Below are 72,089 nucleotides of genomic sequence, written 5' to 3'. Positions count from 1 at the left end.
TAATGAATGGTAAAGGCATGAGGCAAAGAAAGGTTTCTTCAAGAAGAAAAGCAAGAAGAAATCTTCTAGAGAGAGTTCCAACTCTCAGGCTAAAGTCCAAACCCAAGGTAGTGGTTCTTTTATAAAGTGCTTCTGTAAAAATGAGGGACATAAGAAGGTAGAGTGCATGAAGTATAAAAAATGACTCTAGAATAAAAGTAACTCGTCATTTGTTTCTCACGAGTATAAGTTAATTCATGTCTCATTGAATAGTTGATAGATTGATTTTTGTGCCAATGTAGATATTGTCAATTCTTTGTAGGCATTTCTGAACAAAATGAAACTAATAGAGCATGAAAGAAGCATCTTCTCAAGAAACATGATGTGTTTGCATGTGAAGAATGTTTGGACCTGCAAAATTGTTTTCGAGTCTGGATTCATTTTTGACTTGGTTGATGCATTTTATGTTCTATATTACAATCAAAACCTTGTTTCGATTTCCAAACTTGATAATTAAGTTTGGTTTTGTAATTTTGAAAACTTTAAACTTATTATTATTAAAATTTTAAATTTGATTGGTTATGCATATGTATGTGATAGATTGTATCATTTGAGAACTAAACTCCATATCTAAGAATCTTACTTTGTTGAGAATACATTGATTGGCAATAAATGTGGTTTAAATGATGATTAATCATATTTTTTTTAGCATCGAAGGTTAGGACATATCTCTAAAGGGAGAGTTTAAAGACTTGTGAAAGAAGGGATTTTTTAATCTTTTGACTTCACAGATACAAAATCGTGTGTTAACTACATTAAGGCTAAGTAGGCCAACACATATAAGAAAGATGTCAAACACAACAATGGTAAATTAGAAATTGTACATACAAATGTTTGCGAGCGGTTTACCCCATGTTACATGAGAGAAAAGTATTTTGTTACTTTTATAGACCATTACTCTTGATACATGTATCTATACTTGTTTTTTGATAAATATGAAATCTTTCAGGTTTTTAATGACTTCAAGAAAAAATAGAGAAACATAGTGGTGAAGTTATAAAAGTAGTTAAGTCTCATAGAGGTGGAGAATACTATAGTTGTTTAATTAAGATGTGATAAAAGCAAGTGACATTAGTATGGTTTTTAAATGAGAAAGACATTGTGCCTCAATACATCATGCTTGATAGTGCCTACCAGAATAATATAATTGAAAGAAGAAATTGTATGCTTAAAGAAATGGTCTGAGCGATGTTAAATCACTCAACTCTTTTCTTGACCTTGAGGGGTGAAACTCTTAGGACAACAATATATATATTAAACAAGGTTCCTACGAAGGTTGTCCTAAAAATTCTTTATGAGTTGTGAATAGATAGAATTTTTTTTTTGTCTTATATGTGCATATGGGGATATCCAACTGAAGCTAAATTCTATAATCGACGTATAAAAGTCTTCGATCATAGGACGATGAGTGAATTTTTCATTGATTATCCAGAAAGATCAAAGGGTTTTAGGTTTTATTATTCATCTCATACACTATAAATAGTGGAAACAGATAAAGTAAGATTTTTTGAAAATTTTTCTATTTAGATAGATACACCTCAAAGTCTTATATTTGGGGAATTGCAGGATTTTGTTTTTTTTTTACCTGCAAGGTAAAGAGACCTAGTTTTCTCGATTATTGTTCCTTTGAATGATGTTAGAGAAAAGTCGATCAATGACAATCAATCTCAAGTAGAACATGTTGTTAATGAGGATATACAACACGATGCAGAGGTTTAAATTGAACCATCAATTACACCTATATAGAGGTCCACAATGACCAAGAGATGTGTTATTCATCCTGATTATATGATGTATTTATAAGAGCCCAACAATTACATAAATATTAATGATGATCTATTAACCTTTGCAGAAGCTATTAAAAGTGATAGATCGACACATTTGATCAATGTTATCAAAGAATAACTTGACTTTATAGCAAAAAACCAAGTATAGGATCTAGTACCTCAACCTGATAGAGTCAGACATGTTGGTTGTAAGTGGGTCTTTATAACCAAAATAGACTCTAAATGATGAGTGAAGAGGTATAAGGCTAAGCTTGATGCAAAGAGATTCACTTAGTGAGAGGGCATTGATTATAATGAAACATTTTCTCTTATCTCAATCATAGTTTAAAAACTCGCAGGGTTGACCCAATAACTCAGTTGACTTGGCTTGGATTGCCCAATCACCGGGTAAAAAACAAGGTTAAACTCTGCTTTAACAAAACTTAATTGAGTCATGGGCAAGTCAACTGAATCATGGGTGAGTCATGCATATATATATGTATAATATATTTTATATATAATTACATATATTATATGAAATATAATATAATTATTATGTATATTATATATAAAAATAATATATATATGTAAATATATTATAAAAATATCATATAATGTACATTATATATAATATATTGGTAAAATATTATAAAATATAGATAATAATCATAATATATACATATATTTATATATTTTATATAAAATATAAAGTTAACATGACCCGACCGAGTCACTGAGTTGATCCGGTTGAGTCACAAGTCACTCAAGAACAAGCCGAGTGACAAGTCATCAGGTTTTAAAACCTTAATCTCCACTAATAAATCATTGAGAATAATTATGACCCTCGTAGCTCATTTTGATTTAGAGCTACATCAAATGAATGTGAAAACAACTTTCTTAAATAGGGATACAGAATAAGAAGTATATATGTAACAACATCCTGGTTTCAGTGTAGATGACTCAAACAATTTAATTTGCAAATTGAATAAATTAATCTATAAACTTAAAAAAGCTTCCTGCCAGTGATATAAAAAGTTTCATCAGGCGATTTAGAATTTTGAATTCATTAAAAACATTGTTGATCAATGCATATACTTTAAGGCTAGTGAGAGTAAGTTCATAATATTGGTTTTGTGTGTCATGATATTCTTCTTGCAACTAATGATTTAGGTTTACTACATGAAACAAAAGAATTTATTATCTCTCATTTTGATATAAAGGACATAGGTGAGACCGTTTATGTTCTTAAAATTAAGATATGTCATGATGAAACTAAGGGTGTACCTGTCCTCTCTCAAAAATCTTATATTCTTAAAGTTCTTAAAAGATATGGAATGAAGAATTGTTCTTCAGGTTCAGCACCCATAATAGAAAGAGATAAATTGAGCTTAAAGAATTGTCCTTAAGATGATAATGAAAAGGCTCAGATGACAAGTGTCATATATTTTTCAGTCGTTGAGAGTTTGCAATATGCGTAAACCTACACTCAATGTAACATCACATTTGTTGCTTGAATGTTTGGTAGATATCAGTCGAATCCAGACATTGCATATTAGAAGGCTACAAAAAAGGTCATGCATTATTTGTAAGGAACGAATGATTATATCTTGACCTACAGAAGGTAGATCACCTCGAGGTCATTAGATATTCGGATGCATATTTAGGAGGATGTTTCGATAGTAAAAAGTCTACTACGGGATATATCTTTATATTAACAGGTGGTGGTGTCTCATGGAGAAGCTGAATGCACTCTACAACTGCAACTCACACCATGAAGGCAAAAATTTTTATTGCTCTAAAAGAGACCTTATCTCAGGCAATATGGATTAGAAACTTCATTTTAGGTCTTGGTATTATAGACTCTACTGAGAGGGCATTAAAGATCTTTTGTGATAGCGAAGTTGTTTTTCTCTAATAACAACATAAGTTTTTCCTTCGTGTAGATGCATGAAGTTAAAGTATTTTGTTGTTAAGGAAAGAACTAAAAATCATTTAGTATGTATTAATACAATTGACACAAAGAGCATACCTACTTAGTATAAGGCTAGTATCGAGATTTTAACCCCAACATGTAATGAATGAGTATATTTGATTTCTTGTGATGTATGACAATACATTATGGTTTTATGTGATCATATTTCTGAAATTAAATTGAATATCTATGTTTTGTGCATTGTTGATTATATGTAAAGTGTATCTCATTTGTGAAGAGATTATAACAGAATAACAATATTAAAAGGATCAAATAGAATGCGTTATTCATAAAGGTACTCTTGACATGTTAAACACTCAAAATGAATGATATAGTACATGAAAATATGACATCTCATATAGAGATATTCATCTTCATGACTCCTTTGATTCATTCTTGTGATTCAGTATAACATGTGAACCCACATGAAAACTGAATCAAGATAATAGTAAAAAAACTTAATAATGTGTTTTTCCATGTCAATGGGTCAAGTGAGAGAATATTAGATTTTTTTTATTAGATCCAACCTAGACCCGTATTGACTTGGGCATATCAAGGGACAACGTGGCTTTTCAGTTTTGGGCAAGACAGTATTTAGAATGTGTAAATGTCCATGCATGATAATCACACATTATGAGAGACTCCCTCCAATCTCTCACTATAAGTAGGTCACTAGGAGCCTAACTAGAGCTACATGTGTTATAAGGATTTCTCTCACTCTGAGGTTCAAGGGTCCTGCTCATCTCTAGACTTGGCAGCCTAGGCTCATCGAAGGCGTCGATTGGCTGAGGAGAGAGTCAACAACCCACCTCCACCGAAGCATTGTTCGGATCGACAATGACCGCTTTTGTTAACTAATGTTCAGATATACCAATATTCGCCCAATAGTTTCCCAAAAAATATTTTTTTTACAAGATTTTCCTTTAGTGAGAAAATCCGGATAACCAGACTTGTGACTGCATTGATACATGTAGACAAAGAAAAAAAATTTGCACCATCGATCATATCAGATTATTGCCCACTATCACCAAACTTTTCTTATATCAACAGTATCTCAATACAAACATCTCCATAATATTATTACATGCCAAGGAACTTCTATGCCTCTTCATTTAGATGAGCCATCAGGCAGCAGACAAATTTCACTGGTTTTCCAACTAGAACAGCTATGAAAATTAAAGAACTTATTACACAACAGACGACATGTAAAATAAAAGACCAAATCTAAATTCTTCACTCTATCTATACAGATGAAAAATTGAAGTATCATGTGGCAAAGAATCTAATTCTGGCGATAAGCGATATAATTTGCTAAACAGATCAATGGCATTGCCTTGTTGACATCAAATCCTGCAAGCTGTTCTTTGGCTTCTCTGTTCAAGTCTTCTGCAAATTGTCTAGATTTCTCCAACCCCAACAGTTTGGGGTAAGTAGTTTTATCAGCCAACAGGTCCTTCCCAGCAGTCTTTCCCAACTCTGCTGAGGATTTTGTTACATCAAGTATATCATCCACCACCTGAAACAGCAGGCCAATGCACCTTGCGAATTTTCTGAGTTTCTCAATATCTTCTTCTGTGCCGCCTCCGACTATCGCTCCGATCACGACTGCGGCTTCCAATAGAGCTGCTGTCTTGTGAAGATGTATGTATTCCAGTTGATCCAAAGTGACATCAGAAAATCCCGCCGATCGCGTATCGACGATCTGACCGGCAACAAGCCCCTCAGATCCAAATGCCTGTGCTAGCTCAATTATAGCTCTGAGAACTCGGTCTTGAGTAACACCTTGGGTAGCAGCTGCAATGTGCTGAAAAGCAAAGGAAAGAAGGGCATCCCCAGCCAGAACAGCCACATCTTCACCAAAAGCCTTGTGGTTTGTGGGCACTCCCCTTCGGAGATCATCATTGTCCATGCAAGGGAGATCATCATGGATGAGAGACATGGTGTGGATCATTTCAACAGCACAAGCAGACGGCATTGCAGCCTCTTCCTTCCCGCCGACGAGCTCGCAGGCGGCGATACAGAGTATCGGCCGGACCCGCTTCCCGCCTGCGAGAAGTGAGTATCTCATGGCTTCATGGATTATCTCAGGCTCCCTCAGGGGCACAGCCTTGCTCAGAGCCTCGTTCACAGAGCTTCCCTTCACCACCATGTAATTCTTGAAGTCGAATTGCGGGGTTTGGATGGATTCAACTTCTTTCTTCTCCTCTTCAGCGTCACTCACAAGATGGGGGGCTGAAACTGAAACAGAGGCCTTGGATGCAAGTTTGGGACATGAAAACCAAGTGAAAGATGGGGTCTTTGTTGGTAGAGAAAAGATGGGTTTGGATTTTTTTTCAAGGTTGTAAACAGAGCATATCTGTTGATTCAAATTGAATTTACATGAAAACAAAGACATTGGGGGTAAACGGTGAGAGGAAGAGATTGTGGGTACTCCCAAAGCAACTACATTCCATGAAGAACTCATCCTTGCACCTCTTAAGTCTCCCCTTTTCTACTACAATTTCCCTCCTTCCTCTTTGTCCTACCTTTTGTTATTCCAAAAAGAAGATTGAGACAAGATGAGATATGAAACCAACCACAGAACTGTGAGTGTCTCTCTCTGCAAACACTAATTATGAAACAAAATCAGGAACTTTCTGAAACAAACACAAGACTTTGATGCAAAAGATGGTGTGGCAGCCTGCCTTTGCTATTTCTTCCTTACCTTAGGACTCTCTCATCTATCAATTTGAGCAAGGCTGGTGTCTCTTCCTCTCTCTCTCCCCCAGCACTATGAGCGCAACCGAAGATGGGGATTTATAAGATTTCCAGAGAAGGGTCTGAATTAAGAGAAGGGGAGCGAATAATTCTGGTGCCTCGTCGTCAGGTCAGCATGAGACAGAGAGAAAATCAAGCAGCACCTGGCCGCCCTCCATCTTGAAGATACATCTTGTCAGCTGTGGGGCCCAACAGTAGACGGAGGGTGGAAGGTACAGCAGCACACATTTTGTGTGCATTTGTGATTGCACCTGATTCCCATTCTGGCGTATGCATGTGGGAACTTGGGTCAATAGTGAAAGTTGCAGGAAACAGACATAAAACGTGATGGGACATGGCATAAATGACTCACAGATGCTCCATTTGGGGCACGTTAAAAATTTCTTTGTTTTTTTGCTCTATGGAATGAAACGTGAACTGGAATCTGGTCTCCATTAACACTAATGTGCAGGTTCAAGAAAAGGAAAAAATGAAACATGTGGAACATGAGAAAGACGAGTATCAATTGCATCCACAACATTTTGGGCACGGCGACCTCACCTCAATAAGAACCATTTTCGCACAATTCACGAGAAAAAGATTCTCATATGTCCTGTGAAAAGGGAGGATCAGGTGAAAGGTGATTGCACACTTTTGGTGTGTGCTGCTGAACTTGAGGGCACATAAGAAAAATGACTATAAAATGGATCGCTACAATTTAACCAAAGAACATGACGATAATGAGGGAATGCCAATTGCAAACCTGTACGGCCGTTAACATGTGAGGCATCCCAACCATAAGCCAAACCCACTCAAATGAGAAAGCAGATCAAGAGTGATTTGGCATCCTCACCATCCAAGATGTACACAAGGACCATGAGGTCCTTGCGGGATAAAGCAATGGACGGTGAAGACAGATCACCTGATTTGCTCTCCTCAAATAACCATTTGCCCGACACCGTTTCGGATTTGGGTTGTCAGGTTAAAAATGAAATCTCAAAACCAGATTCATATGATTTGAAATTTTGAAGAGTGTTTTTTTTTTTTTAAAGACTAGCTACGATTAGGCTGTTCCCCTACCAGTTATACACAACTATATATATACCATTGGGTTTTGAACCTGCAAAGACCCAACACAAAGTGACGTGCACTAGCTGCAGACAAGTGTAGGTATGATTTCAAGAGTTTTGTATAAGTGAAAATACATATAAAACTCAAGGGTCAAGGTGGGTTGGATCAGATATCCAATAACAATCATAACCCAAACTTGGCCCGCATTACTTTGGTCGGGTTCAGGTCTGATGAATAATATTTGATTGGGCAATTTTTTAAGCCCATACCCAGGTATTCAAGTTTGGGTCAGGTCAGGCACCTTGTACAAGCCCGACCCACTAATAACAGCCCTAGAAAGACGTATCAACTCCATCAACATTCTAGTTCTTACATGTAGAGAAATTACATCCACCCACTCTTGAATGTCACAAACTTATGAATAACTAAAATGGATCAGAGTTCCAACCCAGGTCCAAAAAGATTTTCATTTTTTCCAAGACAACTAGAGATAGAGAGACCACGTAAGGCAGGGTGGTCGTGGGGCCCCACCAGGGTTTTCTTCGCTTAGGCAAGGGTTTTTCATCATAAAAAACTATAGATAGAGAGATGCACTCCCAAATGGAAAAAGGAAGTGTCTGAAACCTGCTCCTCTTTGTGTGGCAGGATCAGTTAGTGCACCTCACCTTGTGTTGGGACGTTGCAAGTTCAAAGCCCTATGTTATAGTTGTATAACTGGTTGGAGTCTGCCTAGCTAATAACCCCAGCTTTCTGTGGAAAAAAAAAATCAATGTATGACTGACAAGTGATTCACTCATTTGTTGCGACTTTGTGGGACTTTTAGAGCCAGTTACTAAGTCAGTACCAACCACCCAAGTAGTTTTTTTTTTTTTTTGAAAGACAAGCTGGGGTTAGGCAGACCCTACCAGATATCTCTTTAACCTCAAGTGGCAAAGGGATTCGAACCTGGGCTTTCAGCTTGGCACAGGACCCCGCTTACTACATGGGATACCACCTCGGTCGGTCCCAAGTTGTTTACATGCAACCATGAGTCAAGCCAGATCTTCATGGAGCACCCAAGCATGAACAAGAGAAGGGTCATGGTGGAGTCACCAACCCTTGTATAACTCCTTATGGCATGCAAAGACACATTCATGGCTTACTCACACAAAATTGATTAGGTAAGGATTAAGGACACAAATATGTAACCAAGTGTCAAAACCTGATGAACGCGTGGTAGACTACTGACGGGTTTTCCTGAAGTTATTTGGCTTAAGGTTAGTACCAAAAACCACAAAACAAAAAATCCAGGGACAAGCAGATCAAGATATGGGCCCCATGCTGAGATCTCTCTCTTGGTTTTCATTTTGGATTTTCAGGGTCATGAACATGATCTATTTGAGTTCCATGGAAAATTCTCACTTTTTTTGTTTGTTTACAATAAAAGCATTGTTTCCTTAACCATCTTCAATGACTCTATATTTCTTTCTTCCTTCTCAATTCCACACAGGTAGTTGGGATGAGCCACCATTCTTGATTTTTCATCTTTGCTGCCATGCATATAGGATGTGCTACCACACTTCTTCTTTTTTTCTTTATTTTTTTTTTCATGTAAGCTGCTATTCCCTTTCATGTTAACTTCCTTCTTGTGTGTTTGAATTTCCATTTCTACATGAACACTAACACTCATAACTGTTATTTTTATATTTTTAAGAACACTAACACTCATAACTGTTATTTTTATATTTTTAAGAAATTTTAATGATTTTTTATAATGTATCGATAAAATATATTTTTATAAATTAAAATGTATAAATAAAAAATTATTGATTAAAAATACAGAATCTTTACCCTTGTATCATGTTTTCCAAAAATTTTGGAACTTGCATCATAGTTGGCATTCTCTAAACTCGATATTGGATTGGTCAAACTTGACTCGGTGACTCAGGTGAGTCACATTTTTTATTTAATTTAGCATTGAAGGCCATGCTTTTAATTTACCATTTCAGGTCATATTGCATATAACTGGTTCTTGGTTATATTCCATCCCAACTGCACATTTCGCCCGATGGATCTGCGAGAAATTAAGCACAACTGGTACAGTTCTCAAGAGATAAGACTACGTTTTAGTTCGATCACGAGATTCACTCTTTAATAAACTTTAGAAAACTAATCTTGTTTGAACAGTACTCAAAAGCAATCCAAGCACAAAACCCCAAAAACAAGCTTTATAAAAATTTATTTGGCACATAACATAAAAATGAAACTTAAAAACTCACTAAGATTCAATCTCATGAGATATTTGAAAGTGAATCTTTTTTTAACAATATTTTCACTTTTCAAAAACACAATCAAACTTAGATTGAATATAATTCTCCTATTCTCATCTGTATCACACAAAATACTTCTAAAGGGGCAAAGCATCTACGTCATCATGTCATAATAGGGGTGCAAAGCACCGGATCATTTTTGTCCAATTTTGAACTCAGTCAACAATGAGCAAGTGTAAAATTTTTTGATACCGGACCATTCCTTGTTTTTACTTAAAACCATAAAAAAAAAAAAACTTTTACTACCATTTTTCAGCCTATCACTATTGGGAAATGGCGGGACTGATACCATCCAATGGTTCTAGTCTGGCCAGCATCCAGTCAGAATTGGCCGAATACATTTGGATCGGTAAGAACTTAGGGAGAGGAAAAGAGAAGAAAGAGAGACAAGTTTGGACAAAACCTGGCTTGGAACCCGGTTTTGTTGTGTCACCCAAACACACCAAAACCTTAGTTTGGGCACAAAACTCAGGTCACACTCAAACCCCAATTATAATTGGGTTTTGGGTGTCATCCAAACGGTACCTTAAAAATCATATTTTTAGATCAAAATAACACTATTCTAGGTTTGATCCTTACCAAACAAACCATGTTGAACACAAATACGTGGTTAAACTGAGCCAATAAAACTTTATCCTTAGCAAAGAAACCATGTTGAACACAAGTGCAAGTTGTATAGACTCAATCTGACCTCATAGATATCTTCTAGGGATCATACTTCAGATCATCTTTTTTCAATGTAAAATGCTGATTCTTTGAGTCATGAAATTTTGTTTTTTTAAGCCCTTAGAAAACCAACTTACCTGTTATAAGAACATGATCCAAAATAAGCTATGTAGATAACATAAGGTTAGTTCTAAACAAAAAAAGTAAAAAATGTTAAAAAAGATGATGTTTTTATTAGATTGCATAATCGAGGAAAAGAATCTCTCACCAAATTTATTTGGTTGACCTCTGATTTTCCTTGCCCCACCAGGGACTACTCCCTGCTTCAGCCTCACGGCCCCATGGATTTCGAACTCATGACACTCCATCAACTTGGTGACACATACGAGTCATCCCCACCACATGAGGGGGGTGTGCGCTTAAATACATCATTCCAACAGTATGAGAATTATGATATTGTTCATGTCATCTGCAAAGTTGAACAGGGACATTATATGAACAAGGTTGCTGATCTAAACAAAAAAATTGAGGGGTACTGCTCAAATCATGTGAATTGTGTGCCCGACTAATCTTGCTTATTTAGATTTATTTTAAGCATTTTATCTTTGATTTTTTCTTGTCCTAGATGATTTAAGCAATGATCTGCTGCTGGTGTGTCGTTGATTTATAGGAAAATGATGTCGTTGGCAAACTCAAGCAATGATCCTAAGATATCGTCTACTAATTCGGTCTTGAAATTGTACTTACTCAAATTGAATACTGAAAATATGCAATCAGTGAGCTTTTTTAGAACGCTATCAGAGTGGCTGGATAGAATGCACTTATGATAAGTCTTGGAGGTTTCACCAAGAAACACGGGTCATGTCATGGTCGAGTAGATTCCATGGTGCAGTTCTAGAATCCTGCAACAAACATGTTTTAGTTTTTTTTATTTTGAGATGGCATCACCTTGAAACAGTCCAAGCTTAAATGCATGAATTATGGTTGAAAGGTGTTCTTGTTGGCCTAGAAAGTGCAGGAAGACCACCCAGTTCATGTTTTTGGATGCATTGACATGAGCATGGAATTGACAAGTAGCAAGAAATTTTGATTGTTGTAGTTGCTTACAATGTTTCCACCACACCCCCAAGAAATATGAATCACACAAACAAGCATCAATTGCAGCAACTCCCGAACCTAGAAAAAGGCGTGGTTGTGTGAGCGGACAGCCCAGTGGTGGGACCTTAGTTTTAGGATCTATTTTGTGAAGGCAAGGACCATTATCGCGGTTTCTCAAATTCTCAAGCGCAAAAGTTTGATGTTGTAGAGCAATATTTCTATGCTCTTCCTTCTTGCGGGATCTCATTTGTGGCGCCACTTGTGAGTGTGTGCTTGTATTTGAGTATCTACTAAACACTACACTATTACATATCTTGTAGGGGTTTCGTCTAGCTCATGGCTAGGTGGCTCAGCAGAGGCTACAGCTGCTGTCGCGCACAAAAACTCTGACGCACAGGCAGAATGAGTCAGCAAGCAAAAGGGTCAACTCGATCCTGGGCATGTGGAAGCCTCCACTGAATCTGCTGTCAGCGAGGAATGTATGGGAATATATGTTTGATGGGTGCTGGTATAGGTGTGGCCGGTACACTTAGGGGTGTCTGCGGGTTGGGTTTAGTTCAGACCTAGGTGGAACCAAAGTCGGATCTGATTTGAGATGATGGTACCTAGTCCGGACCCAGGTCCAACTGAATCCCACCTTAAAAGAAACAATAGCTGGATCCTACAAGGATTACATAAACCCGATTTGGATCATACTCAGTAAAATAAATTTTTTTTTTACCTTTTTTACAATGATGAATTGTAGATCTTAGTGTGAACTTGGGTTGGGCCCAGGTCTTGTATGAAATTTCACAAACCATACCTGGCTCCATATATTAATGGGACCCTTTATGTTTGACCTGGATTCTAATCAGACCTCATTTGCTAGAAAACTGGTATGGGATCATTTTTTTATGAAAAAATGCAATTTTTTTATCTTCTAAATTTATGAAAATTCTAGGCCAGTGTTTTTTTTAAGACTTATAAAAACCTACTCATATATCTAATTGGATGAATTAAAAGTTCATTGCTACTAAACAAACCATTCATGTAGATCACATCTATAAGGTGAGATTCCAAAAAAAAAATATATATATATATATATATATATATATATAAAAAAAAAATAAAAATTAAGATGGTCCACACCCACCTGCCAGTTTAGGAGGAACCTATAACTCCTGGTAGATAATATAGTCTATGGTTGGTTCTTGTATCTTTGGGTAATTTGTTTTTTATTCTGTGCATAAATTTAAGTGCATTTTTTAAAATATCAAAAAGTGTGTTTTTTAAATATTGCCAAACTTTAGGTGAAGTTTTGAAAATTTCCCCTTTTTATAGTTCACATCTATACCTGAAAACTTTGGTAATTCAAATGCATACGTCATTTATTTTATGTGTAAACAAAAGTAGGCTGGTGATTAGCTTCTAAGTTGCGTTTCCTATTCTTAAACTCAAATTTAACACACACACACACACACACACACAGAGAGAGAGAGAGAGAGAGAGAGAGGTTTTAAAATGGGCAAAGAGAAGCACGTCTCAGTGAAAAATCAACGGAGAAGCAAAGTTGGGGAACTCGGTAACTCACCTTTCATTAATGTTTGGGTGGAAAATTTTGTTGACGAAGCTGATGGAAGGAGATTTGCAGGGGAACTGAGACGTGCCTCCATATGAAACTACACAATTTCATGTGAAAATTTGTGGCCAACGCGGGATCTCACTGGCGTGCTTGTTTTTACTGCCAAAGAGAGAGGTTTGTTTTATAGAAAACCTTGTCTCTTCCCCTTTGTTTTTGTATCAGAGAGAAAAAGTCCCACCAAATTCCCTCTTCGTACCCATCGCACACGACTCTCTCTCTCTCTCTCTCTCTCTCTTTCTCTCTCTCTCTCTCTCTGTGTGTGTAAATTTCATTGAGGTTGTTTCTTATCTCAATCAACACGTTAATCTGGCAGTCTCGCTATATTTTAAGGACTTATATTCTGCTTCGTTAACTGCGGAGGGTGTCTTTGGTAATATTCTAGTTGAGTCAATTAAGCCTGAGCAAGCCAGATCTATGCAAAGGAGGTTCTCTGACGATGAGATTTTTAAGGCAATTAAGGATCTGTTGGGTTAGAAAGCGCCTAACATTGACGGGTTTCATGTCGACTTTTTTAGAATCTTTTGAGACAGTGTTAAATAAGACGTGGTGAGCATGTTTGATGAGTTTCATCGTAACTCCAGACTGCATTATCATTTTCATATTGCTATTATTTCGCTTATTCCGAAAGATGATGATGCCACTGATATTTCACGATTCCGCCCAATCTCAGTTATGAGTGTTCTCTATCGAATGTTTGCCAAGGTTTTGGCCAATAGGGTGAAATCGGTGGCTAACCATATTTTTTCAGACTCTCAGTTCACCTTTATCCGTAATAAGAGGGTCCAACATTCGTTCATCATGGCGTCCGAGGTTGTTCATTCCTTGTAGCATAGCAGTCAACCTTACTTTGTCCTTAAATTAGACTTTCATAAAGCTTTTGACTCTATACATTGGTCATTCTTATTTCAAATGTTAGCAAATTTCGGTATTGGTCATCGTTTTTCTGGTTGGGTGAGGGAGCTGGTCTCAAATGCCCAGACCATGTTAAATATCAATGGTGTTAGAGGAGACCGGTTCAAGCTGGGGCGGGGTTTGAGATAAGGGTGCCCCCTATCACCTTTGTTGTTCAATGCAGTTGTTGAGGGTCTTGTGGTCTTGCTTAAGTGGGTTGTTGTATCGTGTTTCATTGATCCTTTGCAGGTTTCCGACTTCCCGGGTCATATTCTTACTTATGTTGATGATATGATCATTTTTTGTCGTGCAAATGTTCAACAGATGCTTAGATTCAAGCTTATCATTCAGTTATTTCTCTCCCTATCTGGGCTTTCTCTAAATGAGACCAAATGCTCTATTACCATGTTCAATGTTAATGCCAATATGCTTGTAGTTGGAAAGAGAATTTTTAATTGCACTATTTCTGACTTGCCTATTATGTACCTGGGCTTGTTGTTACAAGTGAAGCACCTATCTTCTGTTGCTTGAGCTCCGACGCTTCAAAAAGTAAAGCACAAAAGATTCAAGCTTATCATTCAGTTATTTCTCTCCCTATCTGGGCTTTCTCTAAATGAGACCAAATGCTCTATTACCATGTTCAATGTTAATGCCAATATGCTTGTAGTTGGAAAGAGAATTTTTAATTGCACTATTTCTGACTTGCCTATTATGTACCTGGGCTTGTTGTTACAAGTGAAGCACCTATCTTCTGTTGCTTGAGCTCCGACGCTTCAAAAAGTAAAGCACAAATTGCTTTCGTGGCAGTCGTCTTATCTCTCCATCGCTGGCCATCTAACCTTAATCAGACATGTTCTTTCAACTATTCCAGAATTTTTTATGTCTATGTTTGTGATGCTTGTGGGAGTAGAGAAGCAGCTGACGCGCTTGCTGACAGGTTTTCTATGGTCTGGGTGTCAACTCAAGGGTAAACGTCACTTGATTGGTTGGCATTTAGTGGTCTTACCTCGACGTATGGCTGGTTTAGGCATTCCTGCGCCCAGACTGCGAATTGTCACCAAGCAATGTTGGTTGGCCCACCAACCGGATAACCCTTGTGCTAGTTTGCTTCTTGCTAAATATGAGGCTCCAGCTCTTATTCTGGTTTGTCTGGGAACCCGGGGTTTGGTGCTCTAGCACTTGCGTAAATCATGGTTGAGGGCATTAGCCTGCTTTAGAGACCATTTTGATGACTCCAGAAATTTTGGTCAATGGTTGCAGTGGGCGTTGGCGCCAAGCAGAGAGTTTCTCACAAAAAAAAGTCTATAGATCGTTGCTCTCGTCGAGGGTTGATTGGTTGCCCGATGATGTGCTTTGGGCGAAGGTCTTTCTCCCCGTTCTCGAGTCCTGACTTGGTTAATTCTGCACGATAGGATCCAGACTCACAATAATTTAAAGAAGTAGGGCATTTACCTCTCGAGTTGGTGCGTGCTTTGTCAAGCTGCAGAAGAATCTATGTTTCACTTTTTCTGGTCTTGCCCAATATTTGTGGAACTCTTTAGCAGGACCTGGAGGCATCCGGAAGTGTTTGTTAAGGAGGAGTCCTTTGCGCTAGATCTGATCTTGGGGCTGGTTTGTATTAGGCGCAACAAGAGGTGGAGGTTCATCTGGCGGACATGGTTGCTTACTTCTTGGTGGTTTATTTGGATGGCGCAAAATTATGCTCATTTTCATCAAATTTCAGTTAACATTAATAACCTGGTGCATAAAATCTTGGTAGAAGTTTATGCGATCTTGTGTATGCATCTTACTGATCTTTCGCTCCCTCCTGCTAATGCTACCTCTCTTTTGCCGCAATCTGGGCAAGCGACTCCGGCGTGAGCCTGTTTATCTGTCTGATGTTCTTTTTTGTTGTGCTTTCTTTATTTGTTTTGGCTTTTTCTCTTGTTCAGTTCATGGGTTCAACATTTTGTTGATCTTCATGAGTGGTAATGTTGAATTACTTTCGTCTCTCTCTCTCTCTCTCTCTCTCTCTCTCTCTCTCTCTCTCTCTCTCTCTCTATATATATATATATATATATATATATATATATATATATATATATATATATATATATATATATATATATATATATATATATATATATATATATATATATATATATATATATATATATATAAAGTGGGTTGTCAACGGGTCGGACAGCTAATCCAACAAGGTGTGCTTCAACGCACTCAAATAATCAATTGTTGGGTTCACGTTTTGTCGAGTCACCAAAACAAAATCCTTACCAAACTCATGGATATCCTTACCAAACCTCATTTTTTTCCCTCGTTTAACTACATAGGATCCAAGCTCAACGTCATTAACGGACTATTTCGCTTGCAAGGAGATGACAAGACACATGAATTGAGTCCAGCTCTTGGTACTCCATTCCAACAGGACTCAACATCTAAAGAAGGACTTTTCAAATGAAATCAAGATCAAGAATGAGACATCTAACGAGAGCAAGTCCAGCAACAAAATCCAAGCTTATGATGTTGGATTTTAAATTCACCAAAATAAACTTAATAGATCGTTAACTTGTTCGTGCTAAATCATTGAAAAGAACAAAATCTAAAACTTGATGCATAAGCGTACCTGAATCTATTGGTGCTTCGATAAATCTTCATAAGTATGATCTTTCAGAACCTCTATACTTGACTCTGCCTTCTTCTTTAAATTTAATAAGAGATGAACAATTTTCTCTTGATGATAATGGAGAGCTTGAAGAGAATAGACAATATATATGGTTTGATGATCATAACCTAATTATAACCATCTTAGAGTTTATTTCTAATTTAGCCCATCATAAAATTAAAAATTAACAGACAAATGGCACATGAGGTCTCTACACATAATAAGATCATACCATATGAGATATCATATAGCTCAACCTTTCTTAATCACTTTATATGTGACTTAACCTTAGATAGCATATAATGTGTGATTAAACATATGTAAGCCCACATGATTTATCTAACATATACTCCTATTATAAATAAGTTAATCAATAGTGTCATTGTGCAAACGTGTTAATCAAAATCCTTCTTAAAAAAAAGAAAACAAGTTACTCTCAAACTTCTAATTCCATCTCTATAAATGGAGGGCCTCTATCTCACATTGATGTGTGAAAGAAAGATAGAGTCATCATGGACATAGGTCATCAAGACTGAAGCACGTTCAAATTTTGGTTTGTGTCTTTGCGTGTGAATGTTATTCCTTCGTGTGTGTGTGTGTGTGTGTGTCTCGACCTCATAGCTGTGTTCTTGTCTTGTCTTCCACACGGCTGTCCATTTCTTTAGAGATAACATTCTGAACAGGTAACCAGATGAAAGTGATAAATCCCCAACAGGGATATACCAATGTCCCCAAACATGCACAGGGATTTGTCAAAACCATGGCTTCTGTGGATTACGTATATGCATTCTTAGCTGCCACGACTGAAAGTTTCCAAAACATGAGCTTAAGTCAGATCTATAACATTCATGGTCAGGTCTGGTAGATTATATCTTTCATTATGAACAGCCGTAACTTATGGTATTCTTAATTTTTTTTTTTTTTTTTGACAATGAAGGAACCCTCACCAAGAACCAGGTCACTAGCGGGCCTGCCTCCCTGCAAGGTAAAACTCCGGGTTAGGGACATGACCACCCAGCCGTGTAAAAGCAACAGCAGCCCCATGTGACAGCGGGGTTCGATCCTGGGCCTTCAGCTTGACACAGGACCCCGCTTGATTTATGTAGAGGTACACGCAAAAGCAAAACCTAACGTTTGCTTCCTATTTGGCATGTTACAGTTACTTTTTCCATAACTCCTTGGGGTTTAGAACAAAGAAGCAAGAAACAAGTTGATATTTACATGTTGGGATTTAGTTAAAAGAACTATAAAAAGAAAAAAGAAGTTACTAATTTACATGTGGTTAATTAAGTAAGAAACCACGAAAAAATAAGATTCCACATTTTCAATAACTTCAATTTAAAGATTTTTTCAGGATTTGTTTCAGCCTAACAGTTTTTTTTTTTTCAGAATAACAAATTTTTTTAACAAATTTAAAAAAGAGACTTGCACCCGCAACACGCGCCTCGGTCATTGACACACTTACAAGACTTTCTCTTGGATATTCGGATTCCGAATTCGATTCATATTTGGATGCAACTGCAAAAGGGCTATACTGAATCCTGTTTTCTATGTATTTGGATTTGGATACCTGTCGGATTCAATAGCAAAATGCAAAACCAAATCCGTAATCGAACTCAATTTGGCTTACTGAATCCGACTAACCGGAGTTGGATAAAATCCGATTTGTACACATCCTTGTTGGCAAGAACTGATCATGAAGGTCTTTTAATTCAGTGGTTCTGATTCCCATTGGTTTTATCAATCGCAATTAAATTCGGGCCAATCTACCCAGACCCGACCTCAAACCGTGAATTGTTACTGTTAACCTGTTTCAAGATTGAGATTTGCATGCTCCAACTAGGCTTATGAGTTTGGATGCGATACCTGGCCTGTACTTAGGGCTGTTGATGGGTTGGGTACCCACTCTGACCCAAATCCAAATAGCCAGATATGGGTTTGAAATAAGGGCCTAAACAATATTTGGGTCGGCAGAGCTGGATCGGGTTTGAACTGTGATTCTTGTTATATATGACACGTACGTACCAACTTGTGTTGCATTTTTACATGTATCAACGCCATTTCTGAATACCTTTTAAATTATACTGATCGGGTTGGGGTCTTTCTCGAATTGACAAAACTCGAGCTCAAACCCGAACCTGACTTTGTGTTGTCTGGATAGATATGGTTAAGGCCGTCAACTGGTTGGGTATCCGACCCATCAGAGTGTACCCAAATATCTACTTGCTGATTTGGATTCGTATTCAGGCATTAGTCAGGTCAAGAAAATGAAATCCAGCTAAAACCCTAATCCATATAATTTGCCGAGCTTAAATTCTTTAAAATTACAAATAAAATACTCTGGTCAAGTCGGGTTGGGTTGGATATCCAACAAGTTACAACCAAACCCAACCTGCATACTACTCAGGCCATGGGAGAGAGATCGTGAGAGAAGAGAGGAAAGAGCTTAAGCCGTGATAGGAAAGAATGGGAGAAGGCTAAGAAGTATATATAGGCTTCTGCCCCAACAGCCTTATAAAGGAAGCCAAATGACTAACAATGAATAGCCGTTAATGGCCAAATGACTAACATGGGAAGAGTTATAGATTGGGCTAATGATGAAAAGTGTAGTCAAAGGGGCCGGTGAAGAATATTTACAATTGAAAATTCATTTTTTTACATTGCTAAGTTGAAGTATGTTTTTAATGAAAGAAGATGTAACACGACTCTATTTGTTTGGAGGTTTGATGATCACTTTTTGGTAGGTTTTTGTTGCTAGGTTGAATCTTTTTTTTTTTAAAGGCACCTCATGTGGTAGAGGGATTCGAACTTGGGAGGAAGCTTGGCATAGGACCCCACTTACCACATGGGATACCACCTTGGTTGTTGCTATTGGTTGAAGTTACCTAGCTTAGAGGTTAAAGCAGCCTAAAACTGATAAGGTTTAATAAATTTAACAAGAGTAATATTTAATTAAGAGATTAAGAAAGTTTATCTCTAAAAGAATGATGAAAACTTCTAAGGTTTTAGGATTTTTTAAGAAGATAAAAATTTAAAGCGCGTGAATGAGAATTCCAAAAATTATATATGGATTAGATATATGAATTTTGGATTTTCATATTTCAAATTAAGTCATACTTTAGATCCATTATGATATGCTAACTTGTTTTTGAACATAACTTCTTATCTACATGTCAGATCAAGACACTGTTTTGTGCGTTAAAAAGATATCATCATCTATTTTAATTAATCTTTATGCGAAAAACAAAATTTGATCATTTTGCTAGTTAAAATTTTATTTAAAATGAGTTTTATTTGAAAAATATTTTTTTACTAAACAAGTTACCTTGTTTTAGTCATAACTTTTGACTTCAATGTCGTATTGACCTGAATTTTATTTTGTTTGAAAACTAAAATCCTCTAGTTTAATTCAACTTTTGGGCAACAAATTTTAATGATGGTTTAAGGTAAAAAGTAAAGTTGAAGTTAGAATAACTCTGAAATGAACTGAAAACATCAGATTTTGGCATATGACTTATGACATAAAATAACTGAGTTAAAATCGTCCTAAGGGCCAAAAAGATAGTTCAAAATCCAAGAATGACCAAAACCAAATCAAAGCTAGACGAGCTAAACTAAATTGAAAATTAAACCCAAATCCAAGTTGAAAGTCCAAAGTTTAATTGATATGCAGGTAGAAATGTTGTAGCATTCAATCGACCATGCAAAAGCACTGGGCAGGTTCAGGTCAAGGTCAAAGGTGACTCAAATGGTCCACTAGACCCAATCAAGTTAAAAAATGGTCAGTCAAAGGTTCACTATAGGTTGGTCAAGGACTTGAAATCGTCCCAAGGTCTAAAATGATATGTCAAAGTCTAAGAATAATCAAGACCAAACCAAATCGAGCTGGGCTAAACTAAAAATAAAAAACTAAACCCAAATCCAAGTTAAAAGTCCAAGGTTTAAAGTTCAATAGATATACTCTCAATGAGCTATGCAAAAACACTGGGCAGGTTCAAGTCAAGGTCAAAGGTGACTCAAACAGACCACTATACTTGTTCAAGGTAAAAAAAAAATGGTCAGACAAAGGCTCACTATTGGTTGGTCAAAGATTTGAAATCATCCCAATGTCTAAAAAGATAAATCAAAGTTCAAAAATGACTAAGAACAAACCAAACCGAGCCGTGCTGAACCAAAATAAAAAACTAAACCCAAACTTAAATCCAAGTTAAAAAGCCTAAAGTTCAAATTCAAACTAAACCCAATTTGTTTCCCCTTGTTCACTTGTCGGTCTCTTATCCCTATCCCCTTGTTCTCTCTCTCTCTCTCTCTCTCTCTCTCTCTCTCTCTCTCTCTCTCTCTCAATGTCTGAGAATATGGTTGAGTTTTTGTCAAAAAAACGATCTCTTTTTCTTTTGATTTTCGAGCATGAAGATTTTTTTTTTTTTGTAATGGCAGTAATTCCTGCATCTTTAGTTGGTCAAAGTATGAAGTTTCTAATTTATGCATCTCTTGATTTGATTGATGTAACACAGAACGATGAACATGATTTCGGTCAACTGAGAGTTGGATTCCTATGTGGTCATTCTATGTTGGGGATGTCTTTGGATCGTCTCATCACCGTTGAAAAGGACAACACCGGTGGTGATTAAAATGATCAGTGAAAAATGAATTGAGTTTAGGATTTGTGTTCCCAAAAAAGTAAGGACTTGTATAGGCAGTTCTTTAGGGATCTTCTTGTTTTTCATGATTAAAACAGTAATTACAATATATATTTGGCAAACTCGGGGGTTTTTTAGCTAACCACAGAATTGGGGAAATTTTCAAAAAATGCACCTAAAGTTTTGTCATTAATAGAAAACGCACCTAAATTTTTTGGATAATTTAAAAATCTCACCTAAATAATTTTGTGGTTAATTAAAAAAGCCCAGAGTTTACTTCAGTCAAGTTTGCTGTTAAATATGAATTGAAATTGCCATTTTACCCTCAACGTGCTCATCACAGTATCTTCTTCTCCCTTCTGAGTGTATCTAGTTTCTTGAATCTAGACAAGTTTTCAGTTCATGCAGGTCCATCTTTTTTTTGTATACGTCATCCTATTCAGCTGTGTGGTCACGTGAGAAAGTACATATTTGCTTTTGATTTCATAATTTAGCTTACATGTCCTTTAGTCCCTTCTCACTTTGCACCTAATCAGTAAAAATTAGATCTATCACGAATTAAACAACAATGCCTCCATGCAGAATTTGTGCATAGTGATTCCCTTTTGCCATCAATGTTAGAAACCGAAGGTTAAATGCTATGGTGATCGTCCCTCACTATCAAGGTTTAAGCCCTCAAAAGATGTTCCTTCAATTGATGATGAAATATCAAGTGACTATGCCACAATGAAGCCAAAGAAACTTCTTAGGAAACTTTGAATTTTTCTGTGATTAATGATGAACATCCACAATCTGTAAAAGAATTCAGACTAGCTGATGACTCAACGTGTGCCACAAGTATGGTTATAGATGTATCACAAGGTACCCAACTCACATGTTGCAAAGAGAGAGGTACCTTTATTGATGGGTATTGTACGGGGGACATTGGACAAGCCTTGAGGAAAGGCAAAGAAAGAGGGGAGAGCTTTGAGGGTAATAAATTAGTAAATTTACTTTATTAACTCAACTTGAGTTAGTGATAACTCGAGATAGATTGAGGAAAATTTGTTTTTGAATAACTGTGAAAATTTTTAGGTGTTTTTTCTTTTACAAATATCTAAAGCTTAGTCGTGTTTTTTATTAATGCCAAAACTCTAGGTGTTTTTTTGAAAATTTCCCGACAGAATTATTTAGGTGTGTTCTTAACATTATGCAAAACTTAGGTCTTTTGTTTATTGTTGCCAAAACTTTAGGTGCGCTTTTTTTAAAATATCAAAAAAAGGGTATGTTTTCTGTAAATAATCCTATATTAAAACTAGGGGTGTCAACCGGTCCGGTTTACCCGGACCGAACCCTATAGGGTCCGGGTATGGTGACAAATAAGAAGACCTGATGAAGACCCGGGTCCGGACCCTAAGGTCCGATTAATACATGGTTCTGGCTATAGTTTGTGAAATTTTATACCAGACCCGGGCCCAACCCCAATTAAGACCTGCAAATTTTCAATGTAAAAATGATAAAAAATATTATTTTACCAGGTATGGTTTCTCTTATAGTAGACCTGATTAAATCCGGGTTTAAACCCGATACCATACCCAAAAAACTGGTCCAAGTCTGGTTTCACCTGGGTCCATACCAAACCAAACCCGTTGACACTCCAATTTAAAACCATAGGGCCGACAAGAGTATCCATAAGCTTCATAAACGGCAACACCCTCATGATGGAATTTGGTATATTACTACAGTGACTTCTTCAAAGAAAAGTGTAACCGCATTGTTTTTGGTTTCAGGTCCGGTTCTGTTTGCCTTGATGTCCTCAGACAGACGTGGCCCCATGTTAGGTAAACCCCTTTCTCCTAACGGAGGGATTCAAAACAAACTAGTAGAAGGAAATTAAATAGCAGAAACAGATTAATATTTTGTAATAAATTTTCTATATTACAAAGTTATGGGAGATTATTGCCTGAAATATCTCAAGAAAAAAAACTTGGTTATCCATTTGCAGATGTATGTTAGTTTTTTCTTGAAAACAGGGAATACCTTAAAATTAGGACATCCTAAATGTAGATACCCGTAATTTTAAAGGGAAAAAAGTTGTCATTTACCCAAAACGTTTCTTATGTCATTTTTTGTATTTTTTTTAGAAAGCAAATCAATTTTGTACAAGACTAACTAGCTTCAACTTTAATCTCTCTCTCGTTTAAAAAGTCATAATTGCAGGTGTTATTTATTAAATCACACCCTACGAATGCGGTTTCTTTTTTTCTTCCAACAGACATGCTTTTGATCAAGTTGTTTAAACGTTGAAAAAAAGAAAGAATCAAATTGCATTGTGAAATTTCGGTATTAAAAGCCATCATTTTAGTTATCATAAAAAAAAAATCCAATATCATAATTTGAAACATTTTACAAAAATAAAATATGTAGAGTAAATTTGTAGGTCTCAACACACACCATACACAAGAATTCTTATTTCATACCAACCGAAGCACTTTCTCTCTTCCATATATTAGTTATGAAGTACCATTAACTTCGTGCGCATTATCAACTTTTATACGTACACGCTTTTACCTCCCTCTTGGCTTTTCCTTGAAAATTAAATACAGGGTTGTTTGCAAAAACATAATTATTTTCATAATTCAAATTCATACTCAATAAACCCCATAATTCAAAAACATTCCTATTTTTTTTCTTTAACAATTAGTATGCATATGTTTCTCTCTCTTCACAATGTATCAGATCTTATAAACATATTTGGAGTGTTCCTCAACTCCTGCTCTCCAATCCTTCTCATCCGTTGAACCGTGAAGCTGCTGCACTGATGATGAAAGACCGTGATACCTATGAGCAGAAGGTCAAAGCACATTCAAGTTTTCCTATGTCATGCTATATCTGAAGTTCTGAACCGCCATCTGAGCCATTGACCCGCCTTTCCTTCAACAGAATACTGTGAGAGGTATGCAAAGGCTACCGACATCAAAAGCCAAGAAGTTGCAGAAACAGCGGATGAAGATGACAGACGATGAAAAATATGTAAATAGTGTAGTAGATGCTGAAGATGCAGATTAAATCAATAATTTCTCCACATGTAAAAAATTCATTTAATTATGAAAAATTCTTGTCCAAAATTGGAAATTATGCTTCTACAATGTCTCTCATCCCGCTAGATCTAACAGCAGCTTATCCTACTTAATTAGAAGCTACTTGTTGTACAGATAGACAATGCTGAAAATGAAGAAGGCCGTCATCTGCAACAGAAGCAAGTATATGTTGAACTTACATGAAAGTTGGATTTAACAAGAAAATTTTGTTAAAATTACAAAAAAATGACACTTACCATAGAAAATGATGCCCCGTAATAGGGAAAAGCTGCAGGTATAAACCTCTCATATTCGTTGTGCCTGAACGGTCGAACTGGGATCTGCAATACAAAAGTTTTTTTAAGGTATAAGGACACAATAGCTGATAATGGAAATACCACGGTAGCTACACCAATGTACAGAATGTACCTGCTTAGAGAGAGATAAGGTCGTATATCCAAGTCTTTGGTACTCGATCTTGAATTGGAAGACTCCATAAGCATCTGGGACTCGGAATGAAGTATAAAAGAGGCCCTAAAGCACAAGAAAGTGCATAATGAGAAAACCAAAGGCTCAGGGAAAAAATCCACAAGAGATAGAGAGCATCAAAGGAGTTGGTTTTAATTATAAACCTTCTGGTTATTGGATAAGGTCTTCAAGACGTAGGGGCTCATCATGTAAAACTGCACTTGCACGTCATCACCTACATATGGTATCCAGTCCTTCCCAGTCCACTCATAGATCTCGACAGAGTATTCCTTCAATAAACTTAGGATGTTAGCACTGTGTGTGTGTGTGTGTGTGTGTGGGAGGGGGGGGGGGGGGGGGTGTTGTGGGTGAGAGAGAGAGAGAGTACCAAGTCATCGCTGATTCTGTACATAGAGGGCTCATCCTTTTCACCAACTTTATTGTGCCTAACATTGACAGCCTAAAGAGCAAACAGTCAGTGGGAGGAGGAGAATGTCCAGCCTCCAGGTCTAACAAAGCACTCAATAATGGCAACAGCATTCAATGCTGCTTCAACAAGTACCCCCACTCGCTCTGTGAAATCCTTTGACAGAATCAAAGTCCTTGCTTTTCACAATCTTCTAAAGGATAAAAAGCTCACCTTGAGATGGCCTCTTTCATGGAAGACCCACTTGCTTAGTTCAGTCACGAACTGCTGGTTGCCAGATTTTTCATGTCTGCATTGTTCATGACAGAAGACCAACTATAAGAATATGTCCAAAAAATCTGAAGCATCAGAGCTTGTTCTATTCAATGTAGGGCTGTCAACACATGAAGTTTGGGTCAGGTCATAGCCAACCGTTAGATGACAATTGACAAATCAGATACCAATTCAAGTTCAAGAAATAATAAAAGTCCATGCGGTTTGGATTTTTCATGCATTCTGCATGTAGCAATGGATTTTTCAAAAACATGAGGTTTCAGACATCTCTAAATATATGGAGCTGTCAACATCAGGTGGCCAATTTAAGTGCTGGTGCACTTATATTTGAGAAGCTGGCAGTGATAAGCATGATCAAGAGCTACTTCAAGTCTTGAATTGATCCACAGGGTGAACTAAAGTTACTAAATGTTATTTCTGAAACATTCGTAGTCAGCAGTCACGTAGAGTTTAGTCATTAGATAATGCAGCCTAAAAACTGCAATCTTGTGAGATCGTTCCTTAGTTAAATTACTAAAAATTAACAATCAGGGAAGGGATGATCATGGGACATCCGAACAAACCACTTCATCGGGCTAAAGAATCTATAAAGAATATTTGTAGAGGCAAATAAAAAATATTTAGCAAATTTAGATTATTGATGAGATAATAACTTGCACAACCTATGTAAAGGTTAGTAAAGATGGAATTTGAAAATACGTCAGGATCTTGTAGACACCCCAATTTTGACTAAAAGGAGTATTGAAAACCGGATCTTTGGATTTTTTTTTTTTTTTAATAATGTGTTCCCAGTCTAAAATAAGGCAAACCTCAGTTTAGGTGCACTTTTGGCTCATAAAATGTGGTAGAGTGCACCCAAATAATTGCATTGTACTTTAAAGGCTTCATAAAAAAAATGAATTAAACTAGAAGGTATTAACTTTGCAATGCAACAAAAATCACTCAAATCTAACATCAGGATCAAGATGTCAATCCAAAAGAAGGTAAATCCCATTTTATGTGCGCTCTTTAACACTAAAATGATGTTCGAAAGTGTTGCACCTAAAAGAAGAATTGAAGTACAAGGTGTCAATTTTCCAGTGCAACAAAAATCACCTCAATCTGATATCAAAATAAAAGATTATGACCAAACAAGTCATCTTGTCTAGTGAAAACTCCAAACAATTTAGCCTCAAATCTAGGATGTCATCAAGCTTACTCTTAGCAACAAACTTAGTTTGTAGCGAAAGCCAAATCTTACCATTTTAGACTAATTTTCATGCCAAAATGAATATCTCTATCTTCCCAACTTTTAATATCTAGAAGACATGCAAAAACTCTCGCAAGAGCCTAGAATTCATCATAAACTAGCCAATCAGGTTTAATCTTGCATTAGGTTAGCCAACCAGATGAATCAACAAAATTTGTCCAATCAAGAAGAAGCACCTTGGAATGGTACGTGCTTCTAGACCCAAACACCCAAAATCCTCCAAAAAAACTATAAATAGAGGTGCACCCCCTAGTCCAATCCATCTAGACTAGACTGCCTCTTGAAATTCTGACAATTTAACTTAGCTACACTGCATTCAACCCAAAACTCTACCACCCTAACTAGCCCACCCTAGTCCACACCCCATCATTAGGTCCACGCCCTTCCAGTCCTAACACATTTGAACATTTTGTTAAAGTGTGTGTATATATATATATATTCTTTATGTAATAAGTGAAACCCATCAGGGGTATTTTGGTCATTATATATTATGTAATTAGTGGTGTTCCTAGAGGCACTTTAGGGTTTTTATTTTTAATATATTTTATTCTTTTCGTCAAAAGAATTCTAGTCATTATAATGCCCTTGGAATACAGCTATATTCTAACTGTTGAGAAGTACTTCCAATGGTTCTTCTTTGCTTCCTTTCGTGTACAAATAAGGGGTGTAACCCCTCTTGTATGTTAAGTTTGTTCACAAGCATTCTCTTAATAATATTCCTATACCTTTTACTTGTGTTTTAGACCTAAGTGGCTTGTGTGGTTGTGCTCGTGTATTGACCCATAAGTGGCCTTGATTGTGTATGTTCTTGTGTTCTTGTATGCCCATAAAAGGCTCTCACTTTTATGCTCTTGGGTTGTATCAAGAGAAAGATCGTGAAGAGTGGTGAAGCTTTGGTTCATTGGTTCATTGGTTCATTGCCTCAAAAAATGTGTCAACAAACATCTTCAACATATTTTTTACCTTCCGCTTCTCTTCTTTTCTATCTTTTATCTTCCTCTACTCTTTCTTTTCTTGGTACAATAGCCAAAAAAGTACTCAGTTGTTCTTGTAACACTTGTGTTTTTTTCTTAATATAAAATAAATAAATATGCATTTTTATGTCTAATATATGTGTGCAAATTGTTAAATTTAATTTGTATTTGGATCCTAGATATTTTTAATATTGGATATGGATCTAAACCCTATTAATTGGATCAAATATGGGTTTGGATCAATCTTATGGGTTTGGACTCTTAATTAAGGAGTTTGAACCAAACTTATATGGTTCATTGGATCTAAAGGTCACATGGATTGGATCCATAAGGTGGGACGGCCAATGCGGAACCCATTTGGACTTAATTAATTAATTAAGAGAAGGATTTAGATAGGGTGGGACATCCCCATCTCTCTAACAATTAATTAAGTTAATTATTTTAATTAATGTTAATTGATTAGTTAATTAAGGAAGAAAAAGTCAAGGTTTGGAGATTTCATTTAATAGGAGATTAAGAGGTAAGAAAGGGGATAACAACTAAAAGATTTTTGAAAATTTTGGATTCTCTCCCCATCCACACGATTTTTGGGGGGAGAGAAAGCCCAAACCAAAGAGGGAAGAGAAGGTGTGAAAGGCTATATAAAGCCTCCCACACACCTCTCTCTCCTATCTCATCCAAACCTCTCTCCTCTCTCATATTTTCTCTATCTTCTCTCCTCTTCTTCTCTAACCCACGACCCCTAGGAGGAAACTCTGAAATGTGTGGTAGGTTGCAGCCATTAAAGCTACAACACGTTGGTGGTGAAGCTCTGTATCAATACCAAACATCCGATGATTTTTATTCTACGTGAGTTTAGGTAGGAAACCTTCAACATGTGCGTGTGTACGTAGCACCAAGGGTGCATCCATATGCTGGAATATAGTTCCATATCTGTAATAGAGGTGATACCAGTTCGAGCCATGTGTTTGGATCGATATCCGGTGTTTTTGGAGGCTTAAACGTGATTTTACCAAAAATGATTTCTAGAAAACCTTACTTCTTACTTATAGTTCATAAAAAGCATGATTTATATTTTCCGATTATATTGGATGTGTGTTTTGTGTGATCAGCATGTTGAGATCATATTAAAATTTATATTTAGGGTGTTTAATCAAACAAAATCTAAAAAAGAAAATAAAACCCTAAATATGGAAAATTGATTTTGAGGATTTCGAATTTCTTGGTTGTTTCATATTCAATTTTATGAGTTAATGATTTCATATGCAGCATGAAAATTTGTTGATGCATGTTTATACTGAGATTGAATATATCATGATGAATTGAATCATAAAAATCATGTTTATATGGTTTATTTTGTAAAAAATATGAAACATACATGATTTTTCATGAAAAAGCACACGATCTTACGAGCACAAACACTTTTTAAGAACTTTATCGTACACTCAAATGCCTTTGCCAAAAATTCTCAAATTTTAGAGAAATGTTCTATACTCATTGAGGAAGTCCCAGGAGGAATTTTGGCTTTGTTCGAGTTCCGAATAAGAAGTTACAGTCTTCGAAAGTCAAAATAGGATTTTTGTCCTTACAGATATCTTGTATTTCGGTTGTATTATATTGCCGATTTTATTTCTATTAATTTGCACCATAGTTATGGCTAAAAAATTTATGTATGTTCGATTACAAATTGAAAAAGTTTCAATAAAAAAATTGATGTACAAATTCATTACAATATATAAGTTAAAAATCACAAAAGTTGGCCTAAAAACCTGAAAGTTTCTGCAGTCCTGTCTATTCAAGAACCTAAATCAGCTGCATTTTGTGAATTTTAATTCACAAATCCGATGGATTTTAGATATAATCTCTGTGGGAGATTGTTCTAGACATGTCCATCTATTTACAGTAATTTTTACAGAATTTTCCCGGTTCTATAAGGTTGCTTAGTTGAGGCTTCTTTGGAGGGACTGAACCAGACAGGTCAGTTCAGGGGCACAAAAATCAGTTTCAGTGAAATAATTATTTCTCCATTTTCCAAACTCCAAATGAGGCAAGGTTTGTGGCTATGTTTAGCTAACACATCCGTGCATATACTTTAAAATTGTTCTTACTTTTATGATAGGGCAGAATTTATACTAACTAATAAAATTCAGTCTCTGTAGTTTCAAGTTGGAACTCTTACGCTCATGTTGTCCGGGTTCCGAAAGTGAACCAATTGGGACGGTTTAGTTCTAAAACTGAATCAAATGAATACATGAATGATCGAATATCAATATGTATTGTTATTGATGTTTATAATATGCACTTGACAATTATGCATGCTTTTATGTTATGATGATTAACATGAATTGATATACTACATGTGCTTGTATGGAATAGCATGTTCATGTTATGCATGTGATATGTCTCAATGCATATAGGGTTGTGACATGTAGTAAGTATGCATATGGGGTTATAATTGCATAAATGTTTTAAAATATAGCATGGAGTCACGTGATTATTGTATATGATATCCTAATATGCATGTGATAATAGGCGAGTGCGGTATGCCATGATTATGCATAGAATTTGATATGTGTGTGCATAATAACAAACATGCATTTGGTTCTGAAAGTGCGGACCTGAGATACATATTGTGGGTAGACAACCCAACTGAACTGACCTTGCCTTAATAAAGAGAACCCTGAGGGAGATTTGTGAGCAAAACTAGTCGCTGGAATCGCGGGATGATGGATCACATTAGCAGTTTTAGGTGAAATTAACCATTGAACTCGTGTGATCAAACTTCCCTGACCTGCATTGAAGAGGGCAGTGGTCCAACTTGCATGGACCTTGTTTTATTTTGTGGGTGAAAGGTCATATCGGTCTCCAATCAACGGAGTTAAGGAGGGGCAGACTACCTAAACTTGTCCTAGGTGGTATGTCCATGTCTATGCAAAGTTAGGATTGATCATGTTTGTAGCCATTAATGAGTTTCTCTCAATGTTGGACCACTCTCAGGTGGTTTTAGCTCAGTTGGTCACTCAGTTTTAATTAAAACGCATTAAATAATATACTCTGAGTGATTTAGACTGGGTTATGTGACTCTTTGGTGTACCCATTGAATAGTTAAAAGCGAAACAATGCATTAAATAAATATGGACACTTAACAAATATTGCATGCATGTTCATAGTTGCATTTGTGTCTAAAGAATGATCTTGATTATGTAATAATTAACTCTGATATAACTGGATATTATGTTCCCTAAAATTGTATGTTTAATTTAATGCTTATGACTATTGATGGCATATGCATGTAATGTTGTGTTATGTATATGCCTTGTTGATGTGATTCCCAATGAGACTGTGAAAGTATGACCCCATAAATTTTAAAAACATATAAAGATAGTTGAGCTAAAGCAATTGCGGGATGCTGCGGGGGTGCCATGTGAATCAACTATTGATTTTTGGGAGACGTTTTGGACTTTTCTAATTATTTATTTTAGTTAATTGAAACTTTTAAACATTTGATTTATTTAATGAATGGATTAGTTTAGTAGACGTTTTGACATAAATGTAACTCGCTCAAATTGTTTAATCAATTTTAAATGTTATTTTCGCTGTGATTTTGAACCAAACAAGTTTTATTAATTGGTCATCTTATCTCGAATGTTGTTCTAGAGAACTAGTAAATATCGTTGCTTGAGCAGGTCGACTCTTTAGAGCTTGATTCAATTAAGACAATGTCACTGATGAGACACTTAATTTAATGATTCTTTTGTGTAGTGTGTTCAATCGGTTTGATAATGGTGTTCAGTATTGGGTCTGGCACTAGGAGGCTAAGATGCGTTCACGCTTGCGCTAAGGCGGATCATCTAGTGCTTGACTCAGTTGAAACTTATATGTTGGCAAAATTGTTGGATAATTATATATTAGAATTAGAAAAAAAATCACATATTTTTAGGTTAAAAATTTTGAGGCGTTACAATGTCCATTAAATTTGATGGGAAAAAACTATAATATGTAGGCCACCACCGTGAAAAGAATCTTAGTTGGAAAAGACTTGTAAGACTATGTTGATGGCTCCATATCGGAACCTCAACCTATTCTCACAAAATCTATTTGTGAGGAAGATGGTGAAATCAAAGAGGAAACTCTTAAAGACAGAGAGAAAAAACTCTATTTGACTACAAAAAAAAACTATTAAAGAAGGGGGGTCATGCCAAGGTTCTATCCCTAATTATGGGGAGTATGTGTGAAGAACCTTGTAAAAATATATTGAAATTTAAGAGCGCCGATGAAACATGGGTTTATATCAAACAAACATATACCCATGATGGTGCCCATAAATGAGACTTGCAAAATAAGATTCACAATTGCAATCAATGTGAAAAAAGTTTTAAAGAGTATTATAGTACTCTTAAAAGACTTTGTGAACAAATGGCCAAAATGGAGCCAATTTGGAATACCATTGATGATGCTCACCGTAGAAAAAATCAAATCCTTGGTTATCAATTTTTTCAATGTATTTAAGGTCTTAGGCTCGAGTTCAAACATGTTCGAGTATCTATCATCCACCAACACAAAAATCAAAAGGAGTCTTCACCTTTACATGAGATTTTAGCCCAAGTTTGCATGGAAGAAACAAGGCTAAAATCCATAACCGAATCTAGGGAGTCTAAGGATAATGTATTCGTGGTTTTTAGACTCATTGTCAATACTCCTCATTGTGAGAAATCAGATGTGGGAGTCACCTTACTATCGTAGCAAGAGATAGAGAGAGAGGTAAGAGGGAAGAGAGAAAAAAAAATGTTGGGCGTAATGTCTTCTCCCCTTTCCATTGATATTTATATGTTGTACGAGTGGTACAATACAGTACAATAGTACAATACAGTACAATACAGTACAATAGTACAATACAGTACAATAGTACAATACAGTACAGTATGTTGTACAATACAGTACAATACAGTACAGTAGTACAATACAATACAGTATGCTGTACAAGTGGTACAATACAGTACAGAAATATATTCATTTACATATACATATTTAACAGCCTCCCTCAAGTTGAGGATGATCTTCAATCATGCTCAACTTGCCCTTAAGTAACCAAAATTGATGACTAACCAATCCTTTGGTGAAGATGTCTGCTACTTGGTCTTCTGATCTGACATACGAAGCCTCAATTTCTTCTGTTTCAATCTTTTGTCTAACAAAATGCTGATCAATCTCAATGTGCTTCGTGCGACAATGATGAATAGGGTTAAAAGAAATATTAATGGCACTTTGATTATCACATAAAAGCAGAGAGGAAGAGATAGGTTCATTCAACTCTTGAAGAAGATGCCGTACCCAAGTGACATCAGCTGTCCCTGCTGCCATTGCCCTGTACTCTGCCTCAGTGCTGGATTTAGCAATGGCCTTTTGTTTCTTACTACTCCAAGTGACAATATTTGGGCCAATAAAAACACAATATCCTGAAACCGACCTACGCTCATCAGGGTCCCCACCCCAATCTGCATCACAATATGTAAGTAAACGGTGTCCTGTAGTGAAGCTTTCATCTTTGTGATAGAGCAATCCATCTCCAATAGTCCCTTTCCGATATCTGAGAATACGCTTAATACATTCCATATGACAATCAGTGGGAGCATGCATAAACTGAGATGCTTGATTTACAGCATAAGCAATGTCAGGTCTTGTAAATGTAAGATATTGCAACATACCAACAATGCGGCGATATAAAGTGGAATCATGATATAATTGGCCTTCTTTTGCACTAAACTTATGATTTAAGACAGATGAGGTGCTGAGAGGTTTACAATTAATCATACCAGTGGTGTGAAGAATGTCAAGAGTATACTTGTGTTGACTTAGAGTGAGTCGATCATCTTGTCTATCGACTTCAACTCCCAAGAAGTATCGCAATGGGCCTAAGTCCTTCATCTTGAATTTGGCCATGAGTAAAGACTTGACCAAGGCAATATGTGCATCATCACTCCCAGTGATAATGATGTCATCAACATATATAAGAACCCAAGTAATAACATGATCATTCTTATACATAAATAAAGAATGATCAAGTATACTCTTAGAAAAGCCATGCTGCTGAATTTCCATGGAGAAACTCTCAAACCAAGACCGAGATGCATGTTTTAAACCATAAAGAGACCTTCTCAATTTACAAACCCATGTAGCCGCATCATGTTCACTATATCCAGGAGGTTGCTCCATATACACCTCTTCCTTCAAGTCCCCATGTAGGAACGCATTCTTGACATCCAACTGGCTAAGAGACCAACCATGCTGAAGTGCCAAAGTGAGGATCACACGAATGGTGCCAATTTTGACAACAGGGCTAAAAGTTTCCTCATAATCTTGCCCATATTGTTGTGTGAATCCGCGTGCAACAAGGCGAGCTTTATATCTTTCAATGCTACCATCTGGTTTACGCTTGATCTTGTAAACCCATTTAAAACCAACAACATTTCTATCAACAGGTCGAGGAACAATATCCCATGTATGACATTCATGAAGTGCTGCCATTTCTTCGTTCATAGCTTCAACCCAAGCTCGAGAATGGGCTGCCTGATGGAAAGTAGACGGCTCTTTCTCTTTGGCCACATTGGTTAGAAACAACTGAAAGTCAAGAGAAAAATTGTTGTAACTAACCCAACGATGGATAGGATGCCTTTCACGTGTGGATCGTCGAAGAGGGGGAGCTTCGTGAGATGGAGTTGAAGGGGCTCCTCGACGGGCATAAACCAAACCTGAAAACCATGAAGGTGCATCCTGGATGATGGAGTTGTCTGCTTCAAACTGAATTGGTTCATCAACAACAGGATCTCTGATAGAGTCATATAGCAAAGTATCACAAAGCCATGGATCATAAGTAGTTTGCTCATATACCTGAGAAGTATCACAAGTGCTGAAATGGTCATCATCAAAAACAACATTTCTAGACACCTTAATCTTACCCAAAATAGGATCATAACATCTATATCCTTTATACCCATCGGCATATCCCAGAAATCTGCACTGAACTGCTCTGTCCTGAAACTTGTTACGTAAAGAATGATCCACATGGACATAACAAATGCATCCGAAAGCATGCAAATCATCATAAGAAGGGTGAGAACCGTGAAGCAAATAATAAGGAGACTGATCTCCTAATAATTCCATAGGCAACCTGTTAATGATATGCACTGCAGTGTGAAAGGCCTCAGTCCAAAGAGAGAAAGAAATATCAATATTGTGCATCATACTTAACGCGGTTTCAACAATATGCCGATGCTTACGTTCTGCTACTCCATTCTATTGTGGAGTGTAAGGACAAGAGGAGTTACGTGTGATGCCATGGTCCTTTAAACATTCACTAAAATCATGAGATATGTATTCTCCACCACCATCACACTGGAAATAAGTGATATTTGAATTGAAAAGGTTCTGAACAAGAGCATGGAATTGTTTGAAAAGTTTGAACACTTCAGATTTAGATTTCATAAAGTAAATCCAAGTGTAACGAGTGAAAGAGTCAAGAAATAACACAAAATAACGAGAGCCAGATAGAGATGAAACAGGAGCTGGGCCCCAAACATCAGAGTGAATAATTTCAAATGGCTTGGAAGCTCTTTTATTGATACTTTGAAAGGGAAGTACATGACTCTTGCAGACATTACAACTAGGACACTTATGATCTAATTTGACTTTGGGAATAAAACCCTGAGAAGACAATTTGTCAAGGAACCCTTGACTACAATGACCTAACCGACGATGCCAAGAAACTGGCTTATTACATTGCATAACAGAAGAAGACTGACTCAAATAAGCAGGAAAAGATGGAGACACGGTAGATGACGTCTTCAAAGTCCCGGGGGCTGCTTCGAAGACGTACATGTTTCCGCGTCGTTCACCCTTAGCGAGCATCTTCTTGGTTCGAAGGTCCTTAAGACAAACAGAAGACGGAGTAAATTCCATGGATGAATTTGTTTCATCAACCAATTTAGAAACAGATAAAATGTTTTTCTCAATGGCAGGAGTGAGTAAGACATTTTTCAATGGTAGTGTAGATTGTGACAAAGAGAGAGATGCATTTCCAGTATGAGAAATAGGGTGGTGGGAACCATCTCCCATGACAATAGTGCCAGTGCCAATATAAGGAACCATGTTGGAAAGTTTACCTGCATCAGAAGTAACATGTGCGGCTGCTCCAGAATCAATATACCAAACTCCATCATCATTCTGACGCAAATTCATGTTGTTAAATGCAGTCATCAGAATTTGTTGCACATCATGTGGCAACCCTGCACTCTGTCCCTGATCAGTACCCTGATGTGCTCGAAAATTTCCCTGCGGCTGCCCCTGAAACTGTCTAACATTCATCTGTCCAGCTCTTGGTCCTGGCCTCCCTGCCTTGTTGCGATTCTGTGGGTTGTGCCAACAATCTGCTTTCACATGGCCACGCTTGTTGCAATGGAAGCAAGTAGGGACACGGGTACCTCTAGTGGCAGGTGGAGCAGTAGGAGTAGGAAGGAGTCCTCCACGGCCCATATGAGCAGCAGGTGGACGAAATGAGGTAGACCCAGATGTAAACATGACAGGATGAGGATCATCAATAAGATGATCTTGAGTCAAACTAACTTCATACTGTAGGAGTTTGGCCTGTAAATCCTCAAAGCATGGAAGTGTAGAGGCAACCTGTAATGCAGTGCAAAACATACGATATTGGGGCCCAAGGCTTCCCAATACCTGCTGAACAACATCTTTGTCAGAAACAGGATATCCAATAGCGGCCAACTGATCAATGATAATTTTGATATCCCCTAGAAATTCAGTAATGGTCTTAGTTCCCTTTCGCATAGATTGGAACTGCCATTTCAGTTGAAGTGCACGTGATTCAGAAACCTGTGAATAAGAGTGAGCAAGATGTCTCCATAGTTCTGCAGCAGTAAAATGGTCAGAGATAGTTTGTAATATACGATCAGATAACGTGGCAGTCAAATAGGCAACCACAGATTGGTCCTTTTGAAACCAAACATCATACGCAGGATTTTGAATAGCAATGCAACTCACCTTCCCATCATTACCAATTACCTCTTGCGTAATAGTCATAGGTGGGGCGGGTGATCCCCCATCCAGATGCCCAGAAAGACCATGACTTCGGATAAACGGCAGAATTTGGCGTTTCCAAAGTAAGTAGTTATCATGAGTTAATTTGTGAGAAACAAGTTGAGAAAGAAATCCGGGGCTGATTTTAGAATCCATAAGGAAGAAGATCAAAGATGAATTAAACAGCACGACAGAAATTCGTAGGTTGTACGGACAGAACCGTACGGACAGAAATTTTTGAGTTTTGGAAATCACGATTTTTTAGTTAATCGTGCAGAATGTACGATTTATCAACTATATTGCAAGAAATAGATAAGAAATCACAAGAAGTTTGAGAAAAGAGGCACTTTTGAGAAATGAGGGTTCCCAAATTTGGGGAAAACAGAAATTAGGGTTGATAAAATTGGGGATAACAGAATATGTAAGAAGGAAAAGATGCACGATATGAGGAAATGAAGAAACGACGTCGAAATATAGTGATTCAACGGAGAAACAACAGAGAAAAGATGAAAAAAAAAAAACACTTTCCTTGAGAACGCCCAAAAACGCACGTCAAGGTCCTTAGGGGCCTTCCAGATGATCGTGATTACCACGCCCTTGGCTTTGATACCATGTGAGAAATCAGATGTGGGAGTCACCTTACTATCGTAGCAAGAGATAGAGAGAGAGGTAAGAGGGAAGAGAGAAAAAAAATTGTTGGGCGTAATGTCTTCTCCCCTTTCCATTGATATTTATATGTTGTACGAGTGGTACAATACAGTACAATAGTACAATACAGTACAATACAGTACAATAGTACAATACAGTACAGTATGCTGTACAATACAGTACAATACAGTACAGTATGTTGTACAATAAAGTACAATACAGTACAGTAGTACAATACAGTACAGTATGCTGTACAAGTGGTACAATACAGTACAGAAATATATTCATTTACATATACATATTTAACACTCATTTCAACAAAAATAATTAGAAGCCAATGAACAATGATGAGAGATATGATTGGAAAATTATAATAGAAAAGGGAAAATCTTTTGTTATAACTGTAGAGAACCGAGGAACATCAAACCTTTTGGACAGGATTTCAAAAAGGACGAGAAAAGAGTAGCTACTTAAAGCTCCTCAAGAAAACAAAGATAACAACAATTCCGATTACAAAAATATGTCTTTGTCTCAACTAGCAGAAGCTCTACAACCGCTTCTCAAAGGTTCATCCTCCTTAACCGGTATCGCGGACTCCTCTTCCTCACATCCCGATAAGATCTCTTGGCTCCTAGATTCTAATAATTTATTTTATATGACCTTTAATGAAACTATAATCTCAGACTATAGTATTAATTTAAGTAGATTTAATGTTTTTACTACGGATGGATCCTCTCTTGAAATTAAAGGAATTGAAAATTTTATAACTTCTTTAAAATTTTCTATTTCAAAAGTCATAATTCTACCAAAACTTAATTTAAATCTTCTTTCAGTTTCCCAAATTATTGACCATGGTTGTAGTATCTCCTTCACTTCTGACTGATGTTTTATACAGGATATCCAGCAAGCATATTGGAGAAGGTCATAGAGGAGACCTCTACTACATGGACTGGTTGATTATTCCCAAAGATAATTTTTTTTTAAACGTACAAAATTGGATATGTTTTCATGGCATCACAGACTAGGTCATCCAATATATCTCATTTGAGAAAATTTTGCAATGAAAAAAATCCAATGTACGGATTGTATTCTTGGGGAAATAAAAGCAATTCCTAATCGAGATAGAACTTTTTTTGCTTTCAAACAACTTGAATTAATACATTCGGATGTTTGGGGTTATGCTCCTACTGCCTCTAAAGGAGGATTTACTTATTATGCAATTTTTATGGATGATTATTCTCGAATCACGTGGATTTATTTTCTTAGGCACAAATATGAAGTTTTTGAAACTTTCAAAACTTTTCGTAACCTTGTGAAAAATTTGCTTAAAACCAATATTTTGATATTTCGTTCTGATTCAAGGGGAGAATACATGTCAAATGACTTTAAATATTATTTGAAAAATTATGACATCTTTCATCGACGATCTTGTGCAAACATGCCTCAACAAAATGGTTTGGCTAAAAGAAAACACAGACAAATAATAGAAACCACTAAAACATTGTTTATTTTCAAACATGTTCCAAAACATTCTTGGGTTGAAGTTGTGCTTACTTCGGTATACCTTATAAATAGACTTTCTTCATCCAAACTTTAAAATATTTTTTCTTATGAGAAACTTTATAAAACCACCCCAACTATTTCAGACAAAGAACTTTTAGATGTAAATGTTTTATTCTTATCAATAAAAATCAAAAACTTTCTCCAAAGAGCCACTCCATGTGTCTTTCTTGGTTATGGGGAAAGTCAAAAAGGATTTAGATGTTATGATTTTAAGCATGATAAACTTTATATATTAAGGAATGTTACCTTTATAGAAAAAAGAAAGTTTCTTTGATTTAAATGTGCCTATTAAAGAAAAAATGATTACTCCTTTTTGGAATTATCTCCTAAATGTAATGATGAAGTGTTAAACAACAATGATCTTGCTAATGATGAACCTCAATATGACATCCAATGTGGTAAGTCTCTTGATATTAATGATGGACCTTTAGTTATCCAATCGAGAAGATCTGAAGATAGACATCCCAATGCCCTTAGAACAATATTCTAGCATAGAAAATCTAAAACAAAACACTATTAGGAAATCAAAAAGAATACATAGGCCTCGGTTTGTATCCTACGAAAATTTTACTCTTCATTATAGAGTTTGTCTAGCCAAAAGTTTCTCTTTGAACCCTCATCCAAACAAGCCAAGAATTATTTTGAATGGATGAATGCTATGAATGATGAAATACTAGCATTAGATAAGTCCAAAACTTGGGATATAAAAGATCTTTCTCATGGAAAGAAGACGATAGGTTGTAGATGGGTATTTAAAATTAAAACTAAAAGTGATGAAACTTTAGAGAGACATAAGGCTAGATTAGTAGCCAAAGGTTACTCTCATATTAGTTTGTTCGTGACTAGCACGAGCAGAATGAGTTGGCGAAGGCATTCTTACACAAGGCGGCAAAGAGAATGAAGAAGTGGGTGGATAAGCATCGTCGGCCCGCGGGGTTCTAAGTTGGGGACCAAGTGTTGGTGAAGCTATATTCTGGTCGTACAGGCATCTTCTGCGGGCGACACCGCAGACTGCTCAGAAAGTATGAAGGACCCTTCACTATCACAAAGAAGGTGGGCAAGCTGGCATACAAGCTGGAGTTGCCCCCAGACTTCAAGGTGCACCCGGTGTTTCACGTGTGCAACCTCAAGCAGTTCCATCCGGATGATGGAGACCCGGAACGCAGTGTACCACAACGCGCTCCCATTATGCAGAGGGCCCCGGCAGCACAACGGGCCAAAAAGCACCTCAGTCAGATCCTTCGCCACAAAGTCAACTACTTGGGAGAGACAAAGAAATACTTGGTGCAGTGGGAGGAAACAGCGAAACCAACGTGGAAGCCTGCATTCCGAATGAACAGCCGCTACCCGGCTGAAGTCAGAGCTTACCACGAAACAGATGGCGCAGAAGACGACACATGATTTGAAGGGGAGAGCATGTTCCCTTGCGACTTACATTGTACAGTTGCGCTTAGAGTCTGTTTTGTTTTTGTTGAGTCTGATGTAAGCTGTCCGGTTCAGGTGAATCAATACCCCGAAGGGGCAGCCCGTATACTTGAACTGTAATAGCCTACGGGCAAAATTGTGAATGAAGTAAATGCATTGAGTTTTCTTTTGTTCACCCTCGTTGTGATTGCTTCTTGTGATTGCAATTTCTCTCCCCCTATTCTCTCTTGCTCTCTTGCACTTTGATTACAAGCTTCCGTGATCGGCAAGCGAGCTGACAAGTAGGCTTGCGGAGGTGAGGAAGGACTATCGCGTCGCGCTAGCCCATTGAAGGAAATAGGCCCATGACATTGTTGGCTAAGCACAAAAATCATGCAAATAAACACAAAAACAAAATATAAGCACAGAAATAAAAGAGAGATGAGAGAGACAACGAGACAAACAGAGAGAGATGAGAGACAGACAGCGAGAGAGATGAGATACAGACAACGAGAGAGATGAGAGAGAGATATAGAGACGAGAGAGCGTACTTGTTTGAGAGTCCCTCCTCTTTTCGATAGAGAGAGAGAGACGAGAGACGAAAAATGAACGAGAAACAAGAGAGTGGGAGAGTGACAGACAAGAGACAAAAGGCGAACAAGAAACGAGAGTGGGAGAGCGAGAGACGAGAGTGAGAGAGGAGCAGGGAGAGGGAGAGACAACAAAGAGACAGAGAGAGCAAAAAGAAAAAAATGAGAAAAAGTGGGAGGCCCCGACCCTATCTTTCTCCCCAAATGTTGATCAAATGGGAGCTTTGACCCCCATTCAAGGTTGTATTGTATCGTTACCCGTATCGGTCAAGCACAAAGTAACATTGTGCCATACCATATTGTATCATAATATTTTAATAAAAAAATTCAAAAAAAAAAACAGAAAAAAATAGCAAAAATTCTAAAAAATCATAACACATGAAACAATGATGAATTTCACAAAATATAACCACAAAATTACATATAAAGTATTTATGTCTCTATGAGCTGCATAAGACATCATCAAACAATGATGAATGGAATAAGATAAAACTATAATATTACATATCAAAACAATTATGTGCTATGAATGGCATGCATACAACATTGAACCTTAAATAGTCAAGATAAAATGCTATAAATGGCAATCTCACAAGAAAAATCCATACTATGAAATAATATGCATATTAAATAATGATTCTAAGCTAATAAGTTGCAAGATTCATAATAATGTGTGTTTACACAAACAAAAAAAAACACAATGTTTTTTAATGCTTAAAATGTTTACGTAACTAATTTTTTAAAATTTCAAACAAAAATGAATTAGATAACGTCTAGCATTGAGTATCATCAACATCATCTTTTTTTTGGAAAAAAATATTTCTAAATCACTCTTAAGCTCTTTAAGGATGAATATGAACTAGCCCCAAGGGGCCTCATATGTTTTTGAAAAAAAATTGAAATAAGTGCATTTAAAATGCATTTATAGCATATCTTAAGGTACGCCTTTTATTGTAGTGTATCATAAGCTACGAGGGTGTATCGTATTGGAACACCATATAGTAACGATATGTATTGTATCGTATCATATGATATGGTACAATACAGACAACCTTGCCCCCATTTGACCCTGATAAGCAAATGGGGTGTGCCTCGCCTGAAGAATATGCCTCATAGCGCATGAGACGTACGCCTCAAGCATTTTGCGCCTCAGGTCTGTGCCTCAAGGCAAAAGGGTCCTCGCCTTGGGGCGAGGCGCACCTTGAGGTGCATTTTTAATAGCGTTGATATATACTTATTTTTTGTGTATGTACACACATATATATACACATTAATATATATATATATATATTTCTTTATGCAATAAGTGAAACCCATTAGGGGTATTTTGGTTATTACACATTATGTAGTTAGTGTTGTTCCTAGAGGGCACTTTACGGTTTTCCTTTTTAATGTAGTCAGTGGTGTTCCTAGTGGCACTATGAAGTCAAAACCCTTTTTTGTCTTCGTTAAAAACAAAAATATTATTTGGATGTAAATTTATTTATGAGCAAAACATAAATGGGGTTGGACTGGCATGGTGTAAAAGGTGGTGGTAATGGTGAATGTGGAGATGAGGGTGGTAGAGGCAAAGGTGAGGTTATGATGGTGGTGATAGAGGTTTGGCAACATTGATGGAGGCATGGCATAGAAGGTGGTTGTGATGGTAAAAAGTGGGGATAAGGGTGATGGTGGTGGTGGTGGTGGTGGAGGTGAGGCCATGGTGATGGTATCATGATTCTTAGAGATTTTATACTTGCAAAATTTCTTGTATGACATGTGAGTAATTGATTAGAAAACATATATATGAAAGATCATGAATCTCTACATATGTTCCTTCATTGTCTCATAGTAAACTTGTGATTTAGCTTTAACCTCTTATCATATGTGGTTTTGTCTTTTTAATGAGACTTATTGACCTTTTGTATGTGATATGCTTAGTGCACTTATTTCTCATTGATGGATTTATAATCTTTTGAAGGATTCTCAAACATCATGTATTGCATATAATTGCATCAATTGACATACTGTTGTGCATATGATTGCACTAATTTTATGTTAAGGTTTTTACCTAACTTTATTTAATTTAAAAACTTGTTTTTCTCAAATCAGATATTTGATATGAACTCAACTATTTGGAATTTGATGTTCATGAGTATGTATTGCATTTTTTTGGCATTTGAATTGTCTGTCACTGAATTTTATATAATGCATCATTTGTTTGGCCTTATTAAGGTGAGTAGTATGCACTTCTATGTTGTGAGACCAAAGTTAGTTGTTGAGGTGAGTTATGTGTGCACCTTTGTCTTCTTGTTAGTAATAGATTGCCAAATGATTTGGCTCTGACTGACGATTGATTGACCTCTGGTTCTATGCATGTGTTGAATCACTCATTTGTGCACATCGATGTTGTGAAGGGTTGGCCGTTAAGGTGAGTTATGTGTGCACCTCATGTCATCTTATCAATCTAGATTCCAAGGGGTTATGAGTGACGTATTGTCATTTGCCTTAGGTCTGATTGATGGTTGATTGGCCTCTGAACTCATTGTTGTTGGAAATCCGAGTTAATCATTGTGGTAAGTTATGTGTACACCTCACGTCATCTTGTAATTGACCGTGTTTTCTACAAGTGTGTTTTATCAATCATTTGTTTATATGGCCACTAGATGCTTGATATCTTGTGATGGTACTTATGCTTTTGAAACCATAGAGTTTCGAAAGATTGTTAAAATAATTATTGATGGCATCAGTTTGTTTCTCATTACAAGTTCTCTACCTCTTGACTTCCCTCTTATTATGCCTCGTATTTAAGTGTCATTATATATAGACAAGAGATGTTTATTCGTACTTTTGTGTGTGTGTTTGGCCCATAAGTGGCATTAAGATAATACTCTTGTTCTAGTAGTTGATACACTCATTTTGAGTAGACAAAAGATATTTATTAACACCTTCGTGTGTGTGTTTTTTCCATCATTGGCATTGTGATTATACTCTTGATTTAGTCAATGATACACTTGTTTTTTGATTGTCATTATATGTAGATAAGAGATGTTCGTTCACACCTTCGTGTATGATTTTAGCTCACCCAGAATGATTTTCTTTTTTGGTTCATATCGCCGACCCCAATTGTTTTGGGATGAAGGCGTAGTTGTTGTTGTTGGCATTATGTTTATGCTCTTATTCTACTCGCTGATACACTTGATTTTTGAGGATTGGAGGTCTAGTGAGGTGATTGCTTGTGATGGCCAAACTAATGTTTTAATTTACGAAATTCATTTAATATGATGTATGAGATTTTTTAATCTCTTCATAATTTTTCTAAACTTATTTGCCCTTTTATGAGAAATTATTGTTTTCATGCAATTTTGCATTGTATATGCTTTAGTTGCATGAGTTATTTCATGATTGATTGTCTTACATAATTTGCACAAGCTTAATTAATGTCTTTCTAATGATTTCATTAATAAAATCTCTTGTATCTTGTATTGTGTACGCACATAGTGGCTATTGTGAGCATTTGATTGCTCTTGAGATTGTTCTTACTTTGTATTACTTTTGACAAACTAGTGCTTGTGCACTCTTATTGTATTTGTGTGGATCCTCATTGGGATCCTTTTTTGTATTTCTAATTGTTTCTAGGCTTGGTCTCTTGAAAATTTCTTTATTGTTCTCTTAAAATTGGTCCATAAGTAACCTTTTTAGTTGTATGATTGATATTGCTTGTAAAATATAATTGATCTTTGTGTATTTGACTTCTCTTAATCAAATGATGAAAATCATTTCTTGTATCTTCTGCTGTGTGAAAATGATTTGTAATCTTTTGTGATTTATTTCTTCATGATATTGATGATGTTGATATGCATTAATGTGACTTTTTGTAATAGATATATATGTGCATGATTTTCATAAAATCACTTTATCATTGTTTGCATTTCTTAATATTATTTTAGTACGGTCTTGTGTGAATTAAGAACTTTTGATTATCTATTAAGTCGAGTTTGTCAATGACTATCATGTTTGAAGTTAATGACTATTCAAAATCAATTCTTATTTTAAATGATTTTGAAAATGTTAAATTGACTTATTAAATATTTTCTGCAAATTGTATGTTTGTGTGCTTGGTCATCCTCTCTCCCTAATATATATAAATATAGTTATTTCTTGTTAGATTGCTTTTGTTAGATATTGTTGCAGATTTTTTTTCAAGCATTAGTGATATTGAAGATCCTTTGTGTAATGGAACGTATGATTGAACACCCTTTAAAAAAACATTAAATGGAAGAACTTTATGAAGTCTATGAAGACATTTTATGTAATGGGTTTTTTTTTGTAATCTCAAACTTACAATGAGTCACTATAAGTTTAAGTGGGTGTTACGATGGATATATATTATATATATATATATATAGTATATATGAATATATACATTGTTATTTATATAAATATATTATATATAATAGTCAACTTGGGTTGACTAAGTCAATCAATGTTGGCTTTATAAAACCGTTGGAGAGGGTCCAACGGTTATATTTCTAGCCTTTTCCTTTTCTCTCCTTCCCTATAAATAGGGGTTAGTGTGTGCATTGTAAAGCCAGGGAGTGATGGGTAGTATTAGGTATTTCATGTATTTTAAGAGTTATGTAGTGATAAATTTATGTAATTTTTTTTTGTATTTTATTTGTGTTCTTTATTAATGAAGATATTTATTCATATTCAATATGCTTCACCTTTGTTGTTATGGTCTTGTTTGTTTCAACACTTGGAGCTCTTTTTGGAGTGCATCGGGATCAGCACTATTTCATGACAGCTATAACATCCAAACACGTGGAAAAAATTAGGTGCTTTATGGTTCTGATTCAAATAAATTAAATGAAGCGCCTTAAATATTTTTTAACTTCTTTACTGAGTGTGATGTTACACCGATCAAACTTCACAGTTCACATGCTTTCCCTTTGAGAGGAAATTTTATGCATTTTGCACCTTACTGATAGCTTTTTGAGACCAATTATATAATTTGTTACCTAGGTAGTCATCTTACTCCTCTCTAGTTACTTACATCATTCATTTCAACCATGAATAGCACTGCTTCCATTAATTCTAACTACCAATAGTTGTTTGCATCTATTAATCTCATGTATCAAAGCAACCACCCTCAACATTCCTCAGAGAAAAGGAAGTTAAGAATATAAAACAAAAGGATAAGCCACAATAGTAACATAAACAAGCAAAGGTCGTGATTAGAATCAGCATCATAAAGAGTGATGCTCATTTTACCCACTTACTTAATCAAGCTTCCAGCCTTCTGCACTCCTGCTCTAAACAGACTGCATGCGATAGAGTTCTTTTAGTCAAGAAGGCAATTAGCTTTATCAAATATCAGTGGAAAAACAGAAAAGCACTACATACCGGTTGCTGAAGAGATCCAAAGATCCAGAGATCAGGATACGAGCATTATTTCTTGCCTATCAACAATTATCATAAGCAGGAGTTATCAGAGTTTTTATTAGGTCAAATAAGCAGTAAGCATTCAATTGATGAAGACATGAGAGCAACATAAATCAAATTCACTTGGTATCTGCTCACACCAATTAACAAAGATTTATGGCTAAAGTGGTGCTTGCATCGTCTAACTTTACCATCAAATAGTATGATTTTGTTGAAAACACACAAAAAATCCTTGTTGCACCCTATGGTCTAAAGTTTGTCAACATTCAACTGATTCAAATTACCAATCACCCTTAAAATTGGCAGAGGTTTTGAAAATGAAGACTTAATTTGTAGGGTCTCTTTTACATTTACAAATTAAATTTTCTAAACTCTTTCTTATTTCCTTGCGAAAAAACATGAATCTACCTTTAAAAGTAGCTACACATTTTAAAAAATGCCACTACTTAAGGGTGTCTTAATAAATTCTCTCAGTTGAACATGGACAATTAAACTAAAGGGCTTGACATTATAGTAACCCTAAACACAGGTTCCATAAGCAGGTGTCCATTCCATGAAAGATGCCATGTGATCCATCATCCATGTGAACACATATTGTTGGTTATCAAAAAATCTCCTGCTACTTTAAACTAAGATGTGAACGTGCGAAGTTGCTTAAATTTATACTTTGTCAGACCTTAAGCATTCCCATACGATATGAAACAAGCAAATAAAATTCCACTTGAACATGTACCAGCATGTAGCACCACATGGTTCCTTGCAGTTGATGTTTGCCATAAAAAAGGTTTACACAAATCCACAAGCTTTGAGCTCCCTCTCTTATTCAATGAGTATATCAAGAATTTTTTCTGCTCACTATAAGATCAAATGCCAAATAGATACTTGAGATCAACTGTCTGTGTGACTCCCCAAAAGGTATATACATGTGAACGTTCCTTTTCTAGATAATAAAATGCTAACAACCTTTTTGTTTTCTTTTTCTTTTTCTTTTCTGAAAACCCCCAAAACTGGAAACTTTATGAAAAGGAAAGATAGATATGATGCAAGGAAGAATAAAGTGACAAGATCAACCAAGATGCAATACCAAAACAAAAAAAACAACAACAAAATGCAGCTCTATCTTTGCAGGATGAACCACGTTATGCAAGAATCCAAAGAATATTATGGAGGGTGTTTGCGTGTCACGGAAAATCTGGGTTTTCCGCAGAAGCGTATCGACGGGTGTGTGTTTCCAGCGGAGCCCACAATGCCAAAACAAACATAGCATCGTGGAAACACTTCAATGGGCATGCCAAAAAATGCACGCTGTACCAACCCCCCCCCCTTTCTGCAGAAAGCATTCTGGCGGGGGTCCGATTATGTTTCCACGGCAGAGGATCCACGGAAGGGGTGCCGTGGCACCCCATTCCGTGACAAGCAAACGCACCCTATATGTCATATACGAAATATGAAAATAGATACCTGCACAACAGAAACCAAAGAAATAGCAGACCCTGTCAAAGTAGGAGGACTTGACAAGTTGATCTTTGGGTTTGCTGAGTATGCTGAGGATGATGCAGAAAGAACTTTAAGAATCTGTAAGACATCAAACAGGAAGTTGAAAAAAAACAGTCTTCTGCAACATAGAATCCACTAGCAAATTAGTACAAAACAGAGAAGCAGTTGAATAAACTTTAAAGTGCTTACATGACCATTAGCAGAATTTAGAGAATGACCAATTCCTCGAAACAATACAGGGGCCTGCAAATTACCCAAGCTAAAGGTATGAGAACACCAATAATAAAAAACAAATCTTATCAATTATACTTTGTGCAATTTACATAGAGAACCCAACAAAAAGGACTGCCATGGGAAACACCACGCTGCTAACAGAGCAGCTTAAGAGTTTAGAACTATTTATTATTAAAGAGGTTAGTATGTCCATAGGATTTTTCGTTAGGTCCCATTAAAACAATCCAAAAATCGTACTTTGAAGTATTTTTTATTTGATCTGAACCATTAGATGTGTTTATCATTGTTTACTCAATAGAGAACATGTATTTGATTAAGATTTTTTATGCTCATATGTATATTTTAAAGAGGTAAAAAAATCAACGGTTGATCTTATACTAAAATTTGATGAAAAAATATTTATATTTTTACATCAAATCAATTTGAGAAAAAACTTTTTTTTAGTAGATAAGCAATGATAAACACATCTAATGGTTTGATTAAACAAATAATACTTGAAATTATGATTTTTAGAGGGTCCTAACCGGACCTAATGAAAAATGGGGTAGGACCATCCTCCTTATATATATATATATAGAGAGAGAGAGAGAGAGAGAAAGTATAGTAACAAGTATGAAAATCATTATAAGTTTACACAAACTTCACTTGTTTACCAGTAATATATTATGTATGATAGGAGAGGGGTTTCTCGCTCAATGTGAAACATGTTTCTCATGTGTTCTCCACAAGATTCCCACAAGTTTCAGAAACATTAGGTTTCACATTTCCGAAAGGAACATGCAGATAGACTTTCTGGTAACCCTAGGTGCAACACCTCAAATAGCCATGGCCAAGGAACCACCATCAATCCCTGGAGTGATTGCAATACTCCAAAAAGTGCTCCAAATAACAAAATCATCAATGAACATGGGTAATCCTCTCATGAGGTTATGAAGAACCAAAACAAATGCCAAAAGGATGTCTTCTGATTTAAAATAATTTAACTTACAAGGTTCATTTAGAGCTAAGTTAGTTTCATCTCAAAGTGTCGGACAACAAGAAGCAGCTTAGAAAGGAATTTAAGTTTGCCCCACGGAAATATTTGGCACTCTTAATAGCTTTTTCCTTTTAATCTGGAAATCAAAAGTGGCCAAGAGCAACCACATCTGCACCTCCAATTTTTGGATAAAATGAAAAGCTTATCACGTATTTCTCATAGAAATGTTTGTCCAAAACATTTTCTTTTCCAGTCCATTCAAGAGCAGAATGCACCAATTAATACATACCAGTTTTGCAAACATCTGTCTAATCCAAAATAACAAGCAAAGATGTGTTCATCCATTATTTTTGACAAAAATAGTAAGAAAAGCCAAAACAAACAGAATTCCGTTTATTCCAATGAAGGTTGCCTAAGGGTTTAGCATCAGAATTGAGTATGGTGGAGCACGCACAAAGAAGTAAGATATGCCTGACCTCAATATTTTCATCGCCCAATATTACATCGGACTGAATAAAATCATCGCTTGCAATCAAAGTATGATCCCCTTCGGTCTCAGAGACAGCGTAGCCAGTGTGATCAATGACAACAGCAGAAGCATCCTATCACCAAACAAAAAAAAATCAATTTAACTAAGAACTTTTGTAATCCAAACTATGAAATCCCGGAACAACACGGGAGAGTGCATACAGAAAACACACACCTCATCGAAATCCGCTCCGCATTCGGTCGCAAGATCACGAATCAGATCAGAAGCCCCGACGTCCCCAGAAACTATCAAATCATGACCGGAATCAACGAATTCCAGAACGGCCGCCAAATCCAACGATCCACCTAATCCTGCCAAGCAGAATCATCGGGCATTCAACAGACCGAAAAACAACAATCTCCACACGATCACAAAAGCCTAAAACCCTAAAATCTCAAAGACGCGGATCCTGTAGCTCTATAACTAGCAATCTCCCTCAGAAACCACAAATTTCCCCTTTTCTCGCAATTTCGAACAACAAAGCTCAATGAATCACACAAATCCAGAGCCACGAAACCGTAGAACCAAGCAGATACGGGGGTGAAACGACGAAATAAAGCTCTCTAACTCGAAATTTCCCAGACAAAAAAAAGAAGAAAGAAAGAAAAGATCAACGAGGCGATGAATAAGATCGGATCAATGCTCACGCTGGGCGGAGGGCGAGAAGAGGACGAGGCCGTCGTAGAGGTACTGCCCGTACCGCTGCAACACGAGCTTGGGGTCGTCGGCGAGCTTGAAATCGAGGTCGAACCCTCTCGATCGGAGGGAGTTGAAGAAGAGGGAGTGGGAGGACCGGATCGCGAGGTCGTCGACCAGGACCAGGAGGCGCCGATCAGTGGAGCGATCCGGGGAGAAGGAGGAGACGATCGGGAGGAATGGGTTCAGAGAGAGTAGCGCTACAAGCACCAGAGCCCACGGCTTCGCCATTGCCGCTAGGGTTTCGCAGATCGGAGAGTCGCTCGCTTCCCCGCCGCTTCGCTTTCTGCTCGCACGCAGCGGAATTGGGGGAGACGAGGACTAATGTGGGAGACGGTGGTACTCAAGTGTCAACTGGTCGGGTTTGGTTCGGATTCACGTAGAACCAAATCAGATCTGATTTGAGATGCTGGTAGCGGGTTCTGACCCGAGTCCAAACAAACTTACCACAAGAGAAACCATGCCCGGATCCTATAAGGATTACTGAAGGGCCATACCAGGTAAAGTAATCTTTTCATCTTTTTTACAATGAAATTTTTTGGATCTTAGTCGGATCTCGGGTCAGGCCCAGGTCTGGTTTTAAAATTTTGCAACCCATACCCAGCTCCATATATTAATCGGACCCTTTGAGTTTGATCCGGATTCTAATAGGGCCTCTTTGTTCATCACCAAACCCTAACCCTATAAGGGTTTTGGTATGGATCGAGTCCGGGTAAACCCGACCCATTATCACCCCTCGTAGTCGGTGATGCGTGTGAATTGTGAAGTGTATCGCGATATTTACGTTTTTAACGACCATATATCGGAGAATAACTGGTATTTTTGTTTTGATAATTTTAATTCTGGCACAAACCTCAAATTGGTATAAATCACTTAAAAATTATGGGACCAACACCCATTGCCTATGGATATTTATCGGGTATAAAATAAATCTGCTTCTCTTTGTTCTTGTAAACAAAACAGAGTCCGATTATTACCACGTGGGTTAAATTTGAAATAAGCAAGAAATAGCGACAAAAATTAAAAAAAAAAAAGTTCTTTTTACTCTATCTTTACTTCAGTTTGTGTCTTATAAATAAATTGTAACGGGTGATGAATATGAATTAAGAACAATAACTAACCAACGGTGGGCACCTCCCCTTGTGTTGGGACGTTGCAAGTTCGAATCCTAATGGTATCTTTGTGTAACTAGTAGGGGTCTGCCTAACCCCAGCTTGCTTATCGAAAAAAAATAAGAGTAATAATTAATATAATATACAAAAAATTATTGATTTTATTTTATCATTATTAACATGAAAAGTGCATATAATATGCATTGATTATAGCCTTCGTTCAAGAAAATATTTGGTAAGGACGAAGGTAAGAAACTCATGAGCTTGAAATCATTGTTGCAAGTTGTATCAACTCAATCTAACTATATACCATGATTTGTTTGTAAATGATGAAGCTTTCAATCATGTTTTTTTTTAACGTGATTTTTTGAGTTATAAGTGCACGGGTGTGTCCGTGTCGTAGCTTTCAGAGGTGGGACACGTAGAGCAAGGTGGCTGTAGGGCCCCACCCAGGGTTTTCCGATAAAAAAAAACGGATACAGATGAGGAAGGTTATTATTGAGTTGAATCTGACTTAATCAAATTTGGGTACAGAGACCCAGTTAACTAAATAGCTAATCAAATGCCGTTTAAGGATGTTAGCCAGACCTGATTCATGCTCTAGTTTGGGTGGACAAGTGTGAAACCAAATCTGACCCATTTAGTTGATTACATATATAATGCCTTAATAAATCTGACTAAACAGTAATCGGTCAGCCGGATATTTGAACCAAACCTGGTCTGTTGATGTCCCTAGACACTGGTTTGATGATTTTGTCTAGTCTGAAATGGATCGGATCATGACGGGTTGGAGTCCAAGGTTGCGACTTGACTGACTGCAGGTCTCCTACTGGTGCAAACTGATGGGGAACATGTCGGATCTTAGATTATTTGAATTTTCATAAAAAAAACCAAGCAATATATTTATGTAAGGATCCTGATCCACCAAAGTTTCAATGAATTCAAAGTGTGGATTTGATTTGGAGCACAGCATAGATCCAACAGAATTTTGTAATATTAATCTAAAATTGAATAAATGGATCTAAATATTACACATTCAGGACTAAAGGTGTCAATAGGTTGGGTTTGGTTCAAACCCAGACTTGATTTGAGATGTTGGTAACGGGTCCATACTGGGGTCTAATCAGACCCACCATAAGAGAAATCATACTCGGATCTTATAAGGATTACATGAACCAGACATAGACCATACCCAACAAAATAATATATTTTATCTTTTTTACATTGAAAAGTTGCCGATCTTAGTTGGAACTCGGATCAGGCCCAGTTTTTTTTATGAAATTTCACAAATCATACCAGGTTCCATATATAAATTGGACCTTTTGGGTCCGGCCCAGATTCTAATTGAACCTTCATATTTATTACCAAACCCAACCCTATAGGGTTTGCTATATGCCGGGTTTGGATCGAACCTGACCCATTGACACCCTTACGACTTGTTTTAAGACCTATATTTCTTGAGGGTAGTTTCTTTGTGTAATAAATTGAAAAAAAGAAGAAGATGAGATTGAATTTTAACCAAAATTCCAAGATTGGGAGGATTAGGTGAAATGTGATTTTATACACGTTTGGAAGTAAAAAAGATGTAGAAAAAGTGATGCAAAATAATTTAAAAAAATTGTACGGATTTTTTTACCCTTTCAAATGAGTGACCTTTTTGCTGAGTGTTTTTCTAAAAGGTCCACTTTTTTATAGAAAACATTCCCTTTAGGAGAGTAGAAGAATGTTTCCTACCAAAAGAAAATGGTAATTTACACTCTTCACCGCTACTCTGACACCCGAGTATTTACCAAGCATTTTTTAAATCTTAATAAAATACTTTTTAAGCTTTTATTCAAAACATAAAAGTCAATTTAAAGGTTATTTCTAAACTATTTCAATAAAACCAGGATCACTTAGACAAAAGTTATCATATTTTATTCATTTACAAAAAATATAAAAGTTTTTACATCACACATGTCAAAATTATATCATTACCCAAAATTCGAAAAAGGTTCAAACAAATGAAAGTCCAAGAATCTGCATATCCATGTCCACGAGCCTCCGAGTTGCATTCTATTCCGCCTTTGATTTAGTTTTTAAATAATAGAACCCCTTGTTTTTAGTAGGTTTGGGGGTTGGATCCAACCCAAACCCAACCCATTTGCATAAACCGCCCCACCCTTGACTCTATTTAAACTCCAACTCACTGCCACTCTCTCTCTCCCCCCCCAACCACACACTCTCTCTCTTTGTTCTCACTCGTGCCCCAACACTGCCACCACCGGCGAACCGTCGCCACTACCCATCTCATGTGAGCTCTCCCTCCTCTTATTTTCCTTCTCCCTCCTCTACTTCCCAGAGTAAACAACAGTGACAATTGTTGTCGATGCTACTACTTGCATGGTGGTTGGCTGCGGGGGAGGGTGGTTGTTGTCGCTCTCCTCCACCGCCCCTCTCTCCTCCTGCTTGGCTCGACCAGGGAACCAGAGCCACCAGTGGTGGTGGTGGTGGCTCTATTTTGCTGCCACAGTCGTCGCCCCTAGCTGTGACAGCGACAGTAGCGAGGTTTGCCACCGTATCAGGTTGTGCTCGGGTTGTCCTGATTTGACTAGTCGAGCCTCCAGCTTCTAGTCGAGCTGAGTGCCTGGGTGGACTGATTCGGGTTCGACTCAGTCGAGCACACCACCCTAACCCTGTATAGGACTCAAGTGGGCTGGGACGGGCTCGACTCTGTCGATCTCGCCAACCCAACTAAGCTAGGCCGCATGGTTTTGGGGTTGGGCTCAACCTGATTGGGTCATCAACCCGATCAGGGTGCCCTGAGCTGGGGCACACCCACGGTCTTGAGTTGGGCTCGAGCTCGACCCTATGCATAAGTAGGCATGGCATGAGTTCATAAGTTGGTGCCATGGGAGGTATGAGCTATATATATATATATATATATATATATATATATATATATATATATATATATATATATATATATATATATATATATATATATATATTTGCTATTGCATTGCATGTCATGTTCCACACACATTTATTATTTCAATCATGCTTATCTAGAGGGGCACCATTCCCCTAGCCCACTTGGGCACCTACGACCTGCCCAGGAGGTTTATTCAACATTTTGATTATATATTTTAACCCTAGACAATACCTCAACACTTGCACCAGGGTCATGAGTATGTCACTCTACTCCCACGGGACAGTGTAGTGCATTACAAAAGCTATACTGCAATAGCTCCACTTCCGCCTCGAGTATCAGAGTCTAGTATCCCTTAAGCTCCGTGATGGGGGACAGATCCCTCATATCCAAATGACAGGACCCCACTCAACCGTCCAAAAATTCTCCATGAGGTTGGTGCTCATGCTCATCCATACTTGACATACTTACTCCAGCCACTCACTTTGGAGAACTCAAATCAAACATTTAGTATAACTTGTTTAATTTTTTACTTAATAGTGCATCTAACTTTATCATTCTGGTACCACAAGCCAATGCCCACGCAAACCACACTCAAAACTGACATCACACTTATGACATGCATTCATCTACATATTACTCATCCTTGCAATACAAAACCAGAATTTCATACTCATATAAGTACCATAATTTAGTATTGTCACATCTTCAAATATGAACCATACATAAGCAAAAACCATGTATGCACTAATCATGTAATGTCACACTTGCATTACTATCATAACATCAATCTTTCATTAACACAAATCATGCTGAAAAAGAAAACATGCAGACATTCATATGCATCACCACTATGGATGCATGTTTGTGTACTCGTGCATTTCAACATGAACGAGGTACCTCATTTGACCATTGAATACAAATTAATGCAACAAATCCCAAAAAACTGTAAACAAAGGTCTTCCAACATGTTTTCAGGGTGATTCACTTGAATCCCAGGCTTAACAGTTCTAATATGAGCCCAAAACAAAAGAAAAATGCATTCTAGTATACAGAAGTTGACTCTCATAGTCACAAGAGTCGACTCTTACTCAGTAGGAGTTGACTCTGTTAGGTGTAAGAAGGAAGGGAGAGAGAATTCAAAAGAGAAACTAGGTTGTTTTGAAAGAGGTGGTCTTGATGAGGTGGAATAGTCCCACATTGCTTGTGCTTGAGTTTTCTGTGGGCTTTATAAGCCACTTGAGAACTCATACACTTGTTCCTGAGAACAAGGGAGTGGGATGACCACCACACACACACGCGCGCGCGTGCGCCCGCTCGCCGTGCCGTGTCGTGCCGAGCCGAGCCGAGCCGAGCCGAGCCGAGCCGGGCTTGGGTTCGGGCTCGTGTTCGGGTAATTGGCCCTTTAGGGCCATATCCAATCAAGACAAAGTACCTTTTTACCCAAAGTTTCTTTGGATTTGGATTCGGTAACGGGTTATGGGAATGGATAACGGGTCACGATTCCTCGGATTTCGTGCCCGTTATGGTACTTCGGATTCCGTAACGGATCTCGATCTTTCGAAGTCCATTAACGGATCACGTCCCCTTGGATTCTGTAACGGGCTCCTTCCACGTTTCATAACTGTTCGTGGGTTATAAAAGCGTGGTCAGGGGTGGGGTTACGGATATGCTGAGACAGACTTTCTGAAGAAGAGTTCTGCGATTTCCCATCTCCCTTTTTACTCTCTCTCTCTCTTTCCTGTGAGTTATCCTGAAAGGGGTTGTTCTGCAACTGTGGTTCGAAGAGACTGTTTTTGAAGGATGATCCGCCGGAGTGCACCGTTCGGTTCGTCGTGGCTATTGTACCCTGGGGAAGGACGCCGAACCCTGATCTGCACAGTATGTGGGAGCGAATCTTCTCTAAGGGGAGTACTTTCGTACGCCTTAGCCTGTTACATAATCTAAACATGTGTCTGTTGTTTTCTTTATGTTCTGTGCATATGTTTGTTTATATGCTGCCGTCTGAATTTTGGTCTGTTGCGAAAACTGACATGCCTGCACCCTGTTGTTGTTTCTGTCGTCTGTTGTATTTCATGATTTATTTCGTGTTTTATATCATGATGACGAATGTGAAACTGTGTGATCCGAAAATTGATCCAACAGACTCTTCATGTGCAAGGGTTGACTCTTCAAGACCAAGAGTCAACTCTTCTAATAAGAAGTTGACTCTCGAAACAAAAGAGTCAACTCACTCAATCCAATAGTTGACTCTCTAAAACCAAAAGTTGACTATTTGAAAAGCAAAAGTCAACTCAAGCCCACAAGAGTCGACCCCCATGAAGCAGGTGTCAACCCACGGGTCTTCCCAAGGGTCTGTGAGGCAGTAGAAGACGACTCTTGAGTTTAGGAGTTGACTTCTACTCTTCACATCGTTGGGTAGCTCAGCCAAAACATCAAAATGAATATCAAAACACCACCCAACAATATTTTTATCCTATTGAACTCTACCCTAGCCTTCTGGGGGTGAGATAGAACAAACCCAAGACTCGTAATTCATACAAATCCAAAGCATGAAACAGTTCTCAGCAACCGTAGCTATGAATACTAGCTTTAACTTTAAAAACTAGCACATACACATTTTTGTAAACCAAAATATGCATTTTTTTCTACACTCACAAAACACATATTTCATGTTCAAAACTCTACTCAATCTTTCCAGCATAACTATTTACTCAAAGAACCAAAAAATGTGCAATTTAAACAGGTAAATCTAGGAATCATGCTAAAACAAAAATTTCTTGAACTTAGAGCATGCTACACATTAAATTCTTGAATAACAGACCTATAAACATGCTTTTCCCCAAAATTATAGTTCAAATCTAAGGAAGCATACTCAAGGAATACCCAACATGATAAAACAGAATCATAGGTCATGGATTAAGCATGAAATAAGCAAAATTTTCTGAAACCTCTTTCTCTAAACATGGTTTCTAAAATACTTGCTAAAAAATTCATCTCCATGCAGCATACTTCTTATAGGTCATGGGAGTAGGGTACCATACCTCTAAGATCGTGCAAAAATACCAAAATATAACCCCCAAACTATACATGATCGCCCCAAATTTGCAAGAATCCCCAGGGTACCGAATTTCAATCACTATTCAGTTCAACAAGTGCAACTTCCTCTTGCAGTAAGAGCCAACCAAAACGTGAGAGGAGATAAAGATGAAGGTCAGTGAGATGGAGGAAGGGCGAGTATGTTGTGTGTGTTGGTTGAGAAAGAGAAGATGGTAGAGATGAAAATGGTGAGATAGATTACACATAACATGGGGAAGGAAAAGGGATTAAACTACATAACTCCTTCTAATCTCATCCTAAGGAGGGTCCACGTGGCAAATGCTAAAAGTGGGTGGGGCCACTTGGCCCCCACTCAGCACCAATAGTCCCTCCAAAAATGACAATATTTTTCTCAAAAAGCAAATTAGCCCCAGGTAGGTCCTTTACTATTGAAAATGTCTTTTTTGTACTACTAAATAACTATTTTGCCATTACCCTTAAAAACCAATGTTTTTTTCAAAATCTCTTCAATATCCCTGTCACAAAAGTATCTCAAACCTTTATAAGGAATAATGATTTTCCTTTGAATAAAAAAGAGCCTATCCAAACCCAAATTTTGACTGATTTGAGATCCAAATTCACTAAATACACATATTTATAAAAAAATAAAGCACTCATAACACAAAAATGCACATATTTTACTGAAATTCATCGTATTACTAGGTCTAAAAAAGTCAAGATGTTACAACCACCACGGATGCAAAAACTTCATTTAGAAAAGTTACTGCATTAAAGCCTGTCATAGGCAAAACTTTCTTTTCCTATCAAAGTTTTTTTCGATTAGTGTTGTTGCACTTGATCACCCTCTGGATACAACCTGTTAGTTGAAGTGCCCAAGCAATAATGAAGAGTGATCAGTCGCATACTAAAAGCGTGCAATTACATTGCACCTTATTATTGGTTTTTTTAATCAACCATGGTTTATAATTGAATAAAAGCTGATCCCATCTGAAGTGTTGATTCAGATTGACCTTGACAACATATTTTGATCATATATTTTACTTAGTTTTCAAGCAGAGCTTTGAATTTTTTTGTTATTATTATGCAAAACTACAACATAAAACAAACAAACCACAAGATAAAGAGAAGAAAGAACAAAAGAAAACACAAGATATTTGTTGTTCAACCCTAAAGCTTAAGTACACAAATGTAAGAGAAACAAAAAATCCACTAGCAAACGAGAGGGAATAAAGAGATAAATACATAACTCTCAAAACCATAGTTCTTAATATATCTAAAACTTTCTTGCCCAACTCTAAAAAAATGAAGCATCTATCTATGTGACAAATATCGCGAGAATTATAAAAATCTTGCTGGTGTATCGCGAGAAATTACTTGAAAGTTTAAAATGACAATTTCTTGAGAGAATTTCAAACCGTGACAAATATCATGATATTTTTATTTTTAAAAGATATTTATCGTAAAAACCCTCAAGATTATTATTTTTAAATATGGTTTATTTGTATTTTTTTTCAAACCGTGACAAATATCATGATATTTTTATTTTTAAAAGATATTTATCGTAAAAACCCTCAAGATTATTATTTTTAAATATGGTTTATTTGTATTTTTTATATTTTTAATTTATTTTATATTCTCAAGATTTTGCAAAAAAATTGTGGGATTTATGAAAAATTTCAAAATCTTTCAAGTTTTTTTGCCTACCGAGATTTTGCCATTTTTAACTGTTGTCACTATGACATAACCAAGGGACTAGGTTTGTATAAGTTGTGGGGGTATGCCTAACCCCAACTTGCTTATAAAAGAAAAAAAACTGGGTTGTCAGGCCAAAACACAACCTATGTGACAAATATTATGAGATTTATAAAAATCTTGCAATAATAACATGAGAAATTGCCTGAAAGTTTAAAATGACAATTTCTCCTGAGATTTTCAAAGCGTGAGAAATATCATGAGATTTATATTTTTAACAAATGCTTATCTTGAAAACCCAAGATTTTTGTTTTTAAATGTATTTTATTTACATTTTCTTATAAAAAATAAATTTTTTAATATTTTTAATTTATTTTTTATTGCCGAGATTTTGCCGTGAAAATGTGAGATTTATGAAAATTTTCAAAATCTCCCGAGTTTTTTTACTTCCAATATTTTTACCGTTTTTAACTTTTGTTCCTATGCCCACAACAGTGGTCTCGCACCGAAGGCGTTGCCACTACCACCAGAGAAACTCGTCCCTCAAAACCCACGACGCTTCGACGTCTCTCTCTCTCTCAAGAATAAGCAAAGGAAGAGGATCGAAGGTACTGGATTTCTGTACACTGGCTGTGCTTGTAACTTGTTTTTAGCCTGTGCAATAACTGATTGGGTGCTTCGCTACTTTCATCTTCGTTTTCCATTTTTTATTTAGTTTTTCGGGGTTTCCTTTTTGGGGATCCTGGTTCTGGCCTTGAATTTCATATACGGCACTCTGCTTTGCCACTTCGTGGATTTCATACATGTAATTGGTTTTTCGGATTGAACTAGTCTGAATTCTCTCATGTTTGATACCAACATTGATTTACCTTTGTTGTTTCTGAACCAAGAGAAGAGATAGTTAAAGCATCCTTATTCTCCAACACTTATGATTAAATTCAGCATCGGACTTTTATGATGGTGTCTGATTAACCAACAGAAAGATGAGTTGCATGCTTGAAATTGGTGAAAAACACAAGGCGTTGCAAAAAGTTTAGGTGCCCAGTTGAAAATTTACGGAAAAAGATTAGTGTTATAGAAAAATTGGGTGCCGAGTTAAAAATTTATGAAAATATTCTGTCTCATTCCTTTGCCATGGTTCAGGGTTTTTGTTGACTTCTGTGGGAGAACATCTGGTACTGCTAATTAATCTACCGCTGCGGCAATGTCGTGGACCCTTGCATTTTCATCCCTTTCGAACATTTCTGTTTCGCGTGAACAATTGCATTTAGCCTGTTTCTGCTCTCCATTCAAACGTTATTGCACCAGTTTTACGTTATCATCGCCAAGGTACTCGTCATGCTTCTACAATTCAAGTTCAGCAATTGAGATCCACCTTTAATTTTGGGTTTCCATGTGTTACCATATGCAATTGCAGACTTCTAAGCGATTATAGACATATTTCACAAACAAAACAATCGTGTCATTATCATCTTGCAAGAGCTAAGAGGTTGGAGAATGGAGACGCTCAACCACATTCCCATTCAGAGCAGCCATCTCTGGATGGCTATGAGCCTGCTGGGCCATCCACCAAGGTTTGTAACTATTTTCTCATTGTCATTTCATCTTTTCTGAACTGATATTTTTGAGCCTTTTTGTTTCAACCTTCTCGGTTTCTTATTTTTACTGCTCTTGAGTACATCGCATCCATACATGGGTTAGACTCGGTATTAGGATAAAGCTCTTCTGTATCTTCATGTAACGGCAGTCACTTGTTTATTGGTTTAAATGGTTAACTGCTTATGTTTTTGGCTTTTTTTTAATGTTCGGGGGAAAATCTCCGATTTCCTGGATGGCCAGATGGAATTCGCGTTTACCACCTCCTTTTCTGGGATCTTCAGTGTAAAACCGCTTGGGGTACTGGGTTCAATAAATCTTGGGATGCTGATTTTTGAAACAAAATACACTTCTTCAAAAAGTTGAAGAAATCAGACGCAGGGGAGTTGAACAGTATTTGCATATATGGTTGGAAATCCTAGGTCCTTGTACTGGAGTTTATGGAACTTCTAAAGAACCATTGATAGTCAATACTATTGGTGATGCACACATGTCTTGATTGTTTTTATTCTTATAGATCACAAGTTATGTGTTTTTTTGTATTGAGATGCAAGTTCAGGTTTTGAGCTAAAATTTAGCCCCAACATAGAGAAACTATATGTATAAAGACAAAGCAAAGGAATAAGAGAAAGAGTGGTGCTGAAATAGCCACAAACATGTTATGCTCCAAGCATAATTCCTTTGTAGTCTCCCCACAACTTCATCAGCTATAGGACTTCTGATGGCGGCAAGTTGGTCAGTCACGTATATGTCATAATTAAGAAAATGCAACACATTAGGGCTGCCTCATTTGAATTGCCAAATTCATCTTTAAGGTGGTACGTGTTCGGAGTAAATATTTGCTCAAACTAGCAGACTCCTGTCGGAATTTAGAGTATGCTGTGACATGCAACAACAGATCATTATTGCATCACTTATGGCATCACCTATGCCATAACTGATCAGATCTGAAAGATATGCAGATTATCTATGCTGATGTTAGCAATAATATGGTGTTTCCCCTCTTTCCCCTCTTTTGGTTGGAAGATCATATCTAATCTAACCAAGGAGAATTGGGATAAAGAAGGTAGGTAGGTGATTAAAAAATTCAAAAGTTAAATGAAAATGAAAAGAGAGAGAGAGAATGATGATTAAGAAAAGCACACAAAAAAATGAAGAAGAAACAAATATAAGAAAGAAAAGGAAGAAACAAGAGAGCAAGAGAAAGAAGAAGGTCGACAACCTTGGATTTAATCGGGACTTACTGCACACTTTGATAGTTGCCTCAAAATTCATGCCTCACACAAGAAAGAAGAGAAGATATACAAGGAAGCATGGAAGTTATGGAGCAGCCAAATGGGAACTTAGGACTGCATATCCCTTTATATATTAATGCTATATATTAATATATGTTAATCTACAAAAATGTGCACATGAGAAACTTATGACATTTGACTGAAATGTGGGCGAGACACGATTCTGACCAATTATTGAAGTATGTCAAGAAAATGATATTGTGAGATAGCTGGATGGTAATGTTGATCTATGATAACCAAGAGGTGGGTTCGAAACCTACGAGATATATGCCGCAACTTGCCTAGAAAAAAGTAAACTTTCATGAGATTTTGCAAAATATCATTTTTTTTGAAGAAAATTGATAATATCCTGGTGTTATCATGATATCGTCATGTATCTTCATGATATTTTCATGTTTTTTTTTTCTATTGGATAACGAGGAGTAACCACCAGTTATAGTTCAGATGTCTCATTATAAGTCAAGATGTGCCATGCTATGTCACATGGATACAGATGCAAGAACGAGTTATGATATGGATGCACTTGGTACGATGCAACAATTTTCAAATATTAGGACATAGGGACACGGCCGTGCACACACACATATGATAATAATTTTAAATCGTTATAATTAAGAACATCAAATAATAAAACTAAGTTAAAATTGAAACATAATGCAATTAATGACAACTTTTAAGTTTTAAAAGAAAAAAAGTGTAAGTGAATACAAAATAAGTTATCAAGATTGTAAAGAGAATAGGTAAAGTTAATGGCATAATGTTGATTGTGTCTGACACTCATTTGACTATGTTCATGAAGTCTCCTAGAGTGTTCAAATGTCATATCGTGTCAACACAAGATACACATGCTAAGTGAAGTGTTCGTGTGACATAGGTGCCACGTTGACCTTTGTCATATTTTTGTTTCTGCAGTTTAAATTTAAAACTCCGTTAGTTCTTCCCCCCATCCACCGGGGATGGTTTCCCATTGGCTTCAAACTTGCAACAGGGGACACACACCCCGGATATCAAACTCGCAACATGTTCAACTTGAATGCCTTAAGCCGACCCGTCTAGCCAGGTGTGATGAGCCCTTGTAGGCCATGCTATTTTTTAATTAGTTCCTATAATTTACGTGTAATTGTTTTTCCTTATTCTTTATTTTTTCTACATTTTAATTAATTTTATGACTTTTTTTATATTACTGGGAATCTTGTTTCTCCATTTTTTTTGTATTATTTGGTTTTGCCCAAAAATGCTGAGATTCTCCCTAGATATACAAGAAAGCCCATAATATCTCCAGAAATTGCCTTGACGAGACATTGCTGAGACCAGTATTGATGACTAAATTGGAAATTCATATAGTACTTTTCATCAAAGCTAGTATATTCTAAGTTTCTATCTGATTCATGTGGTCTCACTTCATTGTTCAGGAAGCGACTTTGGACATAAAACTGCCGAGGAGGACTTTGCTTGTACAGTTTACTTGTAATGCCTGTGGTGAAAGGACACAACGAATGATAAATAAAGTAGCTTATGAACGAGGCACTATTTTTTTACAGGTAAATTAGTACAAACCCATTTTAATGATTGTGATTGCTTGTTAAATTTGTCTTATCTACATCACTGAAAATAATGAAACTGTTGAATTGCTAATTATATTTCAGGATGAAAATCATAAAATGACCACTTTAATAGGAAAACCGTGGCGTCACTCTTTACTTTTTTATTTATTCAATATGTATTGGACACATTGCATCATACTTAAAGCAAGAGAAGTAACCTATGCTTATAGATTGATTTAACTTTTTATCCTCGAAGATTGTTATGCGATATGTTTAGCAGTAGTTTTGTGATTGTGGTAATATGTTTGGTTTTAAGGCCCATACGTTATTGAAGTTGGCCATGTTTCAGCACATTCATATTCAGGTGGAGGCTGATGTGGCTCTGAGCTTTTAATAGTGTTAATACTCAAAATTCTGTTTTAAGTAGGACACTAAGTTGTTGTGCTTAGGGCTCTTTGTCAGCAGATTATGGAAATTCTAGAGTGAGCACATCATATTTGCTGAATATGTTTTCAGAACTGATACTGCAATTATATTTTTTGGATGGAGAAAGATACAAGATAATGGAGAGAATAAGTACCAGGATTAATTTCATACACATACTTCATAGCATAAAAAATGTACCTCAGTTACAGCTGTTGTCATTGTTACACCATAAAAATGTAGTAATGCACAAGAGTATCATTTCACCACATAAGGTTGTCATACTTTACCTCCACTTCATGGGGGTTGTTGATTGGACATTGATATCCGTTTTTGGTAAAATGTGTCTGAATCTGACTTGGATCCATAAAAAAGATTCCACGTGGCTTGAGTCTGGAGACTATAAACTTAGTGATTATGGGATGAAAGGGGCAAAACATATGTAAATAAAAGTGTCTAGGTTGGAAAAAACAGTGTTCAGTTTTTGCCCAAGTCTATGCTGGATCGGCCCCATATATAATGACATTGATGCATGTATGGCTTCAACAAATCTTGACTGAACCTGTATCAGGTCTGATCTGGATCTGGAAAACAACTCAAATCTGTTGGCTAAGATGTGTAATTCCAATATGAATGCAATCAATAATCATAAGGGATTGCCGGAATGTAGGGGAAATAAGCTTAATGTCATTTTAACAAATATGCCTACCCTGAAGTAAATTTTTGCAAATACACCTTAGTTATGTACTTTGCCATTGGTACTTAGTTAATGCTCTCACAAGCTTATCCATGAAAATTAGGCTACAACTCAACTCTGTTTGTCACACGTCTTTTTTTCCTTGTTTATGTTAGAATATGTCTTGTATAATTTGACCTTTTTTTTCTTGGAAAGCCTATTATATTAAAAATTAAAAAAGAAGCTGGAAAATAATGATAAGGAAGCAGTGACAAAATAAGGAAAAACAAACATTATGATGCAAGAGGTTGCAGTGCAAACTCCAAAATTAAGTTGATGCCCACATGTTGAGGTTTTCATTATAACATCCTTTATGTCCTATTTACCGTGAATGAGCAATTTCAAGGTATTTGTAAAGTAAAATTCATTCTTTATTTTTTTTGAATCATAATGACTACAAGTAGCCTTGTCCACCATCTCCATAGTTTCGGTCATTTCTTCAATCTTTTTAGTCCAATCTCCTGGTAGAAGATTTTCAGAAAAACAAGCTCATTCTTCCATCTCCAAATGCATTTCCAGTAAGCACTTCAGAGCTTCACATTTCACAAAGAAATGGTGAGCTGCTTGAAGGATGCAGCTTCATTGTCAGCCTAAAACTCCCTCTTGTTGATGGGAGGGACAAAGAATTCCCACAATCTTTTCTTGGAAGAAAAAGATGGATTGTGACTGATAATGGAAGACGAAGCTGCCGATCCAGATGGTGTCCCCATATTCTTCTTCAAAGCATTTTAGAAAACTTTCAACAATGATTTCCTTTCATTCTTCACACAGATAAAATCCTCATTGGAGCATGCAGTAGATCATCGCGGGTCTTAATTTTGAAAGAGATAGGACTAAATGATGCAGTGTTTTAACTCAGTCTCTTTGTCTGGAAGTATAAGATACCAAACTTTTGTCAACATCCTTGCCATCTGCTCAGAAAAGGCTGAACCTAGAGTAGTTGACTTAAAACCAAGAGCGTCCTTGAAGGGTAGGAGCAACTTGGATGGTATGCTTGTGGCATATGAATCCATTCACTTATTGAAAGTCTTCATGTTGGAAGTGGATATTATTTTGTGAGTTAATGGTTCCATCCGTCATGTTTTTACCCCTTCAGAAAGTTACTTGGTTAAAACTCATTACTTTAGATTAGCTTTTTTAATTGTTGTCAGGAACCTTTTTCAATAATTTTGTGTCCACTGCCTAGAGATTGACCTAAGTATTTGAATAATATTAAACAAGTTCTTGGTTTAATATTATAAGCAAGCTGGGGTTATTTATTAATTCAAATAATGTATTTTATCCTCAATATGAATTTGTGGAAGCTGTAGGTTTGTGTAGATGCATCTTTCTTCCAAGTTTTCCTTAAAAGGTTTGTTGAATGTTAAGTTGCATTAAGAATAAGTTATCCCCTGGAAGCATGCATGTCCATTAGTTCTGTAACGTTGTTTGTGATTTTCTCTTTTGAGATCATGCCATGGAGGTTTTGGCCTCCCACCCTTAGCTAAGCTAGACATTTGGGGCCATATGATTTCCACCCTGGAATGTAAAGTTAGGTGCGTTTATAAATGAGATAATAAACAGCTCTTTTAAAAAAAAATAAAAGTTGCAAGTAAAATGCTATATTTATCAGTAATTAGCAGCATGCACATGAGCAGTAACAACTTTGTGTCAACCATCACCACTTTCTTGTAATATTTCCAAAATGATATGTTCCTGAAAATTTGCAAGCATAAGAAGCAAAAGGAAAAGAAAAGAAAATGAAATAAAACTTACTGGGGCACAGTTATTGGAGCAGTACTATATCCAGGAATGCAGACAATTGCTGTTTTCCTGCATCTTATTGGGACTTGGGCAATTAATTGATTAAAAATTGAGAAAAAGTGTCAATATTTAAATGCTATGTACAACCATACTTAACAATTAATCAAAGGATGGATGAATAAATGGAGAAGTGCTTGCCTAGTCTCAGGCTACAAGTTGTGGAAGAGGTCGCTGAGAGCAATGCTGATAGCTGGTCTGCATTGTCATCCTGAAACATGAATCAACTCATATAAACCAAGGAACAAACTCCAAATATTACAGTGTGTGTTACTTGCCAGAGAAAACAATTATCTTCCTTGCCTCATTTGCACCAACTGCAGTGCAGGTTTTAATGAAGTTTCATTGAATCAAGTTATAGGTTAAATAATTTATACAGTGCAAAAGAAGGTAAACAGTACTGGTCAACAATGATGTAGGCCATCGTTGTAAAATTTGGTACCTTGAGGCCTACAAACTTGAGGCAAGGATTCTCATGCATCTTGTCTCATCCCAGATGCTTATATGAAGATAGGTCATATCCTTCTTCTTCCATTCACTAATAATTTTTAAAAATGCTTTAGTTGCCTCAGTTCTAAATAAGGAACACTGCCAGCCACTTTCTTGTTGCTTGTGGCTTCTAGAAGCTCTCTAAAAACATCCATCTGCAACCACCTCCCCTCTGAATTCTGCTACTCTGAAAAAAAAACAGGCTGTTTGCATGATCGCGATAATGCTGTGGTCCAAGATGGTATGGGGAGAAACCTGCCTCTAGTGGCCGGGTGTGCGTCAACTAACTTGAGTTGCCTGGTTGGGGGATGTCAAATAGGACCTCACTGTAAATTGTGATTTCTATGTTCCCCGTGGGTTGCAGTCTCCCTGCATAAGCTACTTGAGTTTCCTTGGCAATGCGAATTCCGATGTTGAATGGATGTGGGCCAATGAATTGCAAAGATAGCTGCAGTAGAACTGTCTTTTTTCGTGCTCAGTTGATCTACCAACCAGGGCACCTTAAATGACCCCCGCTGACATTAGGAATTCCACTGTGAGATAGGTGTGCCTTTGGAGATTACCCTATATTAATTCTTTCTTTAGTAGGCAAAATTTGAATTATATTTTCTCCATCCTGTTTGTTGCATGAAACTAGTTTATATTCATGCTGAACATAGATTTATAGTGTATCTAAAATTTGTAGTTTTGTATGACTGTTAAGATTTTGAAACTGCTTGATGAAAAAAGGTCATCAGTGTGCAGGATGTCAACAATATCACAAATTCGTTGACAATCTTGGTCTCGTGGTTGAGTATGACTTCAGAACGGAAGTGAATTCTGACACAGAACATTGACAGCTGTCATCAAGAGGACTTCATTGGAAATGTACCAAATGTATTTACGGATGGGAGATGTATATGGATCTGCATAAAATACTGGCTTCCGCAAAATGCTGAAACTACCCTCTTCTGTTACTGATGACTTTGTTCATAAAGCACTAGACATCACCTATGACTTGATGGAAATGGCAGGTTATGCTCATTTCATTTATTTGCTCAGGGAGCGAGTCGATTGCTTTTTTATGTCAATCTGGCAAAGCAAAGGCTTCTTCTTGCTTGGGAAAGAGAAAAATCTTCATCAACAGATGAAGCTTATTAAACTATCGCCTCCTTAGAAACGTATCTGGTTATTGCCTGCAATCTATCTGGTTATTAACTGCAAACAATTAAAAGTGCAGATATTTTGATATATTGCATATTGGTTACATGGTAACATCACACCTGGAACAGTTAAAAGCTGCATCTTTTGGTAAATCCTACAAATTAAAAACTAGAAGCGAAGCTTGTAAGAGTGAGTTAAATTAGCGTCGGTAGTTGTGCATCAGTAAGTGTATTTTGTGTCCTGGTACCCTAAGTCTGGCAAATTTTCTTTTTCCTCTGAATATGGATCAACAAACTGACCTTATGAGAATGGATAGTGGTCCAATTTGGCTTGATTGTATGTGCGTGCGTGTGCCTGTGTCTCTGTGTGCATGCTTGTCCATGTCCGTGTGATATGGAGGACTTCATGCACGCGATGCTGCTCGATGTTTTGTTGACAGTTTTAACGAAAAAAAACCCATGAGGTGCCAGAGTGTTGTGTGGTATTAACGGATATCATTAGTGGCATTATATCACATTTGTGGAAGATACTTGTACCTTTTTCTGCAGTGCCCTGTATGTTGTGGAAGGAGACTTTAGTGGTCTCACTCTTCTTTACTTCGCTCAACAAACAAACCCGCAAGGCAGGGCCAGTGGGACTAGGTCTATGATCCTGGGGTGGTTTGTCGGAGTAAAAAAAAAAAAAAAATGAATCAGATGATCCAAGTTGAACTAATCCACAGGTAGTATGAGTGATTTTATCTTGAGGATTTACCTACAATATTGTGATCGACATTGATTCGTTGGTTGCACTTTTGCCGATTGCCTCACGCTCACCCTTGGTGGTCATTCCCAGTGGAACTTTCATACATAGAACAAGACATCCGATAAAATTGTAACAAGAAATTAACCTTTGTAGGGGATGTAATATTCAGTCAAATTTTGATGTACCTGAGAGAAGTGAAGAAATTATAGTGCTTGGATGTATGACATTTCTATCATATTCATCCATGATGAAGTTCAAAAGCCACTTTAAGGTTCTCTATGCAATATCATGATGGATGGACATGCTAGAATTCCATGTCATAAGCATTGGCGAATACTTGAGAATATGGTGTCGTTTACTACGATATTTTTCAAAGGCTGATACATTCTCAAATGCGAAAGAAAAAAAACGATACTTTCAGAATATTGTCTACTTTGAAAATATCATGCTTTTATGACAATATTAACATGATAAAAATCCTTTTTAGCAAATTTAAATTGATTACATTTTACATATTTTTTGTATATATTTATGAACAATTCTAGATATTTTCAAAAAAACAATATCTTTTTTTTTTTCCATTTACTGAAAGATTTTTCTTGCCGTGATTTGTGCCGGGAACGAGATTCTTGACATTTCTAGAACAGATTCAAGAAAAGGTTAAACCAGAGACCTGCCTAGAGACATGAATACACAGCATATGAGTAAAGTTATTCCTCTACCGATGCTGGAAACTGGTGGCATGGGCAGAACGAGGTTGAACCTCGGTCCGGTTTGCATGCGTTCTCAATTGCAGAAAGTTCACCAGTTTGGGAAGCTGGGCGCGGAATTCATTGCTAATCATATTGGGCCAGGCCGTGTCCAGTTCAAGATCCAAAATATATGCCAATACAAACACAAGCGCATGCCACATGCACGAACACGCATAGCTAACAAGACTTGGATCTGACGATCCTTCAATTCAAAACTCGATACTGAACCCGAATCTGGTTTCTAAATGGATTTGGATTCAGGTTACATCCAACCCATTGACATCCCAAACTAGAACCTGGCATGGGTTTGTCAAGGGTCCATCAAGGTTGAACTCAAACTTGTAATATAGAGTAGTGGAAGGGCAGACAAAAGAAAAAAAGGAGAAAAGGGATGCACCTTATGTCTGACCCATTGATAGAGATCTTAGGATAAGAACTAGTTTCTATGGTAAGGTCCACATTGAGAGAGAGAGAGAGAGAGAGAGAGAGAGAGACCCGTAACTAATTGACACATCAGGTTCGGTGAGTAGCATGTCATTCACAGAATCACAGTCACACTTGGGGCAGTTTGTGTGCTTTCTGTGTGGGCTTGATTTGAATCTAGACCTAACAACGTACACTCAGATCCATAAACACATCACAGGGATAGCGGCAGAATATGGAGCAGATATGCTTTATGCCTGCCCCGCTTTGGGGTGTGGATTGCGGCAAAATAGAGCAAACATGGGTTCATTAAATAGCCGGATGCTTGCTTGCCACACAATATCCAGATCCAGATCTAATTAATCCACTGTTGGATTTGAAAAATAAGGTCCAACAGCGGTTGGTTGACAATTGTAACTAAGGCCAGGATATTTTTTTTTTCAAAATTTCCAAAACTCTGCATTTTACATGAGAGATTCTCCAGAAAATGCTTGGATACATGAAGCTTGAAGCGTTCAAAAAGCATATAAGAGAAGCGGGTGTAAGAAACAGAAAAGTAAACAAACAACAGAAAAATATACTAGAAACCTTTTTTTAGAATAGTGATAAATATCGATTTTTTTTTTCTAAAAAAACGTGAAAAGCAGAAAATTGACTGCCTTATCTTTTTCTGATAAAAAATACCAGAAAATAAATTTTATTTTTTCCTTTGTAAAAATAATTAATTTTTGTTTTTTATTTTTAATTAAATGTTGGTTATTTTTTTGCCAAAAAAGAGAAAAACAAAACTTCAATTTATCATGAGAAGTTGGCTGCCGATATTTTCAGTAAAAAAAAAACCATTTCGTCACTATATTTTTAAGCAAGAAACAACATAAAAATATAGTTAAATATTTTTTTGAATGTAAAATAATTTTGAAGGTTTTCTTTATCAAGATTATTTGTTATACATGTAGATTTTACAATGAAGAAAATACTTTAAAAATGTTGTACACTTTTTGAACATTAAAAAATTACTTTCAAGATGAAGGAAGCTTATGAAGCAAGAAAGAAGGGAACACTTTTAAAGAGAGCCTTTTTGAAGCTTCAGGTAACTATGGATCCTCCAATACTAAATTCTTATCAAGATTTAAGAAAGTAATCGGATATGCCCTTGAAAAATATTATTACAAAAATACTTGCTTGTTTCATACCCAAGGTGCACATCCTTGGAGGCAAGCTCGAAACAAACCAAAAACAGTCTCCAATGGCCAGGAGCGAAGTACTCGTAGAGTTTTACACAGATCCATAAGGAAAAACCCAAGTAAGCAATAAGGAGAACAGGAAAGAGATCACCGATAAACTCCGTGCCTCAACCGAATCCAATCGAGCAACCGGCAAAACACAAACGACCGCGCTTTGCTTATCAGATATTTGATTGAAGCAGAACACACCCGCCCACCGACGGAAACAGAGACGTCCCTTAGATTAGATCCAAGGCTTTCCCTCTTCAATGGTGAATTAGATAAATGGTTGGGACTCCTTAACAGCCCTATGGCCTTTCGTTGGATTAGATATTCTTTTATTGGATGGTGCCTGCTCGCTAGTTACAATGAAACAGAACCACTGTCAACATGACACATCTCAGCCCATATCAGGACCCCAGAACCGCAACAGTAGTTACTCCCTATTATTGGAAAGAAAAAAAAGTTGCATGGTCCCCAGCCTCCATTTTATGGTGTTGACATAACACATGAACCACAATAAAGGCAAACGTTGAAAAACATGGAAAACCAAAGGCCATGGTGCAATTATTTGGGAGCC

The 72,089-nt window shown here is 36.8% G+C and overlaps 3 protein-coding genes and 1 long non-coding RNA gene across 5 annotated transcripts; 1 reads left to right on the top strand and 3 right to left on the bottom strand.

Moving 5' to 3' along the window:
- Positions 1–4,788: 4,788 nt before the first annotated feature.
- On the bottom strand, positions 4,789–6,542 carry LOC149838614 (geranylgeranyl pyrophosphate synthase, chloroplastic-like). The gene has a single exon (XM_090006698.1). It carries the CDS (start codon positions 6,239–6,241, stop codon positions 5,060–5,062), a length of 1,182 nt encoding a protein of 393 aa, XP_089862824.1. The 5' UTR covers positions 6,242–6,542; the 3' UTR covers positions 4,789–5,059.
- A 17,982-nt stretch (positions 6,543–24,524) lies between these two features.
- On the bottom strand, positions 24,525–50,922 carry LOC149838613 (dolichyl-diphosphooligosaccharide--protein glycosyltransferase 48 kDa subunit-like). Its single transcript, XM_090006705.1, has 13 exons — positions 50,518–50,922; positions 50,045–50,181; positions 49,818–49,943; positions 48,321–48,374; positions 48,096–48,209; positions 46,596–46,651; positions 46,472–46,513; positions 25,636–25,711; positions 25,384–25,455; positions 25,160–25,285; positions 24,957–25,061; positions 24,785–24,868; positions 24,525–24,695 (listed from the first exon to the last, which is right to left on the bottom strand). Exons 1-13 carry the CDS (start codon positions 50,795–50,797, stop codon positions 24,648–24,650), a joined length of 1,320 nt encoding a protein of 439 aa, XP_089862831.1. The 5' UTR covers positions 50,798–50,922; the 3' UTR covers positions 24,525–24,647.
- An 8,920-nt stretch (positions 50,923–59,842) lies between these two features.
- LOC149838611 (uncharacterized) lies at positions 59,843–68,409 on the top strand. 2 transcript variants are annotated; one of them, XM_090006704.1, is made up of 5 exons: positions 59,843–59,949; positions 60,485–60,670; positions 60,759–60,915; positions 63,645–63,773; positions 67,969–68,409. In XM_090006704.1, the coding sequence occupies exons 2-5, from the start codon at positions 60,546–60,548 to the stop codon at positions 68,038–68,040; spliced, it is 483 nt and encodes a 160-aa protein (XP_089862830.1). In that variant the 5' UTR covers positions 59,843–59,949; positions 60,485–60,545; the 3' UTR covers positions 68,041–68,409. The 2 variants fall into 2 exon arrangements, with proteins under 2 accessions (XP_089862830.1, XP_089862829.1); XM_090006703.1 differs by having other exon boundaries at positions 67,962–68,409.
- Positions 66,535–67,380, bottom strand: LOC149838612 (uncharacterized). Its single transcript, XR_016431978.1, has 3 exons — positions 67,178–67,380; positions 66,691–66,946; positions 66,535–66,630 (listed from the first exon to the last, which is right to left on the bottom strand). It is a non-coding gene; the product is annotated as an uncharacterized LOC149838612 (long non-coding RNA).
- Positions 68,410–72,089: the final 3,680 nt, after the last annotated feature.

Source organism: Nuphar pumila, chromosome 5 (assembly GCF_984573655.1).
Source record: "Nuphar pumila chromosome 5, dmNupPumi1.hap1.1, whole genome shotgun sequence".
Taxonomy (NCBI): domain Eukaryota; kingdom Viridiplantae; phylum Streptophyta; class Magnoliopsida; order Nymphaeales; family Nymphaeaceae; genus Nuphar; species Nuphar pumila.
Note: the sequence above shows the minus strand (reverse complement) of the source record. Positions and strands in the feature narration are given on the sequence as shown.

What these genes read in the sequence shown, in the direction of transcription:
- LOC149838614 (XM_090006698.1), bottom strand. Translation starts at nt 6,241, where the DNA reads ATGAGTTCTTCATGGAATGTAGTTGCTTTGGGAGTACCCACAATCTCT.
- LOC149838613 (XM_090006705.1), bottom strand. Translation starts at nt 50,797, where the DNA reads ATGGCGAAGCCGTGGGCTCTGGTGCTTGTAGCGCTACTCTCTCTGAAC. An exon ending in AAGGCTGGAAGCTTGATTAA is followed by an intron (nt 25,712 to 46,471) that starts GTAAGTGGGTAA and finishes TGAACAATGCAG; the next exon opens with ACATGAAAAATCTGGCAACC. An exon ending in ATGAAAGAGGCCATCTCAAG is followed by an intron (nt 25,456 to 25,635) that starts GTGAGCTTTTTA and finishes TTTGCTCTTTAG; the next exon opens with GCTGTCAATGTTAGGCACAA.
- LOC149838611 (XM_090006703.1), top strand. Translation starts at nt 60,546, where the DNA reads ATGTCGTGGACCCTTGCATTTTCATCCCTTTCGAACATTTCTGTTTCG. An exon ending in TTTACGTTATCATCGCCAAG is followed by an intron (nt 60,671 to 60,758) that starts GTACTCGTCATG and finishes ATGCAATTGCAG; the next exon opens with ACTTCTAAGCGATTATAGAC. An exon ending in CTGCTGGGCCATCCACCAAG is followed by an intron (nt 60,916 to 63,644) that starts GTTTGTAACTAT and finishes TTCATTGTTCAG; the next exon opens with GAAGCGACTTTGGACATAAA.